The 60948-nt window shown below is 40.9% G+C and overlaps 2 long non-coding RNA genes and 1 pseudogene across 2 annotated transcripts; 1 reads left to right on the top strand and 2 right to left on the bottom strand.

Moving 5' to 3' along the window:
* Positions 1-6035: 6035 nt before the first annotated feature.
* Positions 6036-12170, bottom strand: LOC120095653 (uncharacterized). Its single transcript, XR_015633055.1, has 3 exons — positions 11965-12170; positions 10073-10187; positions 6036-6395 (listed from the first exon to the last, which is right to left on the bottom strand). It is a non-coding gene; the product is annotated as an uncharacterized LOC120095653 (long non-coding RNA).
* A 140-nt stretch (positions 12171-12310) lies between these two features.
* LOC148002587 (uncharacterized) lies at positions 12311-20105 on the top strand. Its single transcript, XR_015633054.1, has 3 exons — positions 12311-12472; positions 17347-17461; positions 19205-20105. It is a non-coding gene; the product is annotated as an uncharacterized LOC148002587 (long non-coding RNA).
* A 19161-nt stretch (positions 20106-39266) lies between these two features.
* On the bottom strand, positions 39267-50129 carry LOC100909405 (uncharacterized; annotated as a pseudogene).
* Positions 50130-60948: the final 10819 nt, after the last annotated feature.

Genomic DNA, 60948 nt, shown 5'->3' with positions numbered 1-60948 from the left:
CTGTTATATTTATGTCTGAACATTTCACTCTACGGGAGCTACGCTTCTTTAAAAAAAAAAAAACGTTTAGTTTCCAACTGTTCATGGTGAGCATGTAGGAATGATTGATTTTGTTGTGTTAACGACAATTCTCAAAACATTACAAAGTGTGCCTATTAGTTCTGGGTGCTTTTGGTCGATCACTTTGGAATTCCTACCTGGACAGCTTTGCCTCTTTCAGATCAGGATAATCAAATTCCTACTCTGCTGGTCTTTATTGTGCTGAGCAGGAATGCTGGAACAGTGTTTTACTGTCGCGCTTATCCAACGCATTGTCTTTTACTAATAAGTATGATGTCAGCTACAGTCTATGGGTTTTGTGCTTTTGTTGATTGGAAGACCAGTTTTTAACATCTTAAGAGACTTTTAATCTATTCTTAGTATGAGGAAAGGTTTGGTTTTTTTTAATTTCTTAAATCACGAGGTGATGATGCTTATTAAATATTCTTTTTCCTGCCCCTACCACAATAGATACGCTCATATCTCAAGATGGCCCTTGGCCATTGTTCATATATTGCTGTGTACAATATGCTAATGGTTTGGTTTGCTTTGGTTTGGTTTCTGAGACAGGGCCTTGTTGTACAAGACAGGATGGCAATAGCTTATTTTTGCAGTCCCTGCTGGTTTTGAACTCATAATTCAATGGCCTCGGTCTCTCAATTGCTGGAATTACTGAATACACCACCACATCCAGCTTTATTAGTTGCTAGTTTATATAGAACTTTAGTGTTGCTGTTTAGGGGTCAGTGACCTGAAAGAATGTCTCGTCATCTTTGTGTAGCATTGATCCATTAAGCACGTGGGTCTCATGAATACATTTGGGGAGGCTTTTTGTGATTCTCCTTTGAAAAAGAGGATGTAACATTGATATTATTTTTTCTTCAAATATGCCAGGAAACTGTGCCACATTTTTAAAATTAGAAATTCAACTTTTATCAAAGTGGTGAGTCTACTTAGAATGTATGTTTTCTCTTCAGTGAGTAAAGACGGCTGGTGGTGCTTGTGGCACAGGTGAGCCTCGTGTGGTTGAATTAATAATGTGTAACTGCTCTTCCATGGTTCTCCTCATTAAAGTCTGGTCTAAGTGACAAACTCCTTCTGTCCCAAGAGTAATAGTTTGTGTCTTTCCCCAGCTTTTCCTCTTTGGTTTTGCCTAAAGTTTTGTCAAGGTTATTAATCATTTTAATGATTAGTAAAAACAATTTTATCCCCTCTAGTGATTTTTTCTTTTCAATATCTTATCCCATTTTCATTATTTCTTCCTTATGTTTTGGGTTTAGCTTCTTAAAGGAAAAGTTTAAAATACTTACTTGAATTTCCTCTCTGTTTTTTAGCATAGCCCCTTAACGCTACCACTGCCCCTCAAAGGCAGCTTTAGAGGCACACTTCAAATTTTATTTTATGTTTCTCAGTGCTAGAGCTGTGGCTTGGAACTTGGCATTTGTGAGACAATCTTCTTATCACTGGTCCACATTTCCAGCCCTTGAATTTTTAAAATATTGGGTTTACAATTTTTTTCAGAGCAAAACACTTTTCAAATGTTTTTGTGATTTCTTATCTGGTCTCAATGGCATTGATCTTTAGTTCATTCTTTTGTTCTCAGGTAACATATCTTATACAATATTAAAAAATATTTAAATCGGTTAAACTTCCGTTTGAAATTCAATGCATCATGGTACCATATGTATCTACAAAGAATGGGCACAATGTTTTTTAAAAAGGACTTAGGTCTTATCTGTGTGTGCATATGAGTTCAGGCACCCATGGAGGCCACAAAGAAGGTATTGGATAGCTGAGTTGCGGTTACAGATGGTTGTGGGTTGCCTGAGGTATGTACTGGGACCCACACTTAGGTCTTCTGTAAGAGCAGCAAGTGCTCTTAGCTCCTGACCAATCTCTCAGCCCCCAGGTCGTCTGCTTTTATTGGATTCGGTGGTTTACAGATTTCAATTACACCTTAGTTGAGAGAGTCACTCAGTTCTCTCCTCTTTCCCGTTGCTCTGAGAACCTGGGAGAAGTTGAGACTGCCCTTGTATAATTACACATTTCTGTACTCTTCTTTTTCAGGGGACAGTCTTTGCTTCCTGTGATTTTGAAACTCCCTGGTCGGTCCACTCTCATTTAGAGCTGTTTTTCCTTCTTGGTGCTTTGGTGCTTCTGTTATAATGTGACAACCCGCTTTCCACTGGATTTTTTCTATCATGTATATGTGTGTGTGTGTGTGTAGTTTATGTATATGTGATATATATATGATATATATATATATAATGTATGTGCATACTTTTTTTACATCCTGACCTCAGTTTTCCCTCCCTCTTCTCCTCCCTGTCCCCCCTCTTTTATCCTTTTATTTTTAACTTGTTTCCAGTTTCCATTTAAAATCTTTTCTGGCGGTTTTCCCCTTTGCATTTGTGTGTGTTGACAAATGTATGTGAATTACAGTTTGCCATCTTCCTTTTACTTATTACGTATTTTCTTTACCATCAGATTTATTTCATACGTTTTGTCCAAAATATTACATTGATATTCACAAAGAATTATCAGATAATGAAATAGTTTTGTTCTTAGCTCACAAATGTTTCTTTTTGTTTTTTGTTTTTGTTTTTTGCTACATTCATTTATTGTGTGAGTGAGCATGAGTGTGCGTGGGTGGTGTGTGTGTGTGTGTGTGTGTGTGTGTGTGTGTGTGTGTGTATAAAATCTGGAGGATTCAGTTCCTTCCTTAAATCAAGTGGTCTCTGGGACTGAACGCATATTATTACTCTATTTGGGGCCATTGTCCCTACCTACTGCCTTGTCTCATAGACACCATCAAATGCTCAAGAGAAGCCATGTTCACTCATATTTCTACTGTTTTTGTTGTTTTCCTTTTGTTTCTGATATTCTGGTTTTCTTTTGATCTAAACAAATTGCTTCTGAGGAGTCTGTAGCAGGGTATGGAGGTTGGAAGGGAAGGGAGAAATGCAATGTATTGTAATCTCAAAAAATAAAAAAAAAGTAAATAAAAAACCAAAACATTTTCCCTCAACAATTTTTAGAGCAATATTTTGGTAATACATTTTCCTGGTTTCTCTTATTTCAGAAAGTATTTATTTTATCATCGTTATTATTTTTCCTTGTTTTTGTTTTTGAGACAGGGTTTCTCTGTGTTAACAGCCCTGGATGGCCTGGAACTCACTGTGTAGACCAGCCTGGTCTTGCACTCAAAGATGTGCATTGTCTCTGCCTCTGCTGGGATTAAAGTCATGTGCTGCCACCATTCCTGACTCCTCGGTGCTTTTGAAGGACAAGTGTGACAATCATCTCTGACCTCTGACCCATCACTCACGGCCAATAGAAATGCCCCCTTCCCCTTTAAGTCCCTGTTCTCGCTCTCAGAGTTTGCAGGGTTTTCCTTACGCATTGTGGTTTTAAAAGTTTGACTACATATATTGGTGCAGGCACCTTTGTGTTTATGGTGGTGTTGGGGACTACTGATTCTTTTGTCTATAAATGCATGACGTTCCCTAACACTGGATATTTTTAGACATCCTTTCCTGAGATGGTATTACAGTATTCCTTTTCTCATCCCTTACAGAGCTCCAACTGCACAAATATGAGATCTTTCAATAATTCCCCTAAGGTACTCGTCCCTGTCATCTCCATTCTGTTATTAAGCATACCTAGCAGTTTCCTGCCAAGTCTTATATTTAATCTCAGATTTTATATTTTCAACGAAGTATTTTTAATAGTAGTTGGAATAACAGAAGCCTCTAGTTAGGCCAGGGGATATTAGTTGTTAAGTAAACTGTGTGTGGATGTAGTTTGTGAAACTGTCCATACATTTTCTAACATGCTTTTCATTGGGTTCATTTGAACCACGGTCTCCCTCCACAACTCCCCATGTTATTTAATTGCAGCAAATGAACTGAAATAGGAATCGGTGTCAGCATCAACAATAGGCCAGCCAATGAAGTACAGCTTTCCTGTGCCTGGCTTTCTTGAGAAACATACTCTTGTAAATCAGCCACCATGGTGTGGAGACACATGTAGACACAGATAAAACATGTTTGCGCTGACATTTGTAACTAAGAGTTCAGGCTGTCAGCAATAATCAGTACACGGGTAAGCTTCCAGTCTTAATGTTGTTCAGCCAACATGGAGAAGAGTGTACGTGACCTGTCCCGCCTAAGCCCTGCCCAGGTTGTTTATTGTTTTATTTCATTTTCTGTGGTGCAGTAATAAACCCGTGTCTTAAGTGTATGCCAGGCCAGAGCTACGCTACCAAATGATAACTCTTGCCCCTTTACCTTTTACAATAGCATTTTGAGACAGAGTTTCATGATTTGCCTTAAACTCCCTAAGCCTGCATTCTAGGGAGGCCTTGAACTTGCATCCTGCTTCAGCCTCCTGAGTAGCTGAAGTTAAAGACCTTCACTATCAAGCCTAAGTAAGCTATTGATTTTAGGTAAAGTATATGTTGTTATAGGGTTATATAGTTTTGGGTAGCTTATGATCTAGCAGTAGATAACAATATATTTTGGAAACTTGTACCTTAAGGAGCTTCTGAGAAGTTGTGATAAAAATCTAAAAAATGTAGTGACTGTGATAGAATCTTCATGGAAATGCCGACAAGGACTGATGTTTTAAGGAGGCTATTTTATAGATGCCTGATGGCCTTGAAAGTCACTTTTAAGCTGAGGAAAATGTGGCGAAAGTTGGAAGAAAGTGGATGCTTCTTATGTAGAGATAGGTATTTGGGGGTTGGGAATTTGGCTCAGTGGTAGAGCGCTTGCTTAGGAAGCGCAAGGTCCTGGGTTTGGTCCCCAGCCCCCCCAAAAAAAGAAAAAAAAAGAGGTTTTGATGCATCCAATGACATCTGACAGCAGCATGAAACACAGGAAATCAGTCTAACAAACCGTTCGACAAGCTTCCCGAAGTTTCAGGCTTAGTGTCAATGTCACCAGGTTGCTTTCTCTAGCAACTATATGGTGAGCATATTTGACTACACAGTACAGTCAAATGCAAGGAGTGGTAAGGAAGGTAAAGGAATGTAACCATCAGACAGGACTATTTCATACACAGGTTAATCAAACATATTTGGATAAGTTTTGAGACCCATTTCACAGAGGGGAAGTCATGCTCGGTACTGTAAGCCCAGGTAAATGCCCTTTGCTCAAGAGGCCATCTGTCTTAGTGGGGAGCCAACTACCATTTATAAGTTCTCTTGCTAAATAGACATTTCATTAAATTGTCTTCAAATAGATATACGTCTATTCATGGATCAGTGGTGCTCTCATTCTTGGCCAGGCGAGCTTCTCTCTCCAGAGGGTGATGGTTAATGCTGAGACTCATTACTGGTCAAAGTGCTGAGGAAAAGGGACTTTACAAGAGGGGGAAACTGAAGAGAAGTACAGTGAAATTCTGTCTTCTGGACACAGCAGGACTGTTGAACTCATAAAGTCACTGCAGCTGTTTATGGCACCCACACGAGGCCTCACGGTTAGTTAACATTCCAACAGGCATCACTAATTAGACTAAGTGGGTTACACAGAAAGGGAGGGTAGTCATCAAAGTGGGAAGGGATGAGCTGGGGATGCCTAAGAGATGAGGGGGTAGTGGGCTAGATGGGATCAAGACACGTTGTTTATATGTATTAAATGGACAACAAACACAAAAATATTCTCTTTTTTAAAAGTCACTATTTTGAAAATAAAGTTACTTCTCAAATGTGTTCTAGGAAGCAAATAAAAACGGATTCTAAGCAAAGACTGAAGTCAAAGGACTAAAGAAAATAAAAATCCAAGAGTGTGAGTTTCTGTCTCAGAATGACTTAAGGTGCCACAGCAGTCAAACAAAGAAGTTTCTGGAAGGTTCTCAAAATGTTATACAACTTCAGGAGAGGGAAAGTATTTCCTTACATCATTCCAACAACAAATAGAAAATGATTAACACAGAACATAAAGAGTTTGACTTAGCCAATCCAGAAAGCATATATAGGTCAAAATACCATGTTGTATGTTATAATCATTCAACATTTACTTGTGAATTAAAATACATTTTTTTTAAAAAGGGAATGGGCTGATTTGTTTGTGATTAGTAGGTATGATGATTTAAACTCACTTGGTCCGCAGGATATGGCACTATTAGGAGGTGTGGTCTTATTGGAATACATGTGGTTTTGTTGAAGTGTATAGGTAGGCTTTGCGGTCTCCTAGTGCTCAAGTTCTCCTCAGTGTGGAAGAGAGTCTTCACCTCCTGACTGCCTTCAGGAAGACAGTCTCTTCTTGGCTGCCTTCGGATGAAGATGCAGAATTCTTGGCTCCTCCAGCAGGCTGCCATGCTTCCTGCCATGATAATGAACTGAACCTCTGAAACTGTTAAGTTACTCACAATTAAATATTTGCATTGGTCATAGTGTCTCTTTACAGCAATAAAGCCTTAACTAAGACAGTAGGTATAGCTTATAGGAACTCATATGAGTCCCGATAAAATCCTCAAGGATTCTACAAGGTTAAGAAAATTATTCCCCTAATAGCCTAGACCAAATTTCTCAGTGGCATTGGTATCTCTATGGCTAGTATAGCTTTGTCCTTGGAGAGGGATGTGCTTTATCTTCAATGGAACAGTCAGGTAGTAAGTTCTTCAGTCTCAAATAATTAATCCATCCAAAGTGCCCATTTATCTAGTCCTTCTGCTCCTTCCTTCAATTTACCAAACACAGTCTGTCATCTCTGCTTCCTCTAATATAGTACAATGTCGCATCCAAGCATAATGGATCCACTATAGCAACAGGGAGGAAGTGGCTCTAGGGCATTAAGATCTGAGGGAGGATAGTCATGTTCATTAACCCTTCCTCAACCTGGGTCATAAGCTCATGTTTAGCTCTCATTAGTATATATTGCTCCAATTTTACAAATTTTATGATTTATTCCAAGAATTATTCTTCGCTGCATGGACTAGATAGCAGTCTTTTTGGACAGACATAGTGAAGGAAGTTTGGCCTTTAAGAATTAAGGCATGTGTGATGAACGTCTCCTTTAGCTGAGCTACCCCAAGGTCTTTAGTCGATAGAAGGCTGCTTCCCTAGAAGAAGGTGAGATTATTTTTACAACACAAAGAGTTTAAAAGAAGCTTGCAATTCCAAGTTCTCAGTCTTATCTACGTATCTCTCATTCTCGTGTAGTTTTGAGACAGGGTCTCACTCTATAGGCCAGGCTGGCCTGGAACTTAATTATGTAGTTCATGCTTGCTAAAACAAACAAACAAACAAACAAACAAAAAAACCCCAGGGATTGTTCTGCCCAAGGGACTATGAACATGAGCCACCAAGCCCAGCTTACATAACTAATTCCTTTAAGAGACATTTGTCCCTAAATCAGTGGTTCTCAACCTTGCTAATGCTGTGTGACCTTTAATATAGTTCCTCATGTTGTGGTGACCCCAACCATAAAGTTATTTTATTGCCATTTAATAATTATAGTGTTCTACCATTATAAATTGTAATGTAAATGTCTGATATGTAACCCCTGTGGAAAGATCATTTGAACCCCTAACCCCTAAAGGGGTCATGACACACATGTTGAGAACCGCTGCCCTATACCATTCTGACACCTGAATGATGTTCATGTTTTGCCTTGTACTTTTACCACACACAGTATACAGTAGCTACTCCCAGTCACTATGATGTCACAGCACATGTAGTGTTCATCTCCTCACACTTAAACATGCAACTGTTGTTATATGACTATATGGTAATTTAGCTGGAAAGACCCATAGTGAGGTATGTTTTGGTAGAACCTGTTTTCACACCAATGCTTAAACTGGCTGTCATGATGCCTTGACATAGCTAGTTTACTTGGGAGATCATCTCAGGAAAGAGTGAGTAACTGGGGAGAAGGAGTTAGCAAAGAAAAGTAGGCAAATAGTCCATCATTGTATTGATCTTCCATAAGAACAAATGGCAGTGGAGTCTACATGGAAAATTTTGAAAAAGTTTTAGAGCGTTCTTCACAATTGCTGCAGTAAAGAACTCGCAGCTGCTCTATTTACACGTGAACCTCTACATGTTGCCCTGTGGTCATTAGCCAGTTTGTATTTTTAGATGGTACCCGTGTATCCATCCAGTGACCTTCTCAAACTCTGAAGAAGACATGGATACAGACAGGAACAGCTACATCATCTCCTAGAAGAGACACTGATATCACATATGAAATTGATTACCTCAGCTGAACTGAATTTAGGTGGACCCAACTGCCTGAGGCTTAGCGTACCACAGTGCACTGGCTGGTTTAGTGTGTCAACTTGACACAAGCTGGAGTTATCACAGAGAAAGGAAACTCAGTTGAGGAAATGCCTCCACGAGACCCAGCTGTAAGGCATTTTTCTCAATTAGTGATGAAGGGGGGGAGGACCCAGTCCACTGTGGGTGGTGCCATCCCTAGGCTGGTAGTCTTGGGTTCTATAAGAGAGCAAACTGAGCAAGCCAGTAAGACATATCCCTCCATGGCCTCTGCATCAGCTCCTGCTTCCTGACCGACTTGAGTTCCAGTCCTGACTTCCTTTGGTGATGAACAGCAATGTGGAAGTGTAAGCTGAACAAATCCTTTCCTTCCCATCTTGCTTCCTGGTCATGATGTTTGTGCAGGAATAGAAGCCCTGACCGAGACAAGCAGCATGTACCACACCTACATTTAATTGGAAGAAATGTTGACTTTCGGTTAAAGGATGTCATTTACTTTCAGTCAAACTGACAGACCTGGGAAACTATGAGACCCACATAAGAACCTGTAGTTCTGTATTCTCTTTCCAGGTGTACACAAAGTCTTCCTTTCCATCCAAATGGGTTTTGGGACTGGAGGGGTATGGCTTGTAGAAAGAAGTAAAGTGGACCATTTCCCACTCTGGCTCCTAAAGTTATCTAACTCTGCATACAAGCCAAGTCAGAACTCCATTAGGAAGATGCTGAAATAGTTTAACTGGAGACACCTGAATCCTTGAGCTGTCTCTTATATAAAAGAACTGCGAAAGTTTTCAAAATCAAAATAGACTCATCCTGCCAACTTGAAAAAAAAAATAAACAGAGCCCAGAGATTTTGAAGGAAGCTTCTTATGCAAAGTTGCCTGGTCAGCAGTACCACGAAGGACACGGAAGACTTGCAGCCTACACTGCAGCATAGCGCACCCACAAAATGCCACCACAACCTTACATAAAAAGTACTTGTACAAGGACATCTGTCCAAATGGTGTGTTCAGTCCAGGACCAAGGCCATTCTTACTCACCACTGTGACCAAGGGCTAAAATATCTGATGTAGAAGTCATCAGTTTTGCCTATGAAAACACTTTATTTGTTGGAGCTCTTTGAATATGCCACGGTTTGCTATTTTCTATCTGTCCCAAATACACACACACACACACACACACACACACACACACACACACACACACACACATTGGAAAATAGCTCTCTGTTTTTGGTTTAGACTGGAATAGAGAGGCCAGTGATAATCACCTAATTCTCATCAGACAGTTTGATCTGAACTCAATCTCTCTCTGTCTCTCTCCCTCCCTCCCTCCTTCCCTCCTTCCTTCCCTTCTCTTCCTCCTCTTCCTCCTCCTCTCCCTCTCTGTTTCTCTCTCTCTGTTTCTCTCTCTCTGTTTCTCTCTCTCTGTTTCTCTCTCTGTTTCTCTCTCTCTCTCTCTCTCTCTCTCTCTCTCTCTCTCTCTCTTTCTCTCTCTCACTGTCTCTCTCCCCTGGGTGTATGTGTATGTGTGTGTGTGTGTGCATGGACCCACATGTGTGTCCATGGATATTTTCAATTGTTTTGTTTTAGCAACTGTTAGTGAACTGGGCTAAACGAGTCAGGGTATAAAGTCAGCCTGTTTCAGATTCTGAAAAACACTGCTCATCATCATCCCGTGTGAGAAGGAATAGAATCAGCTTGGTGGTTTACTGTTAGCCTCTTAGGGACAAAGGGCAGCCAGCTTGCAGCAGCTGCCGTGCCTTCTAGATAACCGAGTCCCTTGCTCCTGGTTCAGGAACCCTGCATGCACCTCTTGTACTTGCCGAATGTTGCTTAACAGAGAAGTCCCTTCTCACCCACACAGGAGAGAAGAAACTGAAGAGAAACGCTGTCTTCCCTTTCATCATGAGTGGTTGAGAAAACACCTAGGATATAATAAATACGAATCAATAAAAGACAAGCAGATAACCTCTCAGATTTTAGATGAATATAAAGGCACCTGCCTAGTGTTTAATAATATGCCTTATCGTTAAAAAAATATGGATAATATCTCCTCAGTGGCGGAGCTAGTCAGTGTGACAAAGAAGTAAGAATACTCCCTCTTGTGGTTCTTGGGAAAAATAATCTCTGTCATGAGAACATACCGAGAAAACAAAATACCGATTATTCAAGATAACGTCAACGGATAATTGCAGTGTACGGGTTTCTCTCTCACCCGGTTTTCAACTGTGCTGACCATGGACCCTCAGGGGAGTGAGAGCTTGTATTGTGACTTGGGAGGAACCAAGAATGTCACATGAGTAAAGGACTCTCCAACCTGTGTTGCAAAAGGCTGTTTCTTACTTGAGGTTTTTTTTTTTTTTTTTTTTTAAATTCTTCCTGAAGAGTAAAAAGAAGAAGTATTTTGTTAGCTAATTTCTTCTATTCAGTTTCACCTGGCTCCCCCTGTCGACTCTTCTGGCTCATTGAGACAGTGTGACTTCAGGGAGAGCACATTCAGTGTTGACACCCTGTCTCCTCCTAGTCACAAGCCTGGCCATTTTCTTTCTCCTGCCCGTCTGGGAGGTCAGTTTGCAGCTTTGTTTTTCTCAAAGGCTGGGCGTCTACAAGAGCTAGAAATAGGTATGCTTGTTTCTTAGAGGAAATATAATGACGCCACAACCAGAAGACGCTACTTAGCCAGGTCAGCGATGGCTCTGTGTGCCACTGTGGTCTCTTTCTGATGACTGATGTGCTTTACCTTTGTGCTTACAATGTTTCACCTTAGAAATGTGATTTCCCTCAACACCACCCCACCCCCATTCTCAGAGCTGACAACAGTGTGGGACTCAGTATTTCTCCAAATCCAGTTTTCTCTCTGGTTTTCTAGTTAGAATGTAAAGTTGTGCTTGTTTGACCAGGAAAGCCCTGGTGTATGCTGACATCTCGTGATCTATTTGGTTTAAGATCTGTTGCCTTTACCTTGTGTCAATGGAGATTTTAATAATTTTAATTTCATCATCCAAAAAATACAGCATTATGAACACTGGAGGCAATTTATTGAAAATATTTATTTTATTGAAAACACGACATTCTTTAAAGAAAAAAATACCTGTGACGTGTTATTGGACACAAAGAGACTGATTCAACCACATGGGAGATATACCAAAAGGATCACTTTATTTTTATGGAACGATGTTCAAGTAATCATAAATGCCAAGGATTTTTTGTTTAATTGTGTTTTGTTTTAAGTAAGCATTTTAGTCTTGAAATGATTTTACTATGGTTATTTTTCTACCTCTGGTTTATAAATTCATAATTTAAATATGTATAACTCATGATTTTAAGTATGCCTTTCATTTTCAACAGTATCTGGGATTTACACTAACTGGTGCATAGCATGATTTCCCTTATTGAAGCTCTGGATCTTTATCTATTTTGACAGCGCCTTAGACATCATCATCACCTGACTTCAAGGGTCCAGGAAGCTCTATACCAGAACCTCCTACAGCATCAAGTTCTCCAAATGCATCAGAGGGATGGCTTGAAGAAGCAAATGTCCTTAGCTGCTGAGCTATCTCTCCAGCCTCCTGTTCTTTGAGTTTTAAGGAAGTACTGAATATGTTATCTGAGAAAAATCATTTCTGGCCACCAAGAATTTCTATCAATCTCCACCTATTTGCTACTCCCGTGGAAGACAGCAGTTTGATTTTCAGTACTCACATACGGAACTTCACAACTGCCTGTAACTCGAGCTTCAGGGAAACCGATGCCCACTTTCGATCACTGTGGGCAGTTCTCCACCTCACGCACGCACGCACGCACGCACGCACGCACACACACACACATGAACGCACGCACGTACTCAGGCACGCACGCAGGCACGCACGCGCGCATGCACGCGCGCGCGCGAACACACACACACACACACACACACACACACACACACGCAGGCACGCAGGCACGCAGGCACGCAGGCACGCACGTACGCAGGCACGCAGATACGCAGGCACGCACGTACGCAGGCACGCACATACTCAGGCACGCACGTACTCAGGCACGCACGCACACACGCATCCGCACGCACTAAATTAGAAAGTAGAAAGTGTAACACGTGCCACTTCTTTTCCTACTCATGTTGAAAAGCAAGTGGCATTTTGCTCCTTTGCTCCATTAGAAGCCTTGTGCTCCCTGATCTTACTGGGTTTCCCGGATTTCCTGACATCACAAAGTAAGTTCTAGACCGCATTGAAGTAACTGAATGTGACACTATAAACTGGAGCCCATTATGACACATATCCAGCCAGGCCAAGGAGTAATAAAGAATAAGAGCAATGGAATCTTTCTGACATTCATTTTTATTTTTTCTCATTGACATATGTCCATTTTACACAGTACAGAGTAACATAAGGATATTTTCAATAAATATCAATAAATAAAATAATGCAATTTTAGTATATTCTACTCCTTTACCCCACTGCCTGTTAGTTCCTTAGCTCTCCTAGACGATTTTGAAAAGCAATGGAATCTGAACACTGGCCTGTGAAACCACCCAATTCCATCTTCCTATTTGGCCAAGTGAGGGAGCAGCCACGGATCTAGAACTAATGCCTCCTTGCTGTAGTTTGCATGGTGGTGGCACCCACCATTTGTGGGGGCAATTTTGTGTATTGCTCTTCAACAGCGTGGCCACTCTAGTCTTCCCTCACTTTTCAAAATGTTTCTTTACTTTGGCAGTCAAGACCTTTCAGGCCACTGGAATCTGTTGCTTTATTTCCCTGGTTCTCAATAATACTAGCGTCAGCCTTTAGGAAAAATTACAGTATGCGTGGCCTATAAAGCTGCTGCAGCCAATCGTCAGGCAGGCCTCCGAGTGCATCATGGGAAAATTAGTTGCTAGACTGAGGTTCTCAGTTCCTCCTTGACGCTTAAACAGGAGGTGCAGCCATAGGGAACTTTACAGTATTGCATACTGTAAAAATATGCACACTTATGAAGGTGGAGGGCTCTGTGATTTTTGCATTTTCTGAAATGTGTGAGGCCACGAATTTGATCTTTATCACAACGAACAAGCAAACTAAAAAGGCAGATGAGCTGAGAAATCAGCAGAGGTGGCTGACAAGGTGAAGGTTATATATGTAACTTATTATATATAATATATAATAATTATATATAAACATATCTGTCTCTATCCATCTATCTATCTATATCTATCTATCTATCTATCTATCTATCTATCTATCTATCTATCTATCTATCTTAATCTTAACCAAATAAGCACTGTGAGCTCAGTGTTTTCACTGAAATTGAGAAAGAATTGGGAATTACACAAGGACTAGCAGGATGTAGGATTCATCACTGGGGCTATCTTAATGACTGCTAAAGTCCAAGACACAAGATCCAAGATCAAGACCCAAGAAATTAACCTGTAGTAAGGATGATGACCCAAACCTCCAATTTAATAGGATCGACTTGTGTTGTTACATGAATCTATTTCCCATTCATTTCATACTCACTAAGTCATCACAATGAGAACTGTCAAGCCACAGAGAGGCATAGCCAAAGAGAGATCTTAAATAGGAGGACGTGGACAGCCACACACTCATTCCTGGCATGCAGAAACTATGAGATAGTAGAAACACATTGTTCTTTTTTAAATTTAAATATTTTTAGATTTATATATTTTATGTGTTGAGCATTTTGCTTGAATGTATGTGTACCACATGTATGCCTGTTGCCTTGGGAAACCAGAAGAAGATACCAGGTCCTCTGGAACAGGATGAGGATCTGGAATGGGATATGAGATGCCATATGGGTGCTAGGAATTGAATTCAGGCCCTCTGTAAGAGCAGGAAGTGTTCATCATTGATTCACCTTTCTAGCCCCCTCATATGTTGTCCTAGCCACCTAGTCTTACATAATTTATTGCATAGCAGTAGTAAGTCCATCTTATCTCCAACTCTATGTTTATTTCAGATCCCAACTCATTAGGATGAAGACTGACCCTGAGATGAGGTGTAAGCAATCTAAGTTACCTAGTAGATATACAAATCAAACATCTAAAGCTCAAGAAAAATAAGATGATGTGTTGAGTGGTGGTAATTAAAATTTTTATGTTTAAAGCGTAACAAACACAAAATTCCCAGGACAGTCACTGGCATAAAATAGGAAAGTTTTGTAAATTTTTCACACATATTTTAAGATTAAATGTTTATATTTATTATGATAGCTAGGGGCACTATATCTTTTTAATACCTAGGGAGTCTAAAAGTTATAACTTGACATTAGGCTCAGGCATACTAGAGTAAACTTAAAATTTCCATGCGTTTATTGGGAAAAGATGACTGTGAAATACAAAAGTGGAGAGCAAGAATGAGCTGGATCCTTGAACTTCTGATGCTGGTATGGATCTCTCCCTTGAAAGGAAGGAATGAAGAAGTTACATAAGGTAGAAGGAACCTCAGTCTATGGTGCTGACCTAACATGTCTTGGCCAACCCAACACAAGGGCCTGCAGTTTCCATCTGAGAAGTCTTGTTTAACCAGGCATGGTACTTACAATATGCTCAGTCATTGACTAAAGGCACTTAAAACAGCTTTAGCTAAAAGGCTAAAATAGCTTCATGAGGTGCTGATATTTACATTTTTTTTTAAAGTGGGAGATGTGAGCTGTGCATCTCCATGGCTACCCAACAGGACTCCATGTTGAGGATCCTCCTCGGTCTGTCCTGTTGCTCATCCCTGAAAACATAATGCATTGGTTACTTTTATGTTTCTATGGTTGAAAGAGGGAGATAGGGAGGGAAGGAGGGAGGAAGGAAGGAAGGAAAGAAGGAAGGAAGGAACGGGAAAGGAAAGAAAAAAGAAATGAAGTAGCCTGCTGTGGAAAAACCAACTTATGGAAGAGTTTATTTTGACTTACAGTTCTAGAAGGATCCAAGTCCATCCTTCTGCGGGACAGGGGAATGTATGACAGCCATTAGCCAGGAAACTTGAAATCACATCTTTAATCACACATACGATGCAGAGAACAAACAAACAGGAAGCAGGACACAGCTATAAACTCTTGGAGACAGCTCCCAGTAACATACTTCCTCTAGTGAGGCTACATCTCTTAGAGTTTTAATAAGATCTCCCAAACAGCCCCAATACCTATGGACCATGTGCTCAAACACGTAAGGCAATGGAGGAGACTTTCATTCAAGCCACCATAACCATACTTACCTTGCATTTTATGGTTTGGTCTTTATACTTTTTCTGCCTTTTCATGATTTAATTTCACCTATGGCATTGATTTGTCATTTACAGCCCTGTGGTAACACACACATTTCCTCCCATTTATTACATACTGCAGCTGTAAATTCTTAGGAGAGAAAAGTCTGTAATTTTATTAGTTACTTTTTTATTGTTGTGATAAACCTTATCACCAAGTCAACCAAAAAAAGAGAGAGAGAGAGAGAGAGAGAGAGAGAGAGAGAGAGAGAGAAAAGAAAGAAAGCATTTAATGAGGCTTTCAATTCCAGAGCATTAGAGTACACGAGGACAGAGCTGAGGTAGCCAACAGGATGGGGCAGACACACCCTAAAGATGCTTAAAGCTCACATTTCAAATCACAAATGGAAAAAGAGAACACCCTGGAGATGGAATGAGAATTTTGAAACTCCCAAGCTTGTCCACCCTAGCGACACACCTCCTCTATAAGGCCACATCCCTAACCCTTCCCAAAGAGTTCCACAAAGAGGAGACCAAATATTTAAACATATGGGGGTCACTCTTGTTCAAACCACCACAGGGAGGTAACCACATTTCAGCTATTATTGATGGGGGAAGAACCACCATGTACAGAGGAATGGGTAATTTGCTAAATTAATTTGCAAAACTCTGCAGTTCAACACAATATGTTATTTTATCTACAAACTCTGATGCAGATTTTGGTTTGTATCCCTGGATGGCTTTCCTCCCCTTCTTTCTGTCTCTCATGGTTTGTAGGGAGCGGCGCAGCGAAGTAAAGATGGTGCCGACAGCCAGCCCCGTCCGAATGTGAATAACTTACCGCGCATGCGCAGGCTTGTCCCCTGTCAGGGCAGCTGTATGATAATGAGGTGAATCTGGCGCCCTCCTAACAACAGTACTGCGCCATCAGTCTGGCTGGGGCGCTACTATGCTAATGGAGGTTCATGCCGCGCCAATCTCTGGAGGACGAGTAGCTGGGATGACAGTGGGGTGACTCGTGCCCCACCAATCCCTGAAAGAATATTAGCATACTGTTGTGTATATAAGGCGAGCGGCTTTGCTGCTCGGCGCGGTAACATTTGAAGCTATAACACTTGGAGCTGTAACACTTGGAGCTGTAACACTTAGGGCTGGCTGCAGCCGCCTCCCTGTATCAACAATGAAGGTGTCCTGCAGTAAAGGCTGTTGAGAAGAATCCAACCGTGTTGCGTCTTCCTTGCCGGCCGAGGTGGGCACGACAATGGTTCTGATAGATTCACCAAGGATCTCTGACATTATCCACATGGATAGACAGTGTCAAGAACTACCTTTGACCTATAGAGATATTTCCATTAATTCTATACTGGTGAAAATTAGTTATATGTCCCATACTACATTTAAAAAAATGGTCTGCAAAGTATAGTTTAGTTCTGTGCCTAGAAAGACAGAAAAGTATTGTTATGTATTTAGCCATTTTTTTTCATCAACTAAATCTTTTGGTCATTAAGTCTTTCTTTCATGCTTCCCTTTGATCGCACTGTACAATCACCCCTTTTCTCAGTAGGGATTTCCAAGTTTGTTACTCTCTAATTTAAACTCTAGGATATCTAACTGATGGACCATTTTCTCCTTTAGCCTTGGACCGGTAGACAGTTAACAAATAAGATATGTTGTTAGTTTATTAGCCTTCACTCTCCAAACTCAGAACAAGAATAAACCATCTAATGTTGTCTTTGTTTGAAAAAAAATGGCAGAAAGGAAGACACTAGAAAATCATTAGACTGTGGCATTTATAGAATCCCACTGAAGCCACACTGTGAAAGGAAGTCATTAGATGGAGCCAATTTTTATTGTCTGTATATCTTCCTTGTCGATTGCTTTTGATTCTTTCCAGTTTATTGTTCTCCATGGATTCCTCTGACCTGGATATTAGGAGTAAGCCCTCGCTAGCTATGGAACACCTTCCAGAATATTAACCTACTCATGGAAATTGAAAACCTGAGCTCTGTGTAAGTTTCAAACTTTCCTGTCTCAGACCCTTGGTACTTGAGAACATATTTCTCTTTAAGAAAAAACATATAACCTTTCTCCTGGCTCATTTTCTGTCATTTCTATGTGCCTACTAAAATGCAAAGACTTTTCCCCTTTAAATTCAATTCTTTTTTTTTCAATCCTACATCGCTTTAACTTAGGTTAGTGGTAACCTTGGAGCTGTCAGGCTAGAGTAGGAAAACCCTATCCTAGATATGACATTCTACTCAAAATCTGAGTCATTCAGTCCCATGGGACTCTATGCTTTGTCTCTATTGAGATCTAATCTTCTTATGATCTAGAAGACAAAACCAGTTGACATTTTTTTCCTTCAGGAAGCCTTGGGTTTTCTTTACTTTCCTGTTTCTTTTCATTTTCTTTTTCTAAACTTTGAACAGCCACTTCTTAATCTCAGTAACAGTCAATAAACACTATCAATCTTCTCGCTCCCAACTCTTTTTAAGTTTACATGCTAAGCAGACTTGGTAGATGATTTCTGCTTCTTAAATAATGACAGCTTTCCCTGGTCCTGCCGCAGTGTGGTTGAAACTTGGCTTCTCAAAGCTGAATCCTTACTCTCATTTCTCAACTGCCAAACTACATCTGCCATACTGATCTAGAAACGAGATGAATTAAGGGAATCCATGAACTGCATATCTAGTGCAAAAAAGAAAGGTGCTAATTCTACTTTACTGCTAAAGAAATTGAAGATTAGAGAGCCTGGGCATACTGTGAGCAGGCTGGCAAGATGGCTCCCTGCGTCAAGGTGCTTGCTTCCAAGCCTGATGACTTGAGTTAGGTCTCTCTCTTGCACCAACTTGGTGGAAGAAGAAAACATACAGTCCTTTGACATCTCCATGTGCACATACAGGCACAGGTGTTCACATACATATACACATAAATAAATTAAATTTTTAAAGAGAAAATTGCCTATGGTCAAAAGGGGTGTAATTAAGCACCAAATTATGAATCCACTTGACTTCCAGTCCCTGCATTCACAACTGCACCCCAATGTTCTTAACAGTTTTCAGAAACCTCACTTACAGCTCGTTTGTATCTTTGTCTATGGTTAACAGAAGCTAAATTTTATATTATTGGATGATATCTTTTATTTGAACCAAATCGTAATACTTTCATGTACTTTTGAGAAGTCATGGGTGAGTAAATATATGGGAAGGATTTATATGCTTGTCTGTCAATAATTTATATTTGATTTTCTTCTTATGAATGTTCATTTTATTACTTTAGTTATTTACAGAAAGAAACAGTCTCTCTTTTTCCTCATAGGCCCCTGGTTTTCTTCCCCCCACTCTTGATTTCTTTATTCTTTCCATCAGCCTCCTCTGCCCTCCTCCATGTCAGGCTAGAAACAGAACTGTACAAGATACTATATCATCTTTTCTTGGTTGAATATATACATATAACCTAGTTCTTAGAATCCTTCAGGGATGAAATAATATAAGCCTGCAAGATTTATGTATGTATACTCTTCTCCCATATAAGTAAATTGAGAGTCATAACAGAAAAATAAAAACCTGAAATTAAATTCCTCCTTGCTTTTGTTGATTCAGTTTATCAATTGTTCGTTAAATGGCTGTTGGTTTAATGGGATTTCTTAGTTAGGGTTTCTATTGCTACAATGAAACACCATGACAAAAAGCATGTTGAGGATAAAAGGGTTTATTTGGTGTACATTTACATGTTGTTGTTCTTCATTAAAGGATGTCAGGACAGGAAATCAAACAAGGTAGGAAACTGGAGAAAGGAGCTGATACAGAGGCCATGGAGGGGTGCTGCTTACTGGTTTGCTCCTTATGGCTTGCTCGGCCTGCTTTGGTATAGATCTCAGGACCACCAGCCCAGGGATAACACCACCCACAAAGAGCTCAGCCCTCCCCCATCAATCACTAGTTAAGAAAATGTCTTATCGGATGATCAAAATGTGAATTCTTCACTCCCTCTTTAAAAGGGGAACAAGAATACCCTTGGCAGGGAAGAGAGAGGCAAAGATTAAAACAGAGACTGAAGGAACACCCATTCAGAGCCTGCCCCACATGTGGCCCATACATATACAGCCACCCAATTAGACAAGATGGATGAAGCAAAGAAGTGCAGACCGACAGGAGCCGGATGTAGATCGCTCCTGAGAGACACAGCCAGAATACAGCAAACACAGAGGCGAATGCCAGCAGCAAACCACTGAACTGAGAATAGGACCCCCGTTGAAGGAATCAGAGAAAGAACTGGAAGAGCTTGAAGGGGCTCGAGACCCCGTATGTACAACAATGCCAAGCAACCAGAGCTTCCAGGGACTAAGCCACTACCTAATGGACTACATGGACTGACCCTGGACTCTGACCTCATAGGTAGCAATGAATATCCTAGTAAGAGCACCAGTGGAAGGGAAAGCCCTGGGTCCTGCTAAGACTGAACCCCCAGTGAACTAGACTGTTGGGGGGAGGGCGGCAATGGGGGAGGGTTGGGAGGGGAACACCCATAAGGAAGGGGAGAGGGAGGGGGATGTTTGCCCGGAAACCGGGAAAGGGAATAACACTCGAAATGTATATAAGAAATACTCAAGTTAATAAAAAAAAAAAAAACAAAAAAACAAAAAAAAGAAAATGTCTTATAACCAGACCTTATAGGGATTTTCTCAGTTGAAGGTCCCTCTTTTCAGATAACTCTAGCTTGTGTCAAGTTGACATAAAACTATCCAGCACATGGGGAAACTACCTAAAATATAATATATTAAGTAAATCTCTTGGCTGTTTTCCTTTTTCTAAAAAAAAGAATCAGAAGTCAGAAGAAAAGATGACTTTTTAATAGACAACTGAAATTCAGATCTTAGATTGGAGGAAAATTGCAACATGTTTTCTCTGCTTCGTTACTAGAACTGAGTCCTTTTTTGGAGTAATTTATAAGGGTGATTTCAAATGATATAAATTTTCAGAAATTAAAGATTGGTTGGAGTAGTTGAGCTTTTGTTCTTACATTTATGTTGGACTTTTTCACAGTACATAGTTGGACTGCCTATGTGCCCATGGCCAACTTCATAACTGTGTTGGCCAGATTCTCCATCACTGACAAATAATTCAGAGAAATCACTTAGAGAAGGAAGGATTTATTTTGCTATGCGGTCTCTGTCAATCACAGTTAGGAGGGCATAATGGAGAAAAGCAGATTACCTGAGGGTAGGTAGGAGGAGAGGGGGAAAGAGGGAAGAAGTCAGGGAGAGACAGAGGCAGAGAACTATGGGTGAGGTTTGGGGAGACCTACTTGGTGAAGTCTTTCTCCTTTCGTGACATTTAGACCACTAGCTATAGGATGGTACCACCATGTCAGGGTTGATCCTCTTCCTACTTTCCTCATCTTTTTTGGGAAATGCCTAAAAAAGATGTGCTTTACCAATCTCTTTGTTTCCCAATCCAGTCAAATCGACAATCCATATTAACAATCATACTTCCCAGAATACAAGTTTTATTCCTGTTTTGATTCTTCTACTTTCCGTTCTAAATAAACGAGTCCTCATATTTTTTCAGACTTGGGGCTTGCAGACTGAATACTGTTTTCCTACTTGTCCTTTTTTTGGGAGAAATGTGTTGGGTAGAGTGGAAATTTGTTCTCACCCTTTCCAAGCACAGAATGTGAGGGTTATCCTTTGAGGGAACACATAAACCAGGACACATAAATCCTCATTTGTTTTAAGCCACAGTTCAGACATTTAGCCACAAGCAGGAAGCAGACTTTCTCAGAGAGCAGAAGGTAAATGGACACAGTGTTCAGATGGACACAAGCCTGCAGTTTCTACACCAAACGTATGTAAATGGTAAGAAAACAGATTCAATAGTCAACTAGAGTGCAGATGGGCATGCCTGGGCATGCCTGGTGTACTGGTAAGGTACCTCCCTAAAGAACATTTTCTGTGAAAGTGAGATTTCTAAAGAGTTTGACCCGTAGGGGCAAAACCTTGTTTATATCTATGTGGATGTGATTATGAAAATTGCTCAAATTTGCACTTTCAATTGGCTTGTATTTATGGTGCCATTAGACTTGAGCTTAAATCCCATGGAAAGCAAAGGGTCTGTACACACACACACACACACACACACACACACACACACACACACACCCCACATGCTCCAAGACCTGACTTTGTACAAAGTTTCAAGTGTAAATATACAAATAATACTTTACTATAGGGAGGAAAAGGCGGCAGCAGACTATACCCCAATAATGATTATACGGAAGAGTCTAAAAATGTTGCCCAACCCCAAGAATTTTGACCCTTCGTTCTCACGTAATCTAGACACATTTTTTTTGGAAGGGATTTTGAAGATATAATTAAAGTTTCAGGTTAAGTGGCCATAAAATACAGTGATTATTTGGGTAATCGTAACCCAATCAGATGAACCCCTTAAAGTGGTGGGGAGGTTGTTTGTAGACGGAACAGAAGAGGAAATTAGAGATCCGAAGCTTAGGGGGATTTGCCGCACTGTTTCTTGGATGGGAAAGGAAGAGGTCTTGTGCCAAAGACTGCAGGTGGCCTGAAGAGCTGTGAGTGGTCCCTGGCTGACAGCCAGAAAGGGAAATATGGACCTCAGTTCATATTTGGCAACAATCTGAATAAGTAGATCCTTTTCCTAGCAGCTCCACATAAAAGTCTAGCCTAGTGGCACCTAGATTACAGGCTTGGAGAACCTATGCAGAGAGCTCATTTGACTATAAACTTTACCTACAGAAGTGAGAGATAACTAATTTGTGAGGTATCCCATGTGCAGTACTTGACTGCGTGGCAGTGGAAACCTAATACTGTAACAGAATACGATGTAGGTTTGTGTACTCTGGGCCTCAGGTTCCAGCCGTGGGGAGGTCTAGGGACCCAGAGATCTTGTGGTGTTGTGGGTTCCCAGTGTTGAATAGCGAAGAAGTCAGAAGAGGCGTGGGAAACTCAAGGAGACACAGAGTTTTACAGCCAATGAGTCACCAGAATCTGCAGGCTGATGAAGTCCAGAAAAAGCGATTGTCCCATTTCATAAAGTCTAAATCTTCTAGTTTACAGTTTAATCTTCTAGCATACACTTCATCTACCAAAAGTAATGCCACACTTTTGTTGACTTCCTGCCTCTTCCAATGTCCTAATCCTCCCCAACCCCTTCCTCTTAAAAACAAAACAAAACAAACAAACAAAAAAAAACCAAAAAAAAAAAACCAAAAAACAAAAACAAAAACAAAAAAACCCCTAGAGAATGATTTAGTAAATATATTCTTGGTGATCTAGACTGCAGAATAAAGACTCTTTATTATTAAACCCTTGTTACTGAGATAAAATAGCAACGCATTCTTGAGAGACAGGTCATCTCTTTCAGAATTATGTATATTATCATATACTTCCTATTAAAGAATAATGAACAAACATAATATATTGGCCTTTTAATGAGGAAAATTTGGTAAAGCTTGGAAGAGTGTGAAATCACCATCTTCAAAGTCAGGATATAGATTAGTACCGAGATGACCCCATGACAACTGCAATATAATTTTATTTCTGTATTGGGTTTCGTAGTGCAGCTTTACTAAAGTGCTGGCCGAGAACAGTTCTGCATGGATCTCCTGCGTCTCTGCACATCTTCTTCACAGACACGTTTACAGCGTTGTCCTGGAGTATCTTTTCAAGTGTGTTTACATGGCTAGCAGATTCAGAAGATAAAGGCCTGGTCTGGAGACCAGATAAAGGGGAGCTGGGTTTGCTGTCCATCGTAGTAAAGATAAGATTTTTTTCCCAGACCCAAACACAGGCTGTCTTGAGACATTTTCCTTTAAAAGTGCGGTGATTCTTAAGCTCAGGGTGTCTCACTCAGCTGTGATGCAAGCCCTGTGTGTGAAGGATTACCAGAATGTTCTGGTTTTCATAAAATTTTATTATTCTAGCCAAGAGCGCTAAAGACAAGGAAAGCCCTCAGGCTTGGGGAAATGGCGAAGGCAGTCACAGTCGCCAAGGCACTACTGCAGTGAGCCTCATCATCATCTTCTTTTTTTTTTATTGGTTATTTTATTTATTTACATTTCAAATGTTATCCCCTTCCCCTCTGTTAACACTCTATCCCATCCCTCCTCCCCCCCTGCTTTTATGAGGGTGCTCCCCCACCCACCCACCCACTCCTGCCTCACTGCCCTAGCATTCCCCTACACTGGGGAATCGAGCCTCCACAGGACCACGGGGCTCCCCTCCCATTGATTCCAGATAGGGCAATCCTCTACATATGCAGCTGGAGCCCTGGGGCCCTCCATGTGGTCACTTTTTGGTTGGTGGTTTAGTCCCTGGGAGCTCTGGGGTATCTTGTTGGTTGATAACTGTTGTTTTTCCTATGGGGTTGCAAACCCCTTCAGCTCCTTCAGTCCTTTCTCTAACTCCTCCATTGGGGTCCCCAGGCTCAGTCTGATGTTTGGCTGTGAGCATCCACATCTATATTAGTCAGGATCTTGTATAGCCTCTTAGGGGACAGTTATACCAGGCTCCTGTCAGCAAGCACTTCTTGGCATCAGCAATAGTGTCTGGGTTTGGTGTCAGCCCATGGGATAGATCCCTAGGTGTGGCAGTCTCTGGATGACTCCACTCTTTGTCCCTGCATTTCCTTTAGACAGGAGCAATGCTGGGTTAATATTTTTGAGATGGGTGGGTGGCCCCATCCCTCAACCAGGGGCTGTGGCTAACCACTGGATATGGTCATTGTTTCTAATAGCAGAGTAGTACTCCATTGTGTAAATGTACCACATTTTCTGTACCCATTACTCTGTTGAAGGACATTTGAGTTCTTTCCAGCTTCTGGCTATTATAAATAAAGCTGCTATAGTGGAGCATGTGTCCTTGTTATATATTGGAGCATCATTTAGGTATCTGCCCATGAGCACTTAAAGAAATGTTCAACATTCTTAGTCATCAGGGAAAATTGCAAATCAAAACGACCCTGAGATTCCACCTCACACCAGTCAAAATGGCTAAGATAAAAAACTCAGATGACAGCAGATCCTGGTGAGGATGTGGAGAAAGAGGAACACTCCTCCATTATTGGTGGGATTGCAAACTGGTACAACCTCTCTGGAAATCAGTCTGGCGGTTCCTCAGAAAATTGGAAATAGTTGTACCTGAGAACCCTGTCTTCTTGTACTGTTCTGTGTCACCTTTGCGGAAAAAGATTCAGGGCTTCACTGAGAATCCTCATAGAGTTTGGTAGCATCCTTCAGTTTTTGGCTCACTGGCTTTTATGGTAGTAAATGAAGAAAGACCTTGGACATTTTAGATTTCTTTACAACCAACCGCAGAGGTGTACTTTGTGGGAAATGTCCACTTCAGATTAAAGACGTGACACCTAGCAGAAACTTCCTCAAAATTTCCCAGATAAAAAGTTTCTCAAGTGACCACTGAAGAACCGATCATGCTCTGTTGCTTAGGGCCTAGGGTTAAAGCTTCCAAGCTTACTCACACACTATAGTACGTTGCCTAATCCCCAGACCTTTGAGACATTTTCTAATTATCTTTAAGCTTCTGTCTTAACAGAAAACATCCTGTGACTTCTTTGGAAGTTCTTTGGAATTGGTAAAAACTTGGCTTGGTCCGATTGCATAAATGTCTATGTGCACTTGTCAAAACTGTATTGTGAGATTGTTGGCTGTAGTATCTGTCTGTCAGTTAGGGAGGGTGGCTGACTATCTTTTAAGTACTTGATATTCCTCCTGATGATTTTGGTTATTTTTATTATCATCATTTGGTTGTGTTGTCAGTCGTGGTTACATTTTTTAAGCACAGCCGTGGCTTTGCCTCCCTCGCCTTCCTATGGTAGACAGAAAGGAATGTTCTAGCTTCCCTCACAGCTGATGCTTTCCTCATGTGTCTTTCCTTAGAAGTCTACTTTGGTGTTAATGAAGGAAACATACGAGCTTTCTTGATACATGCATGGCATGTACTTCTCTATTCCTTTTTCCCTTTACATTTTCTGTGTACATCTATCTGCTTAAGGAGTGGCATTGGGCACTGGTACATTTCTTTTTTTGTTTTCCTTTTAAATTTCAGCATGGTAGTCTTGTGATTGAAGTCTTTGGCTTCTTTTCATCTCATGTAACTGCTAAGATTGTTGGGTTTAAAGCTATGCTATTTGTTTTTCCTGCGTTCTATCTGTTCTTGTTCCTTTATTGGTTCTTTTTTCTTTTTTTAACTGTTTAATCAGGTATTGTTTATTCCACATTCCCTTTACCAGCTTTTTAGTTATTGTGATTCATTCATTATTACTTTTATTGATGAAGTTATTATTAATTTCCACTGTCACTTCAGCTGGATTTAAAGTCTCCTAGGGGACACATTTTGGGGGGTGGTGAATGGAGGGTATTTGAAGGAGGAGTAATTGAAGATGGAAAAACTACCATGAACACACAGGGAGCTTCCTCGTATGTTGAGAGTCCGGAGTGAATAGAAGGAGTAACAGGAAGAAGCCTTTTAAGTGTCTACACACCCTGATCTTGGCTTTCTCACTAGATGTGAGGAAGCAGCCTCATACCACTGCTACCACCACCAAGGACCATACCTTCCTCCGTGTTTTCCCCACCATGATGGTCTACAACCAAAGCAATAATCCAAAATTCACATCCCTTAATTTGATTCTTGGTAGATATTTGGATACAGTGATGAGAAAAGTAAATGATATAGTCACACATTTAAAATTATTCCTTTGGCCACTGAGATGGCTGTGTTAAGGGGACTTGATTCCAAGCCTGGTGACATTGAGTTTACTCCTTGGAACCAACGTGATGGGAGGAGAGAACAGACTCCTGAAACTTTTCCTCTGACATCCACATACCATGCCTCTAACTAACTAACTAAATGTAAAACAAAACATTTCAGTGATTTTCATTTAATTACAGTGATACATGCTCATATCTTATTGAACTCGTAGTAAGAAATGCTAGTTACTAATATGAGTCCCCAACAGTTTATCTACCTGCCACTATTTGTGCTGGTTTCACTGTGGATTTTATCAGCATGAGGCATTACGGTGTCTGAGTGGAGTGGTGTTTGGATGTGGCTTTTGAATCCTTCTTTCAATTCCTTTCTTGTCTGAGTTTTGAGGCTCAATTCCAAGCTGTCTTGGCAGTTCTGCACTCAGACCAGATTTTCCTCAGACCAGGAATATCATCACTTTCAGGGCCGATAGAGCCCCTTTCATCACAGTTTGAAAAAAACGCCCTCAGCGAATCCACAGCAGGAAGGTAGAGTGCACCATATGTGCTCGCCTCTCATGGAGCTGGGATGGCCTTGCCTGTGCTGGGTTCTTGCCAATGACTTCCAACCAGCTGATTTATAAACTTCATCCAGCATTTATAGTTTTTCTTTTCTCCTCCTTTCTTTTCCAGCAGAAGGGTTATTTCAATACCAGCTACTTAATCATACCTATCTAGCATGGAAAGTACCTTGGAACATTTTGTGAAACAGAAATTCCCTGTCATCTGTTATTTGGTACAACCATAATGTAACTCACCTAAATGTGTGATCATTTTCAAAATCATGTTTTTACAATAAAAAATTATTTTCTTGCATCATCTGTATTTTTTCTTGGTAACTACTTCTAGCACAATTATGAACTTACAGGTTTTAGTAGACTTGTGTTTCAATGAGTCTTAGATATTTCTTTAATGTTGTTCCTGTCATTAACTACTGAGTGCTTTTAAAAGTTACCATCTGAGTCTTTTATCCAAAGTCTCAGCTTCTTTGGTATCCTCAGCCCTTTCTGTTGAATGGCCTCCTCCACTTCCCTCGAATCAAACATGGATTTGAGAGACCACAGGCAGCACTTGAGAAGAGGATCAAAGGTAAGTTCTGTTTTCAGGGTAACATCACATTCCAGTGAAAGCCAAAGGCCTGGAGGAGGAGGTAAGGATAAAGGCAGATGGGACATCATGGTTTCCTCAGGTCAAAGAAGTGTTCATGGAAAAGGCAAGCATGGGTAAAATCAATGCAGGTAAAGGAGAAAAGGAGGCCAGAAGTTAAAGCCTGGTGAGTTCATCTGTGTAAGAATGAGAACAGCCATTGTTTTGAGCTAAGCTGTTGCACTGGGTGCAAACAAACCAGATCAAATGACGTCATTCATTCTAAAGTCCCATTTCACCAAGCTCCAGCTAAGTTGATGTCTGGCCTTCTAGGAAATCATGAGGGGGGCTGTGACAAAGGAGCCATTTTCCAAACAGGCCAGTTTAATGAGTGCAATGACGTTCGAGCCATGCATGATGTATATGAGCCCTGGAGTAAGTTGTTAAGCACTCGGTTGTTTCTCTCTCTATTTCTGTCCCCGTCTCCTGCTTTGAAATTACAAATGTCATTTTTGCTTTTAGTGTCTGATTTTCTATGCTTCCTGTCTATAAAACTAACCCCTTCTGGTTAGCCTGCCAGACACTCTTTCTATTTTACACACATGACATGCTCACCAACTCTAAGGTGGGAAATGAAGACAATTAAGACCGTAAAACTTTGTGGTAATTTTTATCAGTCCTTACGCATACGCTCTATCGCTTGATGTAGTCACACATGTATTAGATGTGACACTTGTCAGGCCATTTTGAAAACAAATCTACAGAAATGTCTGAGAATGTGAACATTTTCCTATTCCTGGAGAGAAGTCCATACATAACCCATATTTCATTAATCATGAAAAGATTCTGTTTTATAGGCACTTAAATTATGTTTTTCAGTGTAGGCTTCTATAATATTTTCTTTTCTACTTAAGCTTCTAGCCCAGGAATAAGAGTTCCTTTATCCTTGTATTTTTTCTAGCATTTGTCACTATTTGTTTTCTTTTTAAGATTTACTTTTAGTTTTTAAGAAAATGAGACTTTCACATGGATGCATACATACACACACACACACACACACACACACACACACACACACACACACACACACACACGCTCATGCATGAGTATTGTGTGCACATAAGTGCGGTTGCCCATGGAGAACAGAAGAGGTTACTGGAGACCCCTGGAGCTGGGGTTGCCTGTGAGCTGCCTTTATTGCTTTGAACCAAGCTCAGGTCCTCTACAGGAGTAATCGTAGCTGTCTGAACTGCTGAGCCATTTCTTCAGTCGCAATCCTCCCCCCTAACCCCTTTGCAATGAAAACCAATCTTGTCACTTTTTTGTATTGTTTTGTTTTAGTTGTTTGCTCTGAGCCAGGGCATCTTTTCACAGACCAGGCTTACAACCCTCTCACTTGTGTCTGCCAAGTGCTGGCATCCTGAGCAATGCCAGACCAGGTGCCGTCATGTTTGACTATAATTGTGTGCTGGGACAGTAGCTTGTCGTGTCTTAATCAGAACAATATATATGTACTTTTTGTCCTTTTAAACATTTCAACATATAAAGAAATCACCATGAAACAATTCCTATGTCACTAGCAACTGCTTAGACGCAAGTGAAGAATTTTAAGGCATATTTATTGAGCATACATTCAATTTGAGCCAAGTTTGCCTGGAAAATACTTCTTTATAGAGATTAGAAGAGAAACCACTCCACTATCCCTGCTGCACTGAACAGGTGATGTATTTCCCTTATTTTGAATAGTGGGATAATATAGAGAAACAATATATGGAATATTCTGTATATTATAAATTTCTACTTGCTATTTTAGTCATATGTTTAAATATACTTACTATATAACATTCATAAGAACTCTAGAGAATAAGCTGTTGAGTAGATTTTTAGAGAAATTCTATTTATTATTTTAGATTCACATTGTGTTTAAATAGAATCATTTAATATACATTGATCAGAAGCTTAGAGAATAAGCTATTGGTTAGTAGTCTTCTCTATGAGAGAGTTGGGAATTTTAAAAGAATTCCAGGGATAAACAATATTATGATTTGTAATGTACTCTTTCTAGACAAGACTTACTAGTACGATAACGTTTTGAGGTGGTCTGCAGAGCATAGCAGTGTTTCTATTGGTAGTAACTGTGCCTGTGTGGTAGCTGGTTTTTGAGTCTACTGTGCTATATGATAATGTCTCTAACGTCCAATAATGTTACCACGTTTAGTGGTAGAGACAAGTAAGCTATAGGAACTGTTTGGGAAGAGCAAGAACTTCTTTCTGAATGGATGGGTGGGTTCCAGAGAGCATTACATCCCTCTAGTGAGCCACCCTGATTTTCTGTGTGCCTCCCTCAGTCTCAGAGTTCACCACAGTGGAATCATTCCAAGCAGAGGGAATGCGTAATGCAAGGGTGTAGGGAGAGAAAGGGCAAGGACAATAGGAAACAATTAACTGCATGGTAAAGAGTCTGCCCTTTGCTTTGTACCAGAACCAGGGAGACCGGCTTGTGATACTGTAGAAGACATAGAAATTCAGCTAGTGCCATAGAACCAGAAAATCTTTAGTATTAGGGAAAGGACAAAGAGCTGAACATGTTTCTAACTTTAATAAGTGAATAAGTGAATGGATAGCAGGGTGGAGCTGGGGTATGGCAAAAAGCTTTGGGGGATGGTGACTATGAGAAATACAGTGTTTATCTCTCTCTGTTTAACCAGAGGTCTGTGTGAATGCATCAGCAAGTATTTGTTTTAACCTTTGGTATCTTGTCGGTTAACCTCCCTGCTGCTCACAGACAGTGAAATGCATCCCCATGTTTTTATTAGGAAACATCTGTCTTGTCTTGCTGCCCTTTCATTGTCGTTCGTTCTGTGGGCTTTCGTGTCTCCTTGAATAATGTCATGGTCTTGGTGGATATTTTTATAATGAAAACACGCACACAGGGCTGTTTGTCATAGAGATAATCCCAGTCTCGTCTAGAGAGCATCCTCACACAGAACTGAGCCTGACTGAAAATCCGAAGAGTATGTTTTGTCAGTTGCAGCTCTGAATGGGACTTCAGTTCTTGGTGACTGATTTAAAGTGTAAGGGAAGCATATCCTTGAGGAAGACATAGGCAACCTTGGAGCAAACATGCAGGACAGTGTTGGAAAAGAGCCAACAACACAGGAGACTACTAACATGTATTTTTGATTGGCACAAGAGTCTGTCAGATTCGCTGCTTTCAATCATCTTGACAGTTATTTCGCATAGTTTTAAAATCAAAATGTTTACAGCTCTGTGAGTGCAAATGTTGTTATCTTACTTTGCTTTCTATTTGTGTAATAAAGACCATACCCGGAGCAGCTTGAGGAGGACAAGGTTCATATGGCTTACACTTTATGTCACAGTCTGTCAGGAAGAGAAGTCAGGACAGGAACTCAAGGCAGGAGCCTGGAGAAAGTAACTGAAGTAAAACCAGAGAGGAATGAGGGATGTTGCAACTGCCTCACTCTCCAGGTTCAGATTCGTACGTTTGTAAACCTCCAAGGGCCAATGCCCAGAGGTCCCACTGCCACAGTGAGCCGGGTGCTACCATATCAATTATGAACCAAGAAAGCGCCCACGCAGACTTTCCTGTGGGGTAGTTGGGTGGAAGCACCTGGGATGAGGTTTCCTTTTCCCAGACAACCCTAGTTCATATCAATTTGACAAAAACCTAAGCTGCGTAGTTGATAAGGTGAGGGACTTTGTTTTTACATTTTATTAAGTTTCTTTATGGGAGGTGGAACAGTTACAAAGAGACCTGGGGCATCGTCGTACAATCTCTTGTTGTGTCGTTCAGTGCCAGTGTAGATTTAATGGCCTTACTCCAGACCACAAAAATAATGGTCTATCTGTATTTCCATAATTCCAGAATTTTTTTCTTTCTGTAATTTCAAACACTCCTGGGAAGAGTTTTAGAGTCTGTTCACTCATTCTTAACATTAGGCATTCTCTCCAAGTCACTTGTATTAACAAGTCACCTAGCTTTGTTTTATGTCAATTATGGGTGGTTTTGTTTTTGTTTTTCTCCAAAAAGCCCTGAATAAAGGCCCTAAGGTCCAAATATTTTGTACTATCATTTAAAGATCTCCAAGGTCTGGCTGTAAATTTATCAGATACCTTTCTCCATAGCCATCCTGTTTCTCGTTCACAGCACCGTGGAATCTGATTTACAGGCTTTAAAGCAGTGACAAGATTCTAAGGTGAATGAATGTGTGAGTCTTTCTTGCACCATCCATTTGTTTGACTTCGTCCTCCTGGATCGCTAATGTCCAGATTCTGTGTGTACTTGAGGGCTCAAACCAAACTCCACCCCTTCCACCACACGACCCCTTCTCCTTTGAAACATTTGGTCTGAATTACTGTAATATCCCATTTATGCCTCTTTTGCAAAGCTTATTTTCTTCTTAAATGTATTCTTGGTATTAAGCAGTTCTGGATGGACTTTAAATCATACTTGTTTTTTTAAACGATTTCAATGAATTAGTTTATGAACACCATGACTGAAAAGAAACTGATGTGGAAGAAAAACTTACCTTGGCTCATGGTATCAGAGGCTGCAGACCATGATCAGTGGGCCCTATTGCTTTGGACCCGTGGAAAGGCATATGGTAGATGAAGGCTGTTTGCTTCGCCAGGAAGTCAAGGCAGACACAGGAAGGGGCTCCTTCTGTGCTGGCTAGTCTTATGTCAAATTGACACAGCTATATTAAGAGGCATAAGAAAGTGGATCCATAAAACTGGGCTATAGGCAGGTCTACGGAGCATTTTCTCAGTTAGTGATTGATGGGGGGGGGGGGAGGTCCCAGAACCCTGTGGTTCTGGTTCTGTAAGAAAGTAAGCTGAACAAGCCAGGAGGAGCAAGCCAGTAAGCAGCATTCCTCCATGGCCTGCTCTTCAGTTCCTGCCTCCAGGTTCACACTCAGCTTGAGTTCCTGCTTTGACTTTTGTCAATGGAGTCAGGATATACAAGCTAAATAAACTCTCCCCAAGTTGCTTCTGGTCATGGTGCTTCATCACAGCAACAGCCACACTGACTAGGACACCTTCAAGGGTGAAACCCCTGAGTCCTAATTAGTTTCCACTGGATCCTACATCCCAGAGGTTTTACCTTCAAATAGTACTTTGGGTTGGTGACTTAGCCCCTAATACACGGGCATTCCATATCCAAACTGTAGTACCTGTATTCTAGACTCAGACCATATGCTTAGTAACTAACCGTCCTTGGATTAATTAACTAATAAAGTTGTAAAAAGGCAAGCATTCAGAGGAACAAGAGGCGCTGGCATTGCCTGTTTCATGCTTCCCCATTAACCCAGTTTCTCCTGCCTACTCTGTCTCCAGTCATCCCTTGCATGTGCTAATTGTAATGGCTGTGGGATCAATGAGAGGTAAACCACACAGGTACAGAACAAATTAACTGAAAAACCACCAATTATAACATCCCCAGACTTCGTCATGCTGCTTTTCTTTTAAAAACGAAATATGGTAAAATTAATGAGCATTTAATTTTATAATTATGGAGTTAGTGTTCACTACTGTTTAGATGACTACTCGTTCCTTCTGTTTTCCGAATTAACAGGCAAGCTAGCGATGCATGCTTTAGATCTGTCTTGACTGTGTCCTTTTCTTCCCAAACTCAGTCTGAAAGATTTCATGTCCTTTCATTTCAGTTTTTTTTCTTTTAGTATTTCATGGTAGTAATAACAAATGAATGGAAATTGCTCACAGTTTGGTAGTAATTTATATTTTTTACATTTGTTATTATTTTAGTCTAAACGAATGACTGTGGAAAGGAGGCTGATGATACTTTCACTTCTGTTTTTCAGATGAGAAGTCATGTCTTTTTCTTCTTAAATGTGAGAAAAACAGTATGCCATATCTCTACATTATGATCATGAAAGTTCCACATTAAGTCAAGAGTCAGCCTACAGGTAGAGCATAAGCAGTACAAGTCCCAGCTATGACTCTGAGTAGCTGTGTGTTATTGAGCAAGTGACTTGTCTAAATCTCAGTTTCTTATTTTAAAGAGTTAAGAATGGTGGTATTTACACCTTCCTCAATGGGATGTTAGGACTATTTAATCTCCAAGTGGTCATTACTACAATCATAATTGTTCTCATTTTTATTCATTCAAAAATATAATTGAGGGTTGACTATGTTCTGGACATTTCAGTAAGCCAGACATGCCCATAGTATATTCATAATTATCTACATTCAGTCAAATGCCTAAGAGTACAGAATACCTAAGGGAATTCCAATGTCAGTCAGTCAGTCAGTCAGCCAGCCAGCCAGCCAGTCAGTCCAGACTGGTGAGGATGTCATGAGACTATGAGAAGAAAGGATGGAGAAGACACGCTCTCCTAGAAACCAAACAAGAAAGTATTTCAAGGTGGCGGTGGTGCCCAGCTGATCAGATGCCTGAGAGCAAGAGAAAAGGAGAGCCTGCAAATACAGTTTTGATCTTGACCAGATGGATGTCACTGATGCCTTGAGAAGAGCATTTCTTATGAAAGCCGAGAGGACAAAAAGCAGCTGTGTAGAACAGGCAGTCTGAGGAAGAATTTCCCCTGCAATGCACCTGATCTATAAAAGAACCACCATTGCTTGGTAACGGGCCGATTGGCACCCACATAACAGCAGCAGACCTGTCCATCTTCAGATGTCTGTATTAGAATACACAGAAACATGTAAGAAGCCTGGCTATGGCTGGCTGTCTTCAGTACTTATGGCCCAATGGTCACCACTGCTGCTTACTGACATAATAACTAGCATTTTTCGATGGCTGAAAAGCATTCTTTAATGTTATGGTAGGTTGTACAGTATTTTAAGCAGTCCCTGGCCTTTTGAGGAACTGTTAACCATTTTCAGACTCCCTTTAACAGGACACGTTTGTTTTCTCATGCAGAACAAGACATGGACATCGTACCTTTTGACACTGTTTTATTTCTTGACAGTACCTGGGACCCAAGGGAAGTACAGATAATTTGTTGATGTGATCTTTTTGTTTCCAAATACAAACATGTGTGATCAGTTCTGAAATTTCCTTGTTTGGGGAGTAGGGTGAGAGGTGAAATGTGATGGTTGTGTGAGTTTCATTTTTGAAGTTCATTGTCAGGAAGGCTAGGTTGTCTTTGAAAGAGAATCATTCTCATGTTTGACACAAGGACAGAGGGAGAGCATGCTCTGTAGAATTTGTAAATTCTCTCAGCCTGGGAAGATTATCAGACTGACAAGTCACAGAGAAAACGATCTAAGTGATTTTAAACACTTAAGAGTCTAAAAAACATTTCTTATTTTTGTTTTTATTTTGTGTGAGGGAGTTACATGCCGCAGTGTACATAGACACAGGAGGACAATTTGTGTGAATTGCTTCTCTCCTCCCATGAACTGAACTCAGGTTACTAGGTTTGACAAGATTCCAATATCCACTGAGTCATCTTGTTAGCTCTTTAGCACTTTTAAAAGATTTAAAAAATTACTTTGAACAAAAAATGACTTATAAAAACACACTGAAGTTCATGAATTTTTTCTGTAGTGTTTTTCTTCTTGCAACTTTAAGCATGATTGGTTGTTATCTTAATTTTAGGAAGATAATTTAATGGAGATTCAAAAAATCTAGGACTTTTGAATATTAAAATGAAAGTGTTTTGTAAATAAGTTAAGTTAAGCAGGACTTCGTTTTTCAATAAAATGTTTGTATACAAATAAATAATATAGGCTTTACTGTTTATAAACACAAATACATTCATTATTTTGATTTATAAAGATTCAGCTTTCAGAATGAGTGCTTCCAAGATTTCCTCATGGAAGGGTCCTTAAAAGAGAATAGTTTTGCAATGTGCTCAGTTGCATTCAGGATAAGTTACCTGTCTCATGTGGATGGACCGGGAGTGGCCTGGGTCATTACGTCACAATTTGGGACAGATAATGTTCAGTATACAAAACCTTTGTTTGGAGAGCCTCACAGAGCTCCCCTGTCTCCGAATCTGTTTGCCACGTGTCCACGGGGCGAGAACTATGAAGCTATTTCCTTCAAGTCAAAGCTATTCACCAAACAGAAATTGCAGCCGTCACGTTTAAAGGCACGCGAGCCCACAGAAAGGAACGGCGCCTCCAGTTCACACATCCTGCCATTCGTCATGTAGACGGCCCTGGAGGATAGCAATTTTAAAGACATAGGTAGCATCCATTGTGGCTATGGGGAGCAGATCATTTGCCTCTTGCTGCTCACATTTGCTAAGACTCTTATGAAGATTTTCCCTGGGCACATGAATCAGTTTAATAATGATTGCTGCCACTTGGTGGCTAGACATCAGCCTGCCAGCCTACTCAACAGCGCTGCCATCTGCTATTTGGACTCACAGTGTGCTGCTGCCATGCACCACCTCATTACGAACGGGACCCTTGTGAGCCATAGACAGTAGCTTATTCAAGTGAGCTGAAGCAAACGCCTCCCCAAGCCAAATTTTGTAGAGGCCGCGTGCATCTCTCCCTCCTTGGAAACTGCTCTATGCTGATCCCGCAGCTTATGCTGACCGTGCAGTCTGATGGCTCATTGACACTGATTATCTAGGTGTTAGTTCTTCAAGCCTTTTCCTCAAGGTAGCACTGAAATACCAATGTAATTATGCAAAATATTTATAGTATGAATTTCTTTTGGTGTGGTGGTGGTAACACAGTCAACATCTTGAAATGATACCAACCACTATATTGCTGACCACAAACATTTCAACAAGTCTATTGTGATCCTCTCTCTCTCTCTCTCTCTCTCTCTCTCTCTCTCTCTCTCTCTCCTTCTCTCTCTCTCTCTCTCTTTCTTATAATTTTGTTGTTTTCTTTTAGTTTTATGGGGTTTCTGTTATGTGGCTTTTATTTCTTGCAAACAGACTTTCATAATACTTCTCTCACTTTCCCTACTAAATATGCCCAAAGGGATCTGGGACTATAAGATATTTGGATTTGTCTGACAAAATGAGTGTACTTTCTCGGTTCTCACATCTGTACTTAGCAGCAGGCAGATGTGTTTCTTAAACTCGGTGCTGTTCACCCCTCAGGGCTTTCTTTCCTGGTCCAATAGTCTGTGAGTGGGAGGGCAGGTCTCAGCCTCTGTGTTCGGCAGGATGAGCTCAAGCACCATTGAAGTCATGGCTGTTTATTAAGAAGTATGCATCGCATGAACATTTGCAGAGACATGAAAGACAGAGAAGGCTGGGTTGCTACACGGGCTCACCAATAGCTTCTGCCAGCACAACAGAGAACACTGGAGATGAAACATGGGGCAACTTCTCATTCCTACAAGGATCAGTTATGGATGTGTGTCACCCTGTGAAGGAGTGTGACACATTAGATGTGTGACATTAGTGTGCTTCTGTGCTGTGGAGGCAAGGACACCTGATGACAGAAGGGTCCTGACAGTTGTAGGTTGCTTATTAACTGTCCTCACAGCAAAGGGGAGTGAGTCCTTCTCTGAAGGGAGACCAGGGTATCACTTGGTAATGCTTCTGTGTGCACTACATTATCCCCTTTGGAAAGATGCCCCACATACCTGCACAAGAATGACCTTGAGAGTCTGGCACTGAAGAAACCTTTCAACTTATTTCTCTCCTAGCATCCATTGTTTAATATGAATTAGGGGTATATAGAACATAGTTCAATAAATATCTCCTTAAATGTACAGGATCTTGCAGGATGTGAAAAAAACAAAACAAAACAAAAACCCTACCCGCCCTACAAAAAAACCAAACCAAAACAAAAAACAGCAACAACAAATCCACCAAAACAAAACAAAATAAAAACAACAACTATAAAAACCAAACCAGACCAAACCAAATCAACCAAAACAACCCAACTATTCGTGGTTCACTTGTCCTTCAACACCAGGTTTATTAGTCCTGCCTGAAACTCTGGAATCCTTAATTAATTAAGTCACATACTCAGGTTTATGGAAACCTGGCTTTATTTTTTCCAAAATAGAACACAGTTCTTAGATTCTGTTTATGGTATGCATGTAAACACACGCACATCCCTCAAATTCTTTATTTTCAAGATAAATACAGGCATTGCATTTTAAAAGTAAGTTAACAGAACACCCACTACGTATTGGATAGATTATAAATAACAGAAATGTCTCATACTTCTGCAGGCTAGAAAATTCAAGATCAAGGCGCTGGCAGGGTCTGTGGCTAGAACACACTTATTTGCTCACAGCAGCTGTCTGTTGTCACTTGGCAGAAGGGTGAGCGAGCTCCCTTGGGCCTTTGTTATAAGGGAATATGTTCCGTTCACTCCCTAACGTCCCAGCCTTCTAATATCGTCACCTTTGGGAGGGAGTGAGCTTTTATCATATGACTTTCGCTGGGCGGGGGCATACTGGGTCCACAGTACTTCCTTTCCACTCAGGGTTGCATCATCCGAGCTCTAGATGGTTAGGTGATAATATAGCATTTGACTCTAGATTGATGTCTATCTGTGACTAGCTTCAAGAACGATGAATGCTGGCCTTTTTGGTAATCACTGACATGTATCTCCATGTTGATATTTGATGGAATCCAAAGGGTTTTCAGACTTCACAGTGTATTTCTCCAGAGAGTCCCTTAGGTCTGCAGGCTATTACGATTATTTTTCTAATGTTCTCAGCTGAACTGAAAAGAGATTTTTTTAAATCTCCCGACACCATATTGGCTGTATAGGCCAGTATGAGACCCCTATACTTTGGCACCTGCAAATTCAATACTATTGTACCTCCACCAAGTCTACCTCCCATCATGTCTCGGGGTAACAAGACAGGGTAACAAGATAGGACACCAGTTTCTCCATTTTTTAGATCAGGTGCTCATTCAGGTTATGATTTGTAGCATGGATTTATTCAGAAACCTTCAGTAACAATAAACTCTACTGCTTTCTCCTTGAGAAGTATTATTCACTCATAATCCCTTTTCAATCCCCTTCTCTGAGTGAGTTTTGAGATGTAGGGGTGACACGGAGGGCTAGGTATTGCTCCAGTGTGTTAAATTTGAAACCATGGTACCAGTCCTTGGGAAAAGCAAGTGCCACTAAGTTTTATTTAGGTGGGCCTTTCATGGCTTCCTGAACACTAAACTTACAACATGGTTTAAGGGCAGAAATAAGTTTGGATGTGTACTGTGGTGAGAAATGAAGCATTTGTCTTCAGAGGAAAAATTACCCATTGTTTCACTTCTGTATTTAATCCACTGGTTGAGTAGTCATTGCTGTACAAACACAGAAGGACCCCAATTTATGTAGCTTGCTTGATTATTGATGGCCCAAAAGATATTCTTCACAAGTCTTCACGAATCCATTCAATATCTAAATACATTTCACTCAGTTTATCAATTTCATCAAAATAAATGGATCTCCAGGGTGCTTGATGGAGATTACACAGACAATAAATATTGAGTACATTCAAAATATCGATCTTTAAAACATCAGCTCTTTCATGCCTCAACAGTTTATGCCCCTAACTTATTTAAGTGCTTAGTTTCTTAGTAACGCTTTCCAGTTTCCAGTGTAGAAAATAGTAAATCTTACAACTGGTTTGTCCTTACATATCTGAAACTTGCTATTCTTAACACATTTTAAATATTTTAATGCGTTCAGTTGATCCAGTGTAAGGATATAGTTTGTGATATTTTGACATTAAGTTTCATAGCCTGTAGAACAATTTGGGGTTTTCTACGTGCACTGTCATACGTGGTGTGCCTGATTTGAATGACAAGGACGAACCACAATTGTGGGGACAACCCATGTTTTACTACTAAGCAGCATCCAACTGTATGTTTTCTTAATAGATAACTATCAATTTCCCTTCTGTTCCTAGTTTTGTTTATATTGTTAATGCGTGTTGATTTGTTTGCTTTCTCTGCAGCTACTGGCATATGGTTTGTCTTATTCTGTTATATGATGAATTGCATCAATTAATTTTCGAATGTTAATGCTCAAATGTTTCCTGATGCATTGTTCTCTTTGTTACACTGCAACTTTCATTTGATAATACTTTGTTTAGTCTCACTGGCTCCCAAGCAGAAAACTGGCCAGCTAGCTTCCATTACTTTCTCTCTGGAGACATCTTGGGGATTGTTTCCAGAAAGAAGCACGAAGAACAGGGGTGAAGCTCCTTGTTTCCATAGTGGCAACAGACTTCATGCAAATAATGGGACATCTGGAGAGGTGAAGTTTATGATGTGCTTCCACTGGCTATCTATTTTAGGATTATGAAATAGTCTGAAACTATCAAAGGATGGAGGATATTTCCCATGAGAATGTTGCATGGATGTTACAACTATCCAAGTATATGGAGAGATGTAACCTAGCAGGCTCTACATCATGAGTGAGGATGAGATTCACATCTTTACAGTGTAGTAAAATGGTTCACCTGAGGCAAGAATGAAGGACCTTGAAATCCAGAAACTGTTCAAGACTTCTGTGTGCTGTCCTTGTCCATAACTGATTAGATATTTAAAATGAACAGATTAACAGATTTATAATGAACAAAGTACCTTATTTCTATGAAATTTTCAGGTTGATTCAGGAAATCTTTGAGGTCCGGTCTATAATTTCCCTTTTCCATGACGTTTTGTCATGGTTCCAAAGTTCTGTATATCTACAGCAAGGAGCAAGTATTTATTTCTTTTATCAGGCTGAAAGCATTGATATTTTCCTAATCAACTGATAAATTGTGCAAGCTTGGTACAAATTTCCCTTTAAGGGTTTAGAAGAGTTTAACAATGAGATTGCATTTGCCCCAAATTCACTTTGTGGAAAGCTGTGTATATCGAGAACCAAAGGGCAGATCTTGAGAAATAAATTGTAAGTGTGCATCCGTAGATTGTCTTCTTTCCCGACTGCTAGGATGGTGACTAGTTAAATAATTCCGCACAAAGTCAGTTGAGATTCGCTGGTACTGGCAATCCTATATTCTGAAGAAGAAGTATGAAATGTCTGCAAGAGCCCGGACATAGTCCTGGCAGTAAATCTTTTAAGTGCTTTTTTTTTTTTAAAGGAGACTAAATTATGAGGGTAGAAATACAAAAATTTATTTACTCAGGAGTATTTAATTGGTGTGAAGTGTTTATCATCTGGTGTGGTCTGCTGTCTCCTCAAACTGGTGTGATAAAACTAAATTGCCAGTGTGAACATATTAACATAGGGACCTTTTACAGATTAACTGAGGAAGGTGAATGGGATTCATGACCTCTAAGGTTTACAGGGAGGCGCTCTCTCTCTCTCTCTCTCTCTCTCTCTCTCTCTCTCTCTCTCTCTCTCTCTCTCAGCCCTCCATTCTACCATGTGGAAATAATCTATGTTCCCTCTGAAGGATGTAATTCAGAAAGAGACACATACTGGGCCCTCACTACACTCCAAACTTATTGACACTTTAATTTTGTATTTCCATCCTCAAGATCTGTGAGAAATAAATTAATTTTCTCTGTGAATTAGTCAGCCTCAGGTATTTTGTTACAGATGCATGAATGGACTAAGATATTACCACAGTAGAAATACCAGGGAATGAAACAATTTTCCTGATAGAGCAGTTTTTAAAAGCCTGAAAAGAGGAAGGATCCTTCCTGAGCAAAGTAGTGATGTATCCATTGCTCTGGTAAACAGGGAAGATAGAAACCACCTGAGGGAACTGGTCATACTGGAGCTGGTATGTTCTGAGGGTAGAAAACCCATGAGGCTTGTTACAAGGCAAGAACCAGAGGACACCCGACTCGCCGAGGCCACCAAGAACTATGAGAGGGGAGGAGTATAATCATAAGTGGTGGTGCTTGCATTTAGATGGGTCTGAAGATGAGGCGGTCATGGAGCTGGGCTTGTTAATATCACTCAGGGTAATGGACCCTGAAGTAATAAAGGGCCCGGCAGGACTGGTGCTTAGCTACCAAAAGCCAAGGGGCCGTAATTACTGTAACAACCGGCGAAATTGGAGGGGCAGTTAAGTGGGCTTGACTCACAGGGTGTTAGGGAGATGATTAATTGAAAGTAACACCCCTATAGGCAGAGCAGATGAGCACGTGGCAAGGATGTTGCTTAACTTCTCTAACTAATTAAGGCAAGAATGGAAAAGCAAGATGTTAGTGGTACTGTCCCCGATGAATCTTTACAGTTTCTTGCTCCGGTTACCAGACATGAAGAAAATTGTAAAGACTGCAGAGATGGGAAAAGTGGCTCACCCTTAACAAATAAAGACTGTTATATAATGACATGTGCATATTGTGATGATTCTCTAGGTTTTCCCCAAATGGAATTCTGGTCAATTTTTAGGATGACTATTCACTGAGAAAGGACAACATCCATCTACTTCTAGAATTGGTTAGCCTATCTGAGTTGATTTTGACACTTAACCATCTTTCTGGCACTCACACCAAGTCATTACCAAGTAGCGGATGGGCAGAAGGGGTGGACTGAGCTGGAGGTGAAACTGCACCACTTGGACCTTTTGCTTGGGGAGAGTTTATGTGGTCCTTGCCGTTGCTCTGAAGCCACTGTTACTTTCCTGCCATGGTGACATTTCCTACAGGCTCATTCCGTGAGAACAGTAACAGCAAAGCAGGTGTATTAACGTAGACATATTCTTGTGAAGTAGGGTATGTCTCTGCTGGAACACTTTGAATTATAAGCCAACTTTAAACTTGATTGGAATTGTGCTGAAGTACAGTCATCTTAATATTCTGGCTTTCTCTAGTAGGATTTCCCATAGACATAGAACCAATCTATCCACCTAGATATTCATTAGAAAGAATTGCCTTACACCACTATAAAGCCAAAGTCCCATAATCTGCTCTCTGAAATCCTGAGTCTCAGGAGCACTGATGATGTCAGATGTAGTCCAAGATCTGTAGATGGATGCCTGATTTCAATAGGGAGTTAAAGAACTCAACCTCTCATGTTTTGGTTTTATTCAAGTCCTCTATAGATTAGCCATACTGGGGACCACAGTTTGTTTGACTTAGTTGTCAGCTCAAATGTTAATCCCTTTCAGAAATACTCTATAGACATTTCCAGAAACTATGCTTAACCAGGTCTAGTCCAGTTGGCAGGAATACCAAGTCAGGAGTGCATTGGCTGAGTAGGCTACACGATGATCTAAGCACTCTACCTCCTCTGGATTCCTCTCATTTTCAACTCTCACAGGCATTTCCCCAGATGAGACTTTTATAATCAAGTCTTTGTAAGAGCTTATTGGGAGGGATGGACTAACAAACTCGCACTTTGTTCTGGGAGGAATTTATATTGAATCAGTAGGACTCTATTCAAGCTTGTTCTAGAGTTCCTTGTTGGGTGGGGTAGTTTTAATTTGGCCAGTTGAGCCCCTGGCATGATGCGTAACCTTTCAGGGATCCTGTTGTCAGTGCAGACTGAAGCTGGGGCTGACTGGAGGCGAAATGGTCCCAATCTCATGTCAGCTTTGAGAATCGGGAAGTTCAGTGTTGAACAAAAGGTAAGCAGTGATCTCTTTGTAGAGTTCTGAACGTTTCTGCCTGTGTAACTTCCCTCCCCACTAGTACTTTATCACGAGAATTCAGCCACTCATTTTAACTTCAGTCTTTCTCTCCACTCAGCAAATCCTTCTGCTCGAACAGCAAGAAAACTAGCCTACAGAAATGTCACAGGCTGAAGAGCCCTTGCTGCTCTTGCAGAGGACAGGGGTTTGGCTCATAGTACCAAGATACTATGGTAGTACCAAGTACGAAGGTACTTCATAACCTTAATTCCAATTATAGGGGAATCCAGCACTGTCTTTTGGCCTCTGTGGACACTGTACCCCAAGCTCATCCCTGGCTTTTACAGATATGAACAACCTCTCAACAGAATTTCAACATAAATGCTTAGATGTTTACAGCTATGCATTTCCATTGAGGATTGATATTCTCTCTCTCTCTCTCTCTCTCTCTCTCTCTCTCTCTCTCTCTCTCTCTCTCTCTCTCTGTCTCTCTCTCCCTTCCTCCCTCCCTCCCTCCCTCTCTTCCTCCATTCCTCCCTCCCTCCTCCCTCTCTCTCTTCCCCTCTCTCTTTTTTAGCCCAGACCGGCCTCTCTGGAATTCTATTTGTGCCCATAGATGACCATGAGCTCCTGCATCTACTTTTCACACACTGTGATTACAAACATGCACCACCATATCTGGGTCCCATAAACATTTAATTTCACCCCATCTTGTAGTATTTTTTTGGTTCTTTTTTTCGGAGCTGGGAACTGAACCCAGGGCCTTGCGCTTCCTAGGCAAGCGCTCTACCACTGAGCCAAATCCCCAACCCCCTATCCTGTAGTATTTTAAAATCGGAATTCATTTCAAAACATATTCTAATTTCTAATTCAATTTACCAACTCCTTAGTCATTGGGGATTTTGATTCTTAAACTGCAAGCATTTGAAATCCTTTGACAACTTTGATATAAGTGTGTAAATATTCTGGAGGACATCTTATAAGGACACACCCCCTAAGGGTTTGGATGTATTGATTTACATATGACTTGTTCACAGGCATAGGATAGTATCATGCACTCTGTAGGACTCAACATATACTGAGTTGAATGACTCACCACGCCATATTCTGACAAATGTTCATGACAGCTCTTTATAAGATGACAATTATCCCAATGCTTTTTTTCTTGTATATCTACTAGTTTCTCTCCATTAGTCATACGTTTTCTGTCACTGGTACATCATAAGAACAGGAGACAGTCTCTTAGGGGAAGTCTGTGGCAATAATTTATAAAGCTCACATTTGAAATAGTTTTCTTCTTTCAGCCCTTCTCCTGATTCATGATTGTTCATGAGACTGCTCAAAAAGAGATAACTGACACTCTCCCTACTCTAACATTTGAGACTTTGTTTTTTTCAATCTTTTGAGACAAAATTTCTCTATGTAGTCCTGTGGTTGTCTTGGTACTCACTCTCTAGACTGGGCTGCCCTCAAAATCAGAGATCTGCCTGTCTTTTTCTCCCAAGTGCTGGATTAAAGGTATGTGGCACCACCACCAGGCAAGAATCATTTCTTAATTTCCCAAATTCCACTGTCTTTTTCTCTTATAAATAAACATGACTTGAGGTTAAAACTGTTATAAACACACACCTTTTAATATATTTAATCTTCCTCCTGCCAACCTTATCTACATAAGTATGATTACAGAAAGAAGTGCAAATAGATTTATTCAGGCCTAACAAGGTATTATGCAGAGTATGACAGGCTGCTTTTACACCACTCAGGTCTTTTCAACTTTGGATTCAGGCAGGTCATGACTCTGGAAGACTGGACTCTGCTCTTTGTTAACAATGCTTCAAGCACTATTGCAAGCATCCAGCCTCCTTACGTGAGGTGTCTCTGATATGGCGGTACCAAGCAGGTTCCCTGGCAGCCTACAGGGATGGCACAATTGCCATGTGAAGGGAGAAATCCTCATACAGAGATGGCTGTTGATAGAGAAGAAAAATGCTTCTCTCTGTTTGACTCTCTGTCTCTGTCTCTGTCTCTGTCTCTGTCTCTCTCTCTCTCTCTCTCTGTGTGTGTGTGTGTGTGTGTGTGTGTGTGTGTGTGTGTGTGTGTGTGTGTGTGTATGCGTGCCCGTCCTCCCTCTCTGGTCCATTGAAAAGACATATGTCAGAAAAAATTTATTAAGACTCATGGGATGCTTTTGTCTAACATAGCTAGTGAGCTCTTGGCAATGCTTCCCCAATTACCTTGGCTTTTCTTTCACATTCCCAGTAGAACGTATCGACTTTTTGTTTCAAGTGCTACTTTCAAGAATAACCTAGATTAAAGGAGTAAGGTAAGCAGGCTGTTGAGATATTACATAACATGAGAAGATAATTTGCTTGACTTTGTGCAAGCCATAGAGCAACAATTCATTCGGCTGGTGGCGTACTTGCTGGCTTCCATCTCCTTGCTCTTTGAAAGCTCACAATCCATCCTGAGCCTGACCACCTAAGGAAAAACAAAAAGGTGGTACAGGTTACTTGGGATTGAATGGGCAATTTTCGCTGGGATGTTGGCTCTGAGCATCTTCATGAGTAAGGGGTTCCCTGGCAATTTGGACGGATACGCCAGTGTCGCACGGAGGAGCCTTCATTCTAATGAAACGTGAAAAGCTCTCGGTTGCTCTGGAAACAAGCACACAGCATTCTTAAGACTCTTGGTGAAAAGCTTCATCTTTTACTGCTAGAATTCTTTCTGTTAAGAAAAATCGAACATAACGTTAAAAAAATGTCTCCTTTACTGGAATTCTTACAGCGTTTTCTTTGTTCATGAAAAAAAATTACAGAAGACCCAGAGAGATAATAGTGAGCTACTAGGAATAACTTAAGACTGCCTGTGTGCTAACCATGGGCGAAGGTGTTAACACTTCTTTTTGCTGTTGCTGCTTCTTAAAACTCATCTGAGGTTCAAAAGACACTAAGGAGGATAACACTGCTTCCAACCTGTTCCTCATAAAATTTCCAATGGGACAGAAAATGAGAAAACAAATAAATTAGTAACTCAAACATACTGTATCTGAAATAAGAACTATGGACAAAAATTAACTATGGATGGGTAGTATGGACAAAATTATGTTCCCTCTACAGAAGTCTCATATAGAAGTCCTTACAACCGGAGATCCATAACTTAAGTGTATCTGGAGACTTACTTGAAGTTTTAATTATGTCCATGTGTCTGTGGGTAGGTATCTGGGGTACCCACAGAGGCCAAAAGAGTGTCAGGCACCCTACAGCTAGAGTTATAGAAGTTGTGAGTTGTCTGCTAAGGCTTCTAGGAATAAGACCTTGGTCCTCTGTAGGAGCTACAGGTGCTCTTAACTCCAGGGCCATCTGTCCAGACCCTGAAGGCGAGACTTAAAGAAAAGATTAAAAGGAGGACCGTAGGGTGGGCCCTAATCTAATTTCATATCCTTGCCAAGAAGAAGGATACAGAACTCAGATACTGGGGTTGCTCAAGCACTCAGCGAAAAGAGAATCTAAACTTACAAACACCCTGACCATGAGCTTTTAACCTCCACAACCAAGACATTTCTCTTACATAGGCCATTTAGTCTGTCCATCAGCTGTGGCAGGCCCAGCAAACGAATGCACACACAGAGACAATATTTGTTTTTGTTTCTTTCAATCTCTGGCCTCACAGAGAAAACAGTAGTTTAACAAAAACCTGAAGAAGAAAAGAGGCAGCCAGAGGATATCTAGGGGAGGAGCACTCAGGAAAGGGAGACACAATCTGGGGTGCCCTGAGGTGGAAGGATGCCAGCATGGTTTGAGGCTTAAGCATTGAACGAGGAACGTTCGTGAATAGGAGTCAGAGGCAGACTGTGTGAGAGCAGTCAATGCAGGCCCACAGTGTGCACAGAGGAGATGCTGTGAAGACCTGGGAAGACGTTTTGACATTGTCCAGATTGGTGTGACAGTGTGGGCCTGGTGGGTAGGCAGTACTGACACTAAAGGACAGCCACACACACAGTATGAGTCAACTCAGCAAAGCAATTATCCACCTACCATGTTCCTTTAAAATGACCTCTTACTTGTTTAAATAGACATAAAGCCTTTAACTTATCTATTTCAACAGTCAACTCCACTAATGGCAAAGTTGGTATCTGCATCAGTTCTCGGTTGTACGCACGTAATCATTCTGGATAAAATGCATTTAGTAAAATTCAGAAATTGGCTATTACCCTCTTAAATAGCTCCTAACGAGGTCTCCTTCCTTTCAGGGAATGTCATGTGTGTTAGGTTGCCTCATATTATGTTGTAAGTTAACCAAAACCTGGTTATCAACAAACAAACAAACAAACAAACAATAACAACAACAACAACATTCTTTTTCTCAATATACATTAGCTTCAGAAAAAAAATCCAAGTTTAGTCAAGCATGTTTCATGATAATCTCCAATGGTTCCGGTTATTTTCTGAGTTCTAGGATTTCCATTCTACTCTTTTTATACCATTTGCATTTCTTTTGACAGTCTCTGTCTGCACCTGTGAAATCAACCCTTGGTAAAACCGTCTGATATACCTGTCATGCTAGTCTACGTTCCTTTTCTACTAATCCCAGCCTCTGAAAAGCTGTTTCTTTTGATTTGTGATCAAGGTGATGGTGTAGAATTGTAAGAGAAGTCTGCATTTTTAAATTAATATTTAGGTCAGTTAGGTAATCAAATTGAATAAAAAAAATTTACACCAGACCCCCAAATTAATTTTAGGTAGTACATCAAACACCCACACATAAGATGGTGATACAGGGAAACATCCTTGTGACCTTGTTGGTAAGAGATGATTATTTATAGATTGGCCAAGGTACTTGCTTACCTGGGAGAAAAAAAACTACACATTTATAATAATCTAACAATGAGAGAGTTAAAAATACAAGCCGTAGAGGAGAAAAGTACATTTGGTTGTGGAACACCAGCTAGAATTTATAAGTTTGAAGTCAAGCGTAACTAATAATAAACAGACATAACCAAACAGCCCTTTACCAAAGAGGATATGTAAGTGGCTACTAATGGCATGAAAGACATTTTCTGTCACCAGTCAGCAGAGGTTTTTGTAAACCAACACCATATAACCAGCGAATGTTGATGAGGGTGAAATACTGAAATTTCTTATCAGTCAAGGCTAGTATGAGTACATTTCAAAAGCTTGTATTGTAACTCTAAGTGTAAGCAATTGGCATGTCTGAGCTATTCAACATTCAGGCACATATATTAAAAGAGGTTTATGCGTGGGACGACAGATAAGGCTAACATTTATTCATGTGAGCATTATCTGTAAGAACACTAAACCTGGAAATAAATGTACAGTATCACTATGGGAGGTTAGCCACAAATTACTTTCTTACTACATGATTGAACTTTTAGAAAATGATCCCATAGGCAAGGAAGTCTGTAAGCAAGGTTGTTGGTTGTTTGGGGCTGAAGGGACAGGGGATATCTTTGGAGGGTAATTCTTTTCAAGTGGTGAAAATGATGTAAAATTTGACTGCAGGAATGGTCCCACAAAGTGAATATTATAAAAATAATCACATACTTTGGATGGATGAATTGTATGGCTTGAACTATATCTCATTACTACCATTCTTAAAAAAAATATTTTGTGTATATCCAAAGCACCGGAGGTCACACAACGTAAGCGCAAAAGAGTATTTTTCAAAGACCCATTGCACTAAACAACATGCATACACTCAAATACAGTGTGGAACGAAGGAGCAGGGCATTATAGACTATTTGATGAATAACTATTATGACAGAAGGAACAAAGTCTAGAATACTTAAGGCTAAGGCAATGTCTATATTTAGGGTGAATGTGCTAATTTTTTCCGGACTGGAATGATGGAGATTTATACTAGATTATATCATCTAGATTATTGCCAGAGTAGGTTTGTTTAAGTGCTAAACTGTATTTGTAATTGGTGTACTATTTTCTGTGCTGTTTTTTTCAACAAATGTCAAACAGCTTCGACAACCTTGTTTTTCAGTAAGTAGTCTTACCAAGTAAGCAAAAACAAAGGGCTAAAAGCAACGTAAAGATTTTCAAGTTGTTCTAAATTTAATCGGATTATGTAGAATTTCAACAGTTTACTATACTCTTTTCAGTATGTTTGAACTGATCACACTGGACATATCACAACAAACGAGAAATTATCAAAATACAATAGTTTACCTTTTTACTCTAATTTATCCAAAACGGTGGAGTTTACTACCCACGGAAAGTGACTATTTCAGAATAAAAGGCTAGTCGGTTTGGCCACTGTTCAGAGGGGTTCCTGGTGGTCTTGACTAGTAACCAGTCCTGGGAGGAGGAGCAAACAGGCGTTTGGGATTCCCTGGGGAGTGTTCAGAACCTGTGCAAACCAAGCCTGGGCATCCTTACAGGATCTGGATCATTTCTGCAAGCACCAGGAAAGTAGTGCCGGCTCCCAGAAAGTGAAGAATTTACTTGGCCATTGCAATCTGCAAGCGTGTAAGGCCCCCTGGCCGTGAGTGGGTGTTTCCTCCTCCTATACAAGGTTGTGAAAGAAGAGTACGTGACAGATTTCGCGCTTCAACAGGGAGTGGGGGTGTTCACAGAACTGGTAACTCTAATCCACGACTCTCCAGGCTAATCTTAAGGGACGCAAAGTTTTTTTCTTTTTTTCTTTTTTTTCTTTTTTTTACCTGGACTGGCGTTGGCCGGCGAGGGACCAGCGAGGTTCCGGGTGTGGCCGGATGCCTTCCGCCGCGCAGGACACCTTGAACGTTCAGGATGCTCGCACTCCTGGGGCGGAGTCCACTAGGTATCAGGACGCAGACCGGGTGGGACAAGAGGAGGATACTCGCATCACTTAAACCGGCTTAGAGTAGCAGGAAGCTCTTCGGACTCGAACAAGACTCGATGCCACTCCGGGCAGCCCACACGGAACGGTTTTGCCTTTCTTCGGTCGCCGGGATCTTCTCGGTTCTGACAGGTCTGCTGGTGGCTTTGCAACTTTGGTAGAAGCGCGGCGTGGGTGCGGCTGACAGCTCTACGCACGCGCGGTACCCAGCCATGTCCAGCCCATCGCACAGGCCACGCCCACAGTGCAGACCACACCCACCGCTTAGCTTGGGCGGCTGGCTCGCTGAGTTGTGGCTAAGAACCGGTTGCTGCTGGTGCTTGAGGGCGGAAGAACACACACAGGATTCTGAATTAGCTGTAAACAGTGTCTACCTTCCACCAGAAATAACATCCATGCTAGACCCATGTAAACGGCAAGATCCTGTGCTTCAACCTAATGTCTCAGAATACGCGATTTTTCTCCATCGGGGTTTCTCGACCATCCTTGGTGGTGGTTGGACTAGGTGATCAGACTCTGTGTCCATAAACTGTAGTGACTTAGTATTTTGCAGTATCCCTGATTTCTAGTCTCTGGGTGCCAGCTTCAATCTCCCTGATTATCTCCCTGATTCTGAAAAACAAAAATGTACTCAAATGCTGCTAAGCATGTGCCGCTATCCCACAGGCTTAAAATACAGCAGAAGTCAGGAAATGTAACAAGTTTATTAACCTCTATCTGATAGAGTTAATATGATTTAATTTCTTCAGTTGTTCCAAAATTATTCTTCTTTACTTTATTGTTTGTTGGTACAATTTATATCTAGGATTAAGTTGATCACCTAACACATTTAGATGTCAATTATCTGGCTTCTTTCTGTTTAGTTCAGTTCTCCACTCTCTCTTGCTGTTTCCGTGACATTGACTAGGGCGGGTGTCCTTCCAGAAAGCCCTTCACTCTCTCTATTTGACTGTTTCTGCATATTGATAAGACCGGTGGAAATTCTAACTAGATGATTTTGCCGTTTTCAAATGGCTGTCTACCTATTCTAACAAGTTAATTTTATAAAATTCCCTGTCCTCTTTACCTCCGGGGATGTGAAACACCACCTATGTTAATTTCTATACTGTATATGGATCCTGATCTATGTTTTTTCTTTTCCGCACAGGTTAAATATTGTCATATTTAAATTTTCTCCATTTTAATTATAGTCTGTACAGTCTATTGCAATGTCTGAAAGGGTTAGGCCTGCCTCATAATGGCTGTCTTCTATATTTTTTTCCCACATAAACTATAGAATATAGCTCCATTAAAATACTTTCAGAGAAATGGACAATAATTTGATGTGTTTTCCTATTGAAGAGCAGAGTTTATTTTTCCTTTTACATAAAAAAAAAAAACCCAGTTTTGTGACATTCAGCAAGACTTTCTAGTGTTTTCCCCATCGGATGCTTACATGTCTTGTTCAATTTATTCCTAGGACAGTTCCTTTTATGTCTGCACTGTAAAATAGGCTCATCTCGCCTCTTCTTTCCAATGATTGCTTGGTGTCCCAAACAATGACCGTCATTTATATAATTTTATATCTTGCTGCTCTGTTTAATTTGTTACTGACTCAGGAGCTTTTCATCGAAAGCATCTTTCTTTTATGAAATTGTAGTCATGATTCATTGAAGCTCAAATTGCCCTTCCTTGGCACGTTTGCTCATCTGACACAGCTCCAGGGGCCTTGATAGTGCCCTTCCTTTCTACCATGTCAGGTACGGGCTCCTTCCGGTGTGGTTCCCTACCGTGCTGCTCCAGACCAAAAACCAACTGTTTCCCAGGGTGTCCTTACGGCTTCTGAGGAGATTACGTTTGCAGAATCCAATCTGTGAGCTTCAGAATGTTCACTGTTTAGCATGGCTTCTTACTCTCCCACAAAACATTTAGAAAATATGTGTTTTTTAGAGAGAAAAAATAAAACCAGATTTGTGGCAATAATGAACTTCTAAGTGAAAGAGTATAGGATATTTGCTTCCTTGCTATTTTATTTCACCTCTTCTCTTTCATGCTGAAAAGGATAAACTCCTGAATTGTATTGATGATTTGTCTTTGGCTAGTAAAATGCAAATGTAGTTAATCTATTAGGATTTGTTTCACAAGCAAATTTGCTTAGTTAAAAATAACATTAAAGGCAAGCTGTGGGTAAAATCCCATTATTATCTTCAAATATATTCTTTTGAGTGGACTATCTAACATATTTATTACTTTTTCCATTAACTTTTTATTCACTTTGCATCCAGATTTCATCCTCCTCTTTCCAGTCCCCCCTCTCATGACTACCCCCTCCCCATGCCTCTCCCCCTCTGAGAGGGGTGAGATTCCCCCTTTCATGTCAACCTACCCTGGCACCTCCAGTCACTCACTGCAGGTTCATCCTCTCCCACTGAAACGTACTTCATTTTTATTCTGAACATCCTTCAGCTGGATCTAAAAGACTATTGGATTTTTTTCTAGAAATTCTCAACATCAACTGACATTTTCCTTTGTCTAAGCTTCATGTCATAGAAAAATTAAAAATTTCAAGGCCAGAATTTTTTAATTACATTTTAATGGCTGTGATTTCTGATTTTATAATATTGTTAATCAGAATATTTTTTGTGTTATATTTCTTCATGTACTTTAATCAAGGTATACCATTTTTGCCTATGAATGTAAATTCTAGGCAATCTTAATAAATAATTGTTAAATTTCAGCTGTATTTAGAGATTGTGCTACACACTATTATTCATGTATTTCAAATTTTCTCTTAATTGTAATTCTTTCTGTCATGAATATAGTTGCCAGGTATTGGCTATATATTTTTCATAATTTTTTAACCACGAAACACAAATTGTGGAAAAATAAGATGTACTTTGTTTAGATGGTTTTGGTGTCTGAATTTTCGTTTATTTTAAAAGAAAATCTCAGTTCTTTTTTATAAGCATTTTCTTGCTATATTTTGCCTGTCATTCAACTTTTTTTTTTTCCTGAAATTCTCATCACTCCCGACTTACTCTTTCTTACCTATCTTGTTGACTTTTATGTGTGGCAGGGTTAGGTTTATTGGGATTGATCCTGGTTTTCCCCTTTTCTAAAGAGTGACGCCATCAACTGACTGATTATACAGTTGTCTAATGTATAATTATTAAATGTCTGACGTGGTTTGATAGCCATTATTATTGTTGAGAAAAGTGGACAAAGTTCAGGTAAGAAAGACTCAGCCCTTTATGTAAGTAGTTAGGAAAGTCACCTAGAATGTGATTTTTTTTTTTTTTTTTTGCACAAACACGTCAGATGGGTGAAGGAATTAGCCGCTTGGATAAATGAGGCGAGGATGTTCCTGGAACGGCATGGGTCGAGGCCCTGCAGCAGCGGAATACCCACGCTTGAATTCCTAAACACCGTTTACCCTTCCAAGCCTATTCCATTGCAATGATCCTTCATTACAATGGTCTTCAGGTATCTGATGTTTCAGTGTGAACTTTGTATTCTACCTCCAAGTCCTCAGATACAGTCTCAGAGATAGTTTTGGGTGTTTATCTGAAGCTTTATGGCCACAGGGGACATTTTTGTTACTGCAATATACACATCAACGAGAAGTACCTTGACTAACAAATATTCAAAAGGCATAAAGCATCCACTCTCCATTCTCAGAAATGGATAGGACCTTCTGAGTACTCTGGAAGCTATTTGGTTTAAAGCAGCTTTATCTTTTAAAAGCACGAATCTATAGCAAACAAAACGGAAAAGTGTATGGCAGAGAAAGTAGCAGGAAATGAGAGTATGTGTGAGAGAAAGCAAGGATGAGTTTAATCTGTAAACAGAAGGGTAGAATTAAAGATGGTAACAGCGAAGGGACAAACTTTGTATCTCTGCGGGGGAATTACTTCTGCCTTCTCTACGCAGTCTATTTGAAACACTTGAGCTTCCTCTTTTCTGTTTTCCACTGTCCTCTTTACGTTTCATTTTCTTGAGCCCGGCTGTCACAGTGAAATCTGCCTAAGTCACAATTCATGTGGAAAACTGAACCGTGCATTGTCAAATAGGACACAAAAGACTTCATTTGAGCTGAGCTCATGGCTCTTACAGACCAGCGCAAAGCCTTCAAGAGTGTTTCCGCACAGCCTAGGACGGCTCCTGCATTCTTAGTGTGCTATTGCCCCCTGCTGTTCATGTGACAGCATTGACTCCAGCAACGAAGGCTTCAGAACACGCTGTGTTTACAGCTTGCTCTCCGAAAAGTTAATGAAGATTTGAACAGACCAATTACGGAGACAGAAACGATCAGAGTTTCTGTCTGGTTTTGGGCGCTTTTGGGTTTTGGTTTTATTTCGTTTTTCTTATGAGTTCAGTTCCCCTTTCAAGTTTGTGAGGGAAGTAAGACACAAGTTCAGTAAAGTAGCGTAAAGACAGTTAGGAGTAGATTAAAAAAATATGGTGGAGGCAATATAAGCGCAAAAGGACTAGGCAACAGCGATGTCCATGCAGCAAGGACAAGGCAGTCAGTCCTGTACAACCCTGTCGCCTTCCCCTCGGTGCTCGAGCAGAAACACTTTGTGGAGGAACCTGGGTGGGCCTTTGTGAGCTTCAGTTTTGCTGCTTACTTCTGGATTTGGTCACAGATATTTCTTAAAGCTATTAGGATATGGACTGGGGGCCTCTACAGCAGGTCCCCGGCACACAATACGTGGAGCTCATTTCCTGAGTGGTTCTTAGACGTCCAAGCAGGTCAGGCAGGCTCTGTCTCCCGGAAGTCAGCCATGAGCACTGTGAGGACCTGAGCGAGCTTAGGAGTTATGCATTATGGGTTCCAGGCTTAGTCCCTCCGATTTGTGTGGATTCCTGCAAACCCTGTAGGATGAAGCAACAGGTGCCAGGATCCCCCCCCTCCCACAAGTGGCTCAAGGCTCAGCGGAAGCTATAGCCTTACTCAGCATTTGAGCAGAGCTCACTGTCTTTCTCTGTGAGTCACATGGTCAGAGCCAACTCTCCAGCCTTCTAATGGTTTTCTTAGGCTGCCAGTAATTGAGCATTTGTATTTCGGCCTGTTCACATCCTTATTACATCTGTGTAGGACACCCAAGGAAGGCTCAGTGGGAACCTGCAGGTTTCATTCCTTTCCACAGACCCAATGCTGTGAAGCCCGTGTTCAAAAGAGAGCTCACACTTAGGATTTTTAGAGAGAGAAAAAAATACCCAGTTTGCCATTTTTTTTTAAACTGTGCAAAGTTCACAGCTTTCTGGCACTTGCTTCTGTCTTTTTTGCTATTTCCAACCCAAGTTGTTCCCAATTAACTGTCTTACTTAATTTGTAAATTGCATATGTAAATTGCATATCTTTAAGAACAGGAAAAAGGGGAAAGAAAAACTGTAAGCATTAAATGGTCCCAAAATTTCCATAAGTTGGTGAGCCACAAATCTTCTAAGCACCCTGCAGGATCTTCTCCACAGCTGAATGTTCTATTTTTTTTCCTTCTGAGGTTCGGGGCTCACATCGACAGCTGATCCTGCTTTGGAAGGCCCACAGATGGATATAGTTGCAATGGACAACTCCACAGGATCAAACAAAACTGTGTTATAAAGATGCTGAAACTCTGTCATTAAATAACCCCCATGCATAGAAATGTCTGCACAATGCCCACATGCACATGTAAAATATCATCTAATTTTGTGCGTATACACTTGAATGTGTGTATGTGCACCATATGTGTACAGGAGCCCTCGAAGATCAGGGTCCACCTGGATGGTTGTGAATCTTTGTGTAGGTACTGGGAATTGAACCCTGGTCTTCTGCAAGAGCGATAGACACTCTTAACCACTGAATCATCTCTCCAACTCCAGAAAATAATCTTTAAATCATCCTTAGGGTGCTTATTTTTAAATAGCATCCCCTCTCAATTCAATTTGTCCCAGGGTTCTAGGTGTTTAAAAATAATTTGTATTCATGAGACCGCTTTTTATAATGGATACAGAGGTTTGCTTATAATCCAGATCTAATTTGTGACTTGAAGGGTCATCTGTTCATCATGTCCCATCTATTTCGTATTTGACGTGAGTCCTTATGAGCACTGGGTTAGGTTCAAGGCTAACTTTAAAGCTTACTAATACTGTCACAAGTTGCATCTGCTCGAATTCCAGGAAATCCCACTTGCAGAACAGATCAGGTCTCCATCATTGGGCCTTTCTTACTTTGCCTAGGTCTGTATTGCTCTATGTTAGATAGAATGAAGGTGATCACGGTCCAGGCTTGCTTGTCTGTGTCCTCAGCAGCCTGCTACAAGAAGTGCAAGAGGCAGGACTGGGTGAAGAGAGCCTCAAATGCACAAGCACTGCTCCTCTCAGACATCAAGATGTTCTTTGCCTGTTAGGGACGTATTGCACCATAGCCTGCCTCCTCTCGTGACAAAGCAAAATCTTTTCCTAAGAGTAAGAGACAACATGGGTTGCAGAGATGGCTCAGTGGTTAAGAGCACTGGCTGCTCTTCAAGAGGATCTGGGTTCAATTCCCAGTTCCCCCTTGACAGCTCCAAACTATCAGTTCCAGTGGCTCTGACTCCTTCACACAGACATGCATGCAGGCCAGACAGCAAGGCACATAAAAATAAAAAATAAGAAATTCTGATATAGTCTATATACCGAGATCCAGCTAGGGCTATGTGAGAAGCTCTCTCAAAACCAAAACCAAAACCAAAACATCCTGCTTTCTCCTTCTGTAGCTGAGAAGCTGAGGAGCGTTGGCGATGGATAGCAGCTTGGTGAAGGGAAGAGAGCTTTCTTCAGGAATGGGACTGTTCGTCCGTTCCCCGTGTTGGAGCGTATGAGTATCACTAATTTGACTCAATGGTTTACTTTAAAAAACCCAAGAAGTCAGGAAATGGGGAGGGTGTTTGCTGGGGAGGAGTCCAGGGGGAGTAGGGAGTGAGGCATGAGAGATGGATACGACCAAATTATATTACATACGTCGGTGAAATTCTTGAAAAAAATTTAAAATCCCATAGGTCTGGGAGGTAGCTCAGTAGCTGACATTGTGCTTTATATACACAAGGCCCTGGGTTTTACCCCTAGCACTGCAGTAAGTAAGTAAGTAAGTAAGTAAATAAATAAATAAATAAATAAATAGGAAATAGGAGATGTCCCCTATTGTTTTATAGTATCTTTCTTCCACAATTTGACTGAATGTTGATCCAAGCAACTTAAGGCAAGAATGAGATGTAATTCAAGTAATATTTTTATGATAATTATATCCTCAAATTCCACATGGGTGGTGAATAATTTTGAGAAAACTTATTTTACACTACTCTTAAGATTATCTTTCCGTTCACCTGGTAATAGAATGAAGCTATGGGCAGCTGAGGATGGGCCCTCTGGGAAGCCCTTCGCAGCCGTGAAACACTCGTCAATCGCTATAACTTCTCTGGAATATTCTCCATGTAAATGAGCTTTATGAATGCTTTAAGGGTAAACCAGTGTTCAAGTCACACAGCTCAAATCGCACAGCACTTTTTTCTTTTGTAGCCAGAAGGTTTTCTAGTTCATGGGAATTCCTGACCATTCTCCTTTTGGTTAAAAGCAAATATAGATTCTCTTTTTTTTAAAAAAAAAATTAGCTCTAAATCACACAGTAAGGTAGGTTAGGCGTTGCAAACAGAAACACATCTAAAGTGTTTAAATATCTTAGACATCATAATTTGACTATTTACTTGGATAATTTCATGGATGGTGAATTTGCTTGCTGTCCTAGTTAGGGTCTTACTGCTATGAACAGACACCATGACCAAGGCAACTCTTATAAGGTCAGCATTTAATTGGGGCTGGTTTACAGGTTCAGGGGTTCAGTCTATTATCATCAAGGTGGGAGCACGGCAGCCTCCTGGAAGGCATGGTGCAGGAGAGCCTGAGAGGTTTTCAGTTTCATCTGCAGGCCTCTTAAGACTGACTTCTAGGCATCTAGGACTAAGATATTAAAGGCCAGGCCTACAGTGACGCACCTCCTAATAGTGCCACTCCCTAGCCCAAGCATATACGAACCATTACATTTGCTTTGATAAGATATGTATGTTTTTATATCTGATGGAAAAAGAGACGTTCCTTGCTTTAGAATCTGGACAAAAGGCCTCTGTGGCTAGCAGTGGCCTGCACTTGGGAAAGTCTTTGCATCTCTACATCAAGCCCAATGCATCCCACTTCGAAAGAGTTTTTTCAGCTTACAGTTGGGGAGTTCAAGCTCAAGTAGCTCCATTGTTTTGGCCTCTGTGAGCAGCTGGTGATGGCAAGAGCCCTCACATCTTCAACCGGATGGAAGAGAGAGAAGAGAGAGGGAGGAAAGGAGGGAGGAAAGGAGAGAAGGGGGTCGAGGTAGGGGTAGAGGGACGGATGAGGAGGAGAAGGGGGAGGGTATGGGGGAGAGGAGGGAAGAGGAAGAAGGAGACAAGGAGAGGGGGAAGGAGAGAGGAAAAGGGAGAGGAAAGGTGAGGGAGGGGGAGGGGAAGAGGGAGGGAAAGAGGGAGAGGGAGAGTCTCAGATCTTACAACATCCCACGAGTCCTTTCCAGAGAGTGCTTAAGCATAACTTTAGGACATAAGCCCCACATCTTAAAAGTCCGTAGCCTTTCCAAGCACCACACCACGAGAACCAAGCCTTTGCACAAGGGGCTTTGAGAGATAGTACCCAAGCCACATCAGGCTTCATTCCTGTGGCACTATCAACACCCACCTTGTTAAATGGTTTAAGTGTTCATGACTGGGGTATAGTCAGCATCCAGTAAACAGTTTTGCATGGTGGTAAGCACAGCTCACCCTTGTCTTGAATAAGGGGAGTTCCAGAGGGCTTACTGATGCGTGCGTAAATGGCTGCTTCATATGTTACACTTAACCGCGTCATATGTAGCTGTGGTGGTTTGAATATGCTTACCCCTAAGAGTGGCACTATTTGGAAATGTGTCCTTGCTGGAGTAGATGTGATCTTGTTGGAGGAAGTGTGTCACTGTGGGCATGGGCTCTGAGACCTTTCTCCTGGCCGCCTGAAAGCCACTCTTCTCATTTGTCTTTGGAACTCTCCAGTGCCATGTCTATCTGAGCTCTGCCATGCACCCACAATGATGGTGACAGACTGAACCTCTGAATCTGGAAGCCAGGCCTAATTAAATGTTCTTTGTAAGACTTGCGTTGGTCATGGTACCTCTTCACAGCAATGGAAACCCTAAGAGAATCACTCGTGTAAAACGTTTCTCATCAAGTATTTGGGACCCTTCATTAAACTCTCCATCTGGCCTAAAGAAAATGAGGGTGGCACGATGAAGGGAAAAATTGGGCTTCTTGTGATGACCCCAAATCACAGACCCCTTCCTGCGGAAGGTCCCACTTTTCTAAGTGACCATCTGATAGAATCCTTACTTAGTTGTCCTTTTGTGGGACTGTGATGTGAATTAAGGTTGCAAAGAAAAACAAACTACACTTTCTGAGAAGCCACCATCTCTGCCTGAACACTTCATGATCTCTACATTTACTTGTAGAAGTTTGTCTCGATGATGCAAAAGTTGTGTTGGGCTGGAGAGAAGTTCAGAGCATGTACTCGCTCTTCCAGAGGTTCCAGTTTCTAATATAACATTGTGTAGTAGCCTGTATCTTCAGCTCCAAGGGCTCTTCCCGTTTCTCTCTCTCTCTCTCTCTCTCTCTCTCTCTCTCTCTCTCTCTCTCTCTCTCTCTCTCTCTGTGTGTGTGTGTGTGTGTGTGTGTGTGTGTGTGCTCGCCCGCGCGCGTTTGGTCTCTTCTTGCATGTGTTAGGCTCTCCCTCCTTCTCTCCCTCCCTCCCATTGGAGATATGGCAGCTTCTGTCATGAGCTGGTGCCCCTCAGAACGATAAAAGCAATGAAGTCACTTGATCTTGGACTTACAAACTCCCCAGCTGTGAGCTGAATAAACTCTTTTTGAGTAATCTTGTTTTGGGTTTCTGTTGTCACAAAGTAAAGACATCTGTAACTAAAAAAAGTACATTAATGTTTAAGTTATACTACCAGATATTTTATTTTCTGAGACAGAAATAGCTCAGGCTGGCCTAAAACTCAGGATCCTCCTGCTTCGGCCTCCCACGTGCCGCTGTGTACTGTACTTTGATATCTATTGATCCAGATTTCTCTTTGTTGGTACATAAAGTAGAATTATTATTGTTAAGTTTAGTAGACAAGTATTCATTACACATTAGGGTGTTGAATGTTGTTCTGATTCTTTTATTTTTCAAGTTAAATTCCACTCCATGTTGCTGCTATTTCTCTGGGCTCTTCATGGTCTTGCTGACTCCAGCATGCTGGCCAGGTCACCCTTACATCGAGAGTATGATTCCCACAGGGGGTTCAGAGCTCTAGGGGTAGAGCTGTCATATTGCTGCACGTCACCTCCTGCCTTCCAGATGATATCCTTCAGATTTGGGTCATAAATGGGGTCATTATCATCTGATCAGTATGTATCATAAGATACAGCTCTTATTATTATCTACAAAAGCTTTAGTCTTGCACTTGACACCATATATAGAAGTGCCTCTTTAAGAACAGATGATTCTCCAGGGACTAAGCCACTACCTAAAGACTATACATGGACTGACCCTGGACTCTGACCCCATAGGTAGCAATGAATATCCTAGTAAGAGCACCAGTGGAAGGGGAAGCCCTGGGTCCTGCTAAGACTGAACCCCCAGTGAACTAGTCTATGGGGGGAGGGCGGCAATGGGGGGAGGGTTGGGAGGGGAACACCCATAAGGAAGGGGAGGGGGGAGGGGGATGTTTGCCCGGAAACCGGGAAAGGGAATAACACTCGAAATGTATATAAGAAATACTCAAGTTAATAAAAAAAAAAAACAGATGATTCGGTTAATACCATCAAATTCCTCCCATATACTGTGTATAGCACTCAAATGGAACGATAAGGAGGACTCACTCTAGAACTTTGCCAGAATTCCAGGTTATTGGACTTCTACCTGAAAGCCACCCTTGATTCAGTTAATTGCACCACTGCGATGTCCACGATTTCTAATAGCTCAGAAGCAAGTGACTGCAGAAGTGGTTGCGTTGTTTTGCATCCGTCGTGTTTCTGTCTGTAGAAATGATCTCCCTTAACATTTTGTCCCCTTTGACAAACTAAGAATAAGGCAGGGAGTTATTCTACTTATAATGCTAAGCACTTACAAAAACCCCTCTTAATATATCTGCTGATGTTTTATTTTGTTTTCGTTTATTGTCGTTGGCTTGGAGGAAACCGCGTACTGCTCACTGCCAGCACCTGGGCTCAGTAG

Source organism: Rattus norvegicus, chromosome 11, assembly GCF_021556685.1.
Source record: "Rattus norvegicus strain SHRSP/BbbUtx chromosome 11, alternate assembly SHRSP_T2T, whole genome shotgun sequence".
NCBI classification, from domain to species: domain Eukaryota; kingdom Metazoa; phylum Chordata; class Mammalia; order Rodentia; family Muridae; genus Rattus; species Rattus norvegicus.
Note: the sequence above shows the minus strand (reverse complement) of the source record. Positions and strands in the feature narration are given on the sequence as shown.